Source organism: Nicotiana sylvestris, chromosome 7 (assembly GCF_000393655.2).
Source record: "Nicotiana sylvestris chromosome 7, ASM39365v2, whole genome shotgun sequence".
Taxonomy (NCBI): domain Eukaryota; kingdom Viridiplantae; phylum Streptophyta; class Magnoliopsida; order Solanales; family Solanaceae; genus Nicotiana; species Nicotiana sylvestris.
In genome coordinates this window covers 127,705,635-127,777,723 of record NC_091063.1, presented here as the reverse complement: position 1 = coordinate 127,777,723, position 72,089 = coordinate 127,705,635, and the positions used below count along the sequence as shown (strand labels likewise).

The 72,089-nt window shown below is 37.8% G+C and overlaps 4 protein-coding genes across 4 annotated transcripts; 2 read left to right on the top strand and 2 right to left on the bottom strand.

Annotated features, from left to right (window-relative positions):
- The first annotated feature begins 35,574 nt into the window (after positions 1-35,574).
- LOC104226738 (WEB family protein At2g38370) lies at positions 35,575-38,877 on the top strand. Its single transcript, XM_009778797.2, has 2 exons — positions 35,575-35,952; positions 37,068-38,877. Exons 1-2 carry the CDS (start codon positions 35,761-35,763, stop codon positions 38,586-38,588), a joined length of 1,713 nt encoding a protein of 570 aa, XP_009777099.1. The 5' UTR covers positions 35,575-35,760; the 3' UTR covers positions 38,589-38,877.
- A 5,870-nt stretch (positions 38,878-44,747) lies between these two features.
- Positions 44,748-53,251, top strand: LOC138873754 (uncharacterized). Its single transcript, XM_070152231.1, has 5 exons — positions 44,748-45,234; positions 45,350-45,837; positions 46,187-46,473; positions 52,454-52,616; positions 53,159-53,251. The coding sequence occupies exons 1-5, from the start codon at positions 44,748-44,750 to the stop codon at positions 53,249-53,251; spliced, it is 1,518 nt and encodes a 505-aa protein (XP_070008332.1).
- A 7,126-nt stretch (positions 53,252-60,377) lies between these two features.
- Positions 60,378-60,710, bottom strand: LOC138873752 (uncharacterized mitochondrial protein AtMg00820-like). The gene has a single exon (XM_070152230.1). It carries the CDS (start codon positions 60,708-60,710, stop codon positions 60,378-60,380), a length of 333 nt encoding a protein of 110 aa, XP_070008331.1.
- Positions 60,711-63,018: 2,308 nt separating this feature from the next.
- On the bottom strand, positions 63,019-63,906 carry LOC104217182 (uncharacterized). The gene has a single exon (XM_009767355.2). It carries the CDS (start codon positions 63,904-63,906, stop codon positions 63,019-63,021), a length of 888 nt encoding a protein of 295 aa, XP_009765657.2.
- Positions 63,907-72,089: the final 8,183 nt, after the last annotated feature.

The following is a 72,089-nucleotide window of genomic DNA, read 5'->3' as shown; positions in this document are numbered from 1 at the left end:
AGTGGAGTCCAAGTCGGAACTTGGTGCTGTTGCTATCCAGCCTCAGGCTGAATAGGCTTTCGAGGATGTATTGGGTAAAGTCCCTAAGCCGATTGATGGCCAAAATATTCCCCGAGTTGAGGCGCACTTGGCAGGCGGTCCGGAGGAACCCAGTTCTGAAGCTCTTCAGAGATAAGAAATGACCCCGATTGATCCCGTCGGTGTTATTGACATGAGTGATTCTCCTCTAGGACTGACCTTACCTCCTAAGGAAACACATGGTGCCCAGAATAAAGAACCTTCCAATGCGGGGGCGCCCATTGGAGATAAAGATGCATTTGAAAGGCCTTTAGTTGCACCTAAGAAAATCCCCGAGTTTAATGCCTCACTCGTCTTCAGTGAGATGGACAGGCTCTGTGAGTAGGTAATTTTTGTAAATTCTACTTGTCGCCCTAATATTTGTCTTTTTAACTTGTCTCTTTCATGGTTTCAGACCAGGGTGTTTTATAATCATACCTTCGCCCGGTTTCAAGTTGAGGTGAATCGCTACGAACGTGAGAAGACTTATCTCGTTGAGCAGGTTACGTAGTTTCCGTTTGCTGTTATTTGAATGTTTATCAGATCTCAGCATTTTGACACCTTTGATCTGATTTGCACAATTTGAGAAGAAAGTGCCCTAATAAGGGAGGAGCTCCAAGCCAGAGACTCCGAAATTCTCAAACTCAAACGGCAGGTGAGTGAGATATCTTTTAAAAGGGATACCCTCCGGGGAAAGATGGCCTTAGTCGGGAATCAACTTGATGATGCGAGGGCGGAGAGTAATAAGTATAGGGGTCTTCATATTGAGTTAGTTCCTACACTAACTGAGATCAAAGATAAAGCCGGGGTGCTCATATCCTTGCACAAAGAGGATGCTATTGTAATAGATGTTCAAGCCAGGACAGTGCCCGATGGGGACAAACTGAATTGACTCGAGCCATGGAACATGCTCGGTTAGAATCTCGGAGGCAAACTCTCGAGGATATACACGCGGGGGGCATTAATCTGTCTACCGAGCTTGAGAGGGTGAAGACCCTAGAGAACAAAACGGATACCATGCTTGCTTCTGAAGGTGTGTCGAGTAATGGATCAGGAGATGACGAGAATGAAAGCAGAATCCCAGCAGGGAAAGAGGCCGTTGAAAACCCTGGGGCCGTGGCCGGAACCGTCGGGGCATAACCTCTGAGGGAGCTGTCGAAGGCATAGACCCGATTGTAGATTATGGTTTTATTTGATCTCTCCCTTGTAAGGGCTTTATAGGCCTTGAAAATGTACGTTTGTGAGCAATAAATATAGAAGGCCTTTCGTTTTTCATCACTTCTCTTTTTTCCTTTGCCTTTTAGGAATAATCTGCGATGTTTTTTGACAATTGGTCCAAGATTTTGGACCTCGGGTTAGACCCTTGGGTTTTCTCTATTGCTGAGCGATTCTTGATGGTCGAAGGTCGATCGTTCGGGGCCCAGTCCCTGCGTCAGGTTCTCGACTCAGGTTTATCGGCCCTTAGGTTTAGAAATTGATCCTGAGAGTTTTTGGGCCGGATGTTGGGTTGGTATGAGTTCTAATCGGTCCGTAGGCTCTTTTAGGCTGGAGATAATGGCTCGTATGCATTAGTTTGGGGCCACCTTTTAATTTAAGCTAGCATCAGTGACTCTTACGCATTGGGTTGGTACGACCTCTTGGTATAGGCTGGTGATAGTGGCTCTTACTCATTTTCCCTTAAGCTTTTAGTTAACTATTTCGGGCTCAGTGTTCGAGTCGGATTTCGACTCGAGCTCATTGACCCTTAAGTTTTCAAAATTTAAGCTGGCGTTAATGGCTCTTACGCGTCGGGTCAATACGACCTCTAATGTAAGCTAGCATCAGTAGCTCTTACGCATCGGGTTGGTAGGACCTCTAATGTAAGCTGGAATTAGTGGCTCTTACGCGTTGGGTCGGTACAACCTTTTATATAAGCTTTATTTTTCCCTGGCTAAAGACTTTTTGAAGTTTGTGTTCGCCTGGCTCTTCGACGGCCTGATAAAAACCTCGATTGTGAGTCGTTATGCAGCAATGAATGAACACCTCAGGAGGTTTCACTCAATGGCTAAATTGTTTCCAAGCATATTGTTTGGAGCTGATATGATCAAAGCCGTTTTGCTTATGCCAAGGGTAGCCTGATTAACTAGTTCTTTTTGAAGTTTTTTCGAAGTAATTGAAGGCCTGTGATTTTGTAGCGACGGTCGGGAGTCCCCGAGTTGCGTGAGTTTGTCTAGTAGAGCCTTATGACCGTACTCACGGTATTTGGCAGTAGTCTTTCAATCCTCGAGTGAAGTAGTTTCGACGTCTTTATCGGGGGTATGCCTTTTTAGGGGTCTTATAAGTTCGAATGTATAGCCTTAACTTTAAGATCGGGATTATTCCTTTTGTAAGGTCTTACAAATTTTCACATACCTTACTTGAGGTCTTACTGATGAGTTACTTGGTACAAGTATGGTTCATGCCTTTCTTGAGATCTTGCAGATAAGTTACTTGGTACAAGTATGGTTCTTGCCTTGCTTGAGGTCTTACAGATACGTTACTTGGTACAAGTATGGTTAATGCCTTGCTAGTTACTTGGTACAAGTATGGTTCATGCCTTGCTTGAGGTCTTACAGATACATTACTTTGTACAAGTATGGCTCATGCCTTGCTTGAGGTCTTATAAATAAGTTACCGATTGCTTGAAGGGAGGACAGTCGATGACAAACCCCGAGATGTCGATAATTTTTTGGCTCTGGAGCCATTCTTCGTAAACTTGGTATTGCCTCATTGAGGGCTCACGAGCTCACAATTTCTGACTCGGAGGCCATATGGCTTCGAGCTTTTGGTGTCAGTCCTCGAGTGTTCGGGGACATTCTGGCTCTGGAGCCATTTTTTGTAGAAAACAGAAAATTTCTTTGAAGCGTAAAGTTTTTCGATGAAAGAGAAAATATTCTTTGATTACTTGGCACAAGTATACATGTTTTTGTTGTCAAGGTCTCGGTTATACTATGTAGACACGATTTATTCGACCGTTTGGCGCGATACATCATTTTCCTATCGAGACCCTTTGTTGAGTTACCCTTAGGTAGCATATAGATGTTGCCTCGTTAAAAACCTTGCCGGTAAAACCCTTCTTGGGATAAAACCCGAACGTAGTGCAAAGTATGCTTTAAAAGCTAAGATCTTCGAGCCGGGGGATGTTTCGGCGCCTTTCATCGGACGGCTTAGCAGTAGTAGCGTTTGAGCATTGATATGTTCCAATTGCTTGGAAGTTGTTCGCCTTCCATGGTACTGAGCTTGTAGGAACCTTTGTCGATTACTCCGAGGACACGGTACGGTCCCTCTCAATTTTGGCCTAGCTTTCCTTCATTGGGATTTCAAGTGTTTAGGGTGACCTTCCTCAGGACTAAGTCCCCGACTCCGAAATGTCGGAGATTTGTTCTCATGTTATAGTACCTTTCAATCCTTTATTTTTGGGTTGTGACGACTCGGCCGGTTGTCTTAAGAATTAACGCCCTGATCCCCTATTAACTGCTTTCCCCGTGTTTATTTCTGCTATTTTGATTTGCCAGGATGTTCGATTTTAAGTTTTGGAGAGTTTGGGACACTTAGTCCCTAAATGAGAGCCTTAGTTTTGGAAATTTGACTGTAGTCAGAACAGTGTGAAGATGACCTCGAAATGGAAACCGATGGCTTCTTGAGATCCGTTGGGTGATTTCGGGCTTAGGGGCGTGTTCGGATTGTGTTTTGGAGGTCCGTAGCTAATTTAGGCTTGAAATGCCGAAAGGTCAAATTTTGATATTTCCGGTCTGATAGTGGAATTTTGATCCGAGGGTCGGAATGGAATTCCAGAAGTTGGAGTAGCTCCGTAGTGTTGAATGTGACGTGTGTGCAAAATTTCACGTCATTCGGACGAGGTTTGATAGACATTTTGATCGAAAGGGTATTTTTAGAGTTTTTGGTATTTTTAAGCTTGAATTCGATGGAAAATAGGTGTTTTGATGTTGTTTTGAGCATTCCGAAGGTTGGAACACGGTTGAATGAAGTTATGGCATATGTAGGTAGGTTTGGTTGAGGTCTCGGGGGCCTCGGGATGATTTCGGATGGTTGACGGAAGGATTTTGGAGTTTTGATGTTGCAGCTTTAGCTATTTTCTGTCAAAACCGCACTTGTGATTGTGGGACCTCATGTGCGGAGCCGCAAAAGCGGCGGAGTAGCCGCAAAAGCAGAAAAGGAGGAATGACAGCATGGACCGCAAGAAGCAGGGTCATCACTGCAGAAGCGGCCTCGCATCTGTGAAAGGATAGCCGCAGATGCGGAAATCAAGCCTTAAGTGAGAAGTCGCAAATGCGACAATGGTTCCGCAATAGCGGGACCGCAAATGCGATAACAACTGGGCAGAAATATGAAATTTCGATGGTTTAGCTTCAAAAGTTGGAAATTTGATTTGGAGCTTGGGAAAGGGAGATTTTGGGACGAACTTGAAGAGGAGATCAATGGGTAACAATTCTTTAATCCTTTCTAGTTATATTCCATCAATCTAAAGTTAGTTTCATTATTTAAATTCGGATTGGAGATGAAAATTGGGAAAAAGTTGGAAGAAAGTTCTTAGACCTAAAATTTGACTTTTGATTGGGAATTTGACCTTAGATTTGGATAATTTTGGTATGCATGAACTCGTGAGAGTGTGGGGATTCTGGAAATATAAATTTTACCCGATTCCGAGATGTGGGCCCGAGGGGCATTTTGGTCATTTTACCTAATTTCGCGTATTAGCTTAGAATTTTTTTAGAATCAGCTACTTGAAGTGTTATTTATATTATGAAATTGAATTGAATAGTTTCGGGCCATTTGGAGTCGAGTACTCGTGGCAAGAGCGTGGTTTCGGATTGATTATTGAGCCGGTTCGAGGTAAGTGACTTGTCTAACCTTGTGTGGGGGACCTTCCCCTTAGGATTTGGTAATTGAAATGCCTTGTACATATGATGACGAGTGCATACTTGTGCTAATTGTTGGAAATCCATTTTTCATTAAGTAATTACTAGTATGTTTCCTTTCCTGTTATCATTACTTGTACTATTAAGCCTATTGTTAGCTTAGGAAAGCATGTTTAAGTGACTTAATTGTTTTACTTGCTCACACTGCCTTATCTGAATTCCGTGCAGTATGCTAGGCTAGAATTACTTGTTACCTTAATATTAAATTGCCCTTTCTGAATATTTTCCTGTTACTTGTGAGCACGTAATTTTTGCCCAATATGAATTACTCCCACAAATTCCAAAAAAAATAAATTTTCCCATTATTTGCAATTTCGTAGATTTTTGTAACATTTTTCGTTAATTGTTTGCATTTGTCTGCGCATGTTAATTTTGTTTAATTCATGAAAAATACAAAATATATGTTGCATTTGCATTTAGGATTTTATTCTATATTTTTAGATTGAATAGCAAATTAGTTATTTTAAGAAATGGAAAATCACAAAAAATAACTTATTTTTACACTTTTAAATTGGCCCGGTTCTAAAAATCCTGGTATTTGAAAAACGTCCTGAAACTCTGCCCAAAATTTTTTCAAAAGAGAGATATTTCAAAAAAGTCAAACACTGTGTTCTTTCAAATGTGTTAAAACTGACCGAACTACGCATGTTTGATTCTCACCGGATGTGGGATACGTAGGCAACCTACATAAGGCTCGGCCTTATTTTTGAAAAAAAAAGAAAGAAAAGCAAGAAAAGAGAGTCGGTGGTTGAGTGAATGCAATCTTGATTTTTGGTCAAAATAAGTCGATCCAGCTTCGGCAATGTCTTAAACCGTTCTTGCCAAGATAGCCTCAGAGTATTCTTCAGTTGTCGAAAGGCTATTTTCGTAAAAAAATGGACAAGTTTGTGAAGGGTCATAAAATAGTTCCCCCCGACCTCAAAATTCGCGTGAAATTGGAAAGAGGCCGCATTTGCAAAAAGAGTCACTTGGCTAAAGTTGGCATATATGGGAAGAAATTATGGCGGAGCTACCTCTACCTCAAATAGAACTGATGCAATTATCTCAACTTCGATCGGTGACTGAGTCTGCACTACAATAGGAGTGAGTGTGACTGAGGGTTTAAAGTCATCGCCTTCCCGAATAAGCCCAATCGACCCCTCAGGGTCCCACTCTTCGTTCGTCTCTATCACATGTACCCTGCCACCTCTATGATCAAGAAGAAGGTTGATGCGGACATTGGGTGCGGCTTCCTTCGCCTGTATGACCTTGTTGTCAATCAGCATTTGGATCTTATCTTTCAATGTTTGGCACTCGTCAATGGTGTGCCCTTTCATATCGGAATGGTATGCATAGGTTTTGTTTGGGTTGACCTATTAGGATGGATTCTCTAATGCCACAGCAGGAATAGGGGTGACGTAACCAGCTGCTTTCAACTTTTCATATAGTTGGTTGATGGGTTCAACAATAGCGGTATACTGTCCGGGTGGCTTACGGTCAAAATTGGGTTGTGGTCTTGGATAATTTTGGCGAGTTGGAGGTGACTAGAAATGAGGTGGTTGGAAATTATAGGTATGATAAGCAATGGTTGTTTGGGAATATCTGGGAGATGAAGGTTGATATGTGGGTGGAGGTGTTTGATATGTGGGTGGAGATGTTTGATATGTAAGTGGAGATTTTGGGCCTTGAGCCACTATTACTGCCCCAACGTCTCTTTTCTTTGATATGTTGCCTGATTGTAATGCCTTGTTTGTGGCCTGTAATGCTTCAAAATTTGTCACTATCCCGCTCTTGATTCCTTCTTCGATTCTTTCTCCGAGTTTGATGATATTAGAGAATTTATTATTTCAATAACCATCAACCTTTCATAATATTGCGGATCATGTGCTCTAACGAAGAACTTGTTCATCTGTTCCTTGTCCAAAGATGGCCTGACTTTGGCTGCTTCTGACCTCCAACGAGTAGCGTACTCGCGGAAAGTTTCGGTGGGCTTCTTCTTAGGGTTTTGAATGTAGAAAACATCTGGTGCATTTTCTGTGTTGACCTGAATTGGTCCATGAAATCAGACGCCATACTCACCCAGTTGGACCATTTCTTCGGATCTTGGATGATGTACCAGGACAAAGCATCTCCCGTAAGACTTCTCATAAAGTGCTTCATCCGGATCCTTTCATCCTTTCCGACCCCAACAAGCTTGTCACAATAAGTCCTCAAATGAACCCAGGGATCACATGTGCCGTCAAACATTTCGAACTTGGGAGGTTTGTAACCCTCTGGTAGTTCTACATCTGGATGTATGCATAAGTCCTCATAGTTCAAACCTTCTATTCCTTTGCAGCCTTCGACACCCTAAACTCGACTCGTCAACTTCTTGAGTTCTTCAGCCATGTTTTTAATGAGCATGTCCTTCTTAGAGGATTCTGATGTATAGGAGATTGGTTGGATAGAGTGAGGTACGATTTTCACGTATATGGGATTGTTCTGGTGAGTGCTAGGTGCCTCGGTGTAATGGTGGTCATTGGTTGAATTTTGAGGATCAGGAATGGGTTGTGGTGTGTTCTAGGAGTGTGATAAGTGGCGGTTGGTGGGTACTGAATTGGTTGATGGTGATGTTGTGGCGGAGTTGGTATTGGTAGGGGATTGATATTTTGAGGTGGGGATGCGTATTGATTCGGTGCATGAGGGTTTTGTGGATGTTGGTTTGGTGTGTTTTGAGGAGGTGTTGGTTCTTTGTGTTTTGTTGGTTGATGTCGGGGACATTCAGCGTGAGTGATAAATTTGCCAAGTTGCGGACCTGCTCAAGCTCTCCCTGTAGCTCAAATATCTTTTGTTACAACCTCAAGACTAAATCATTTGGTGTTGGAGTACTCCGACCGTCTAAAGTTTCTGTGTTCTTAGCATTATCCTTTCGAATACCACTTAAGTCGTCCATTTTTGCTTTTTCCTTGCCTTTTGTATTACTTGGAGGAGGAGGAGGTGGAGGGCCTCTAAGTATGGTGTGATATGCTAATGATGCTAGTATGAGTGAACCAACCTTAGGAGATGGGAATTAAAGAAAAAAAACAAAAAGGTAAACGAGTCAGTAAGGATTCTGAGATGTTTGCAGTATTTAAACATATATTGCGGGAATGTAAATTCACATCCTAATTTGGGAGCCTCGTTGTGCCCGAGGTAGGCCTAGCGACAAATAGAGTTGGAGAACTTTAGTGCCAATAATTACCTCATTTCATTAACGTAAAAATAAACGACCCAAAACGAAATTAAATAAGATAATATCACTGATGGCACTTGGCCTTATTACATTTGAAAAGCAAGTAAATCTAATCTACTTGGTCCTAGAAGGACCCTCTCCAGACTGGATGCTCTTGTCGATCAATTCTCCCAACTCGCGCAGGTTCAGTAGTAGGAATGCCCTTGCAAGATGCCCTCCTTCGTTTCCTTTAGAGTTCTGGAAGTCAGTGACCCTTTTTTCTCATCTTCCCTTCTAACTCCATTAAATTGTACTCCAGGTATTCCAGCCCTTCGCTGGATTTAACAGCTCTTTCTTTCCACTCATTAATCATCTCCATGTCAGCCTTATGCAGTGCCATATGCTCGGCTTCAGACTCTCGAACTCTTTTCCGCAGATTGTTGTACTTCACCTCTACTTCAGCAACCTCTTCTATGACCCTGTTTCCTGGCCTAGCCCTTGGCTCAAAGACCCCCGTTAAGTTGTCCTCCAACCACAAAGGGTAAAGGTACGAGTGGCCCCGGTGATACCGGTCTGGCTCAATAGTATCCTTCTCCACAATAATCTTCAAGGTCCACATGTGTTGCACTTCATTCTTGTACGGGATGGCGTCACCTTGGAAAGTGGCTCTGAAGTGACACATTTTAGCGACCCGTGGTATGATTTGTCTCCTGCCTGCTTGTCTCATAACCCTGAGAGGTACGTAATGGTATATGCCCCTCAACCCAATCGACACCAAGTGTGGAAAATCTCTGGATCTGATGATGAACTCATCAGTAGGGAACCACTCGAACATCCACTGGACTTGATCCTCGATCAAATTTTCGAAAATTTGTACCCATCCCACAGTGTCCTCCGGTTGAGCAAATATGTCTGGAATATAGTTCATTCTTTTGGGATGATGAAAGTCTATGTGATCATTTCACGGCCTTCGCGGAAATTCTTGACGGTATTGTCCCTTTTAGAGATGTTCCAACAACCATACCTATAACAACAATTTGCAACCCTGGAAGAACTTGAACCCCTTCTAACATTGTTCCAAAGCCCAGTACATGTCTGCAATGATCATGGGGACGATAGTGTATGTCTTTCCCTCGATCCCGTCCATTAGAGTTTTGGTCACCATGGCCAGCCTAGTATGGATTTTATCCCCTTGGATTGGGAATACCAGCATGCCCAAGAAACACATAATAAACACGAAGACCCTACGATGAATCCAGCCTAATCATCAAAAATACGGTAAGAGTTGATGTGACCGTATCTTTCATAAAGGAACTCAAAAGGTATGTAGGAGTCCTTTAGGCATTTCAAGTTGTCATTTTTATTCAGCGCCATCATCTTAAGGAATCCCCTAGCAGTGCGATTTTTAGGTGCTAACAGATTAGGGCTATCCCAAGGCAACCCAGCAAATACTTTTATTTCTTCTAGAAGGGGAGTCATTTCTATGTTCCCAAAACGGAACACAGTCCTTTCTTTGTCCCAAAACATAGTTGCAGCCTCGATCAGCATTTTGTTGGGCTGAAGATCCAACAGAGAAGGAAAGTTTCCTAAGACTCGTTTCACATGGTTTTGGTCACATGAAGGAAGATCCCTCCACCAATCTAGCAAGAGTGAAGGTATGCTACCAACCATACCGAATCTGGGGACCTCGTGCCTCATTTTCTGCAAAACAAAGAGAGTTAGGCCCTTTCCCCCTCCAGGTTCATCTATTTATACAGTACTGATTAGCAAATTGGCACTTATTTCTCCAAATTAATACACATAATCGTGATTATGTCCGTTGGGATTATGGAAAACCCGATGGACTTTTGGATAAGGCTTGTCTTAAAGGGTTATTATATGGACAACATATTAACCTGGCTAGGTTTGACTATGATGCATGTATAATTTAATCAGAGTAAGGCTGCTATAGAGGTCTAGACTGGATCCTAGGTCAGTTAGCCTACAGGATCACACCCATTCAATGCCCGGTAATCACTCCTCAATGTGGGGCTACACGTGACATTAGCGCATAGTCATCATATCCTTACCACCTAATTCCCTCCCCGTTGGTCATAGCCTAAAGCGTTCTAGCAACCTTAAAAGATATCCTATACGTGCACTACCCGTCCCTTCGTTGTGACCCGGAGTATTTAGGACCTCTAGTTTGGGTAGTTCTAGATTATCCTAAGGTACTTAAAGGAAAACAATCTAGGCGACAATCTGTCACGACCCTAGTTCGCCCTTCGTGAACTGTTATGATGGCACCTAGTCTCTACAACTAGGTAAGCCTAACAAATGCAGAACATAAACGAAACTTGCGGAAGAAATAATCAAAAACAAAATAACTGAATGGAAACAATAGTTATAATGTTGCTCGACATATACCACACAACATTCTCAAAACCAAGTACATTATCCCAAAACTCGGAAACTCACAGAAACATAAGCCTTTGGAATATCTAACATTCTAACTCCAGAATATCTAACAAGAAAGAAAATACAGAAAGGCAACGTTTAACAGCTAGAATAGAAAGGTACTCCTTGGTCTGCGGACGCGACAGATGTACCTCGAAGTCTCTAGAGCAGTCGTCTCCCTCAAAGATGGTAGGCCTGAGTAGCGGTACCTGGATCTGCACATGAAAAACATACGCAGAAGGGGCATGAGTACACCACAGCGGTACTCAGTAAGTGCCAAGCCTAACCTCAGTTGGGTAGTGCCGAGGAAGGTCAGGGCCCTACTGAGGTTAAATAAATATAAGGATCAACAGTATAGAACAAAACAATATAAAAAGTACGGGTAAAATAACACATGATGTACATGACAACAACAACTATACAGAAACAAGGTAAACACGGAAAGGAAATACAGCTCAGCACCAATAATAACAATCGGAGATCTCCCAGGATACCGTCTTGTAGTCCCATATCTACATATCCAGAGGATCTCCCAGGATCCCATCCTATAGTCCAACTCATAGTGCACGGGGATCTATCGGAATCTCGTTCCATAGTCCCAAATGTAAATACCCAGTACTGGGAGAATCTACCGAGTGCATTCACGTAGTTGCATATAACTGTGAGGGGAATCTACGGGAATCCCACATCCTTAGCCCCAAAATAAACAGACAAGGAAGAGCTATCGGAATCCCACATCTGTAGTCCCAAAATAAATACACAGCAGCAACAGGAAAATATACAGAAATGGCAAAACTTCATATGAAGGCAACAAGTGATTCTAGCCTAGCATGCTGCACAGAATTCAAGTAAGGCAGGTTGAGCAAATAAAGCAATTAAGTCACTTAGACATGTTTTCCTAAACTAACAATAGGCTTAATAGTGCAAGTAATAGAAATAGGAAAGGAAACATACTAGTAATTACTTAAAGAAAACCGGATTTCCAACAATTAGCACAAGTATGCACTCGTCACCTCACGTACAAGGCATTTCAATTACCAAATATACCAATCATAAGGGGAAGGTCCCCCACATAAGGTTAGACAAGCCACTTACCTCGAACCGGCTAAAAATCAACCCGAGACCATGTTCTTGCCACGAGTACTTGACTCCAAATGGCCCAAATCTATCAATTCAATTGCATAATGTAAATAACACTTCAAATAACTGATTCTACAATTAAATTCTAAGCTAATACACGAAATTATGTAAAATGACCAAAATGCCCCTCGGGCCCATGTCTCGAAATCGGGTAAAATTTATATTTCCAGAAACCTCGCACTCTCACTAGTCCAGTCATATCAAAAGTACCAAAATTAGACCTCAATTTGTCCCTCAAATCATCACTCAAAGGTCTCCAATTATACAAGCCCTAACCTCCCAATTACCACTAATTTTCCTTAATTTTTCATGCTTAAATTGATAAAAATCACTCCAATAACGAGTTTAGGGATCAAAGACCTTATCCCAATGAACTCCTCTGAAAATCCCTCTTGAAAAGTGCTCCCCAAACTTCTTCCCGTTTTGAAAAGATGAAAAATGGCTAAATTTAGCGAAGGCAAGAATTTATATGTTCTGCCCAGTGATTTCTGCATTTGCGGCCCTGGGACCGCATCCGCGGTCCCGCTTCTGCGGAGCCAAGGTCGAATCAGCGAGTTTTCATTAAAGGGCCAGCTTCCGCATCTGCGACTCCCAATTCGCAGATGCGGTACCGCTTCTACGGTATTACCACCGCTTCTGTGGTTCCTGAAGAAATGACCAAATTTCGCTTGTGCGGTTACTGAGCCACTTCTGTGGCGCCACACCTGCGGAACCCAAACCGTAGGTGCGGTTATGACAGAACCAGCAGCTGAAGCTTCAACTCCAACTCCAAAATCTTTCCGTCAACCATCCGAATTCATCCCCAGGCCTTTGGGACCTCAACCAAAGGCACCAACAAGTCACAACCCACTATCCAAACTTGTACCAATCCTTAGAACACCTAAAACAACTTCGAAACCTCGAATTAACCATGGATTTAAGCCTAAGAACTCCAAAATTCTCAAAATGCGCTTTCGATCAAAAAGTCTATAAAACCTCATTCGAATGACCTGAAATTTTGCACGCACATCACATTCAACACTACGGAGCTACTCCAACTTCCGGAATTTCATTTTGACCCTCGGATCAAAATCTCACTATTGGACCGGAAACTTCAATAATTCAACTTTCGGCATTTCAAGCCTAAATTAGCTACGGACCTCCAAAACACAATCCAAACACGCCCTTAAGCTCGAAATCACCCAACGGAGCTAACGGAACCATCAGATTTCCATTTTGAGACCGTCTTCATAATGTTCCGACAACAGTCAACTTTCCAACACTTAAGCTCTCATTTAGGGACTAAGTGTCCCAACACTCTCAGAAACTCGAAACCGAACATCCCAGCAAATCAAAATAGCAGAAATAAACTTGGGGAAAGCAGTTAATAGGGGATTTGGGCGTTAATTCTTAAGACGGTCGGCCGGGTCGTCACATCCTCCTACATTTAAACATTCATTCGTCCTCGAACGAGCGTAAAGACATATCTGAAGTAGTGAAAAGATATGGGTAATGGCTGCATATCCTGCTCGGTCTCCCAGGTCGCCTCCTCGACCGGCTGGCCCTGCCACTAAACCTTTACTAATGCAATGTTCTTTGACCTCAGTTTTCTAACCTGCCTGTCCAATATTGTCACTGGCTCCTCAACATAAGATAGATCCTTGTCCAACTGGATTAAACTGAAATCCAGCACGTGCGACGGATCACCGTGATACCTCCGGAGCATCGAAACATGGAATACTGGATGAACTCCGGCCAAGCTGGGAGGTAAGGCAAGCTCATAAGCAACCTCCCCAACACGCCTCAATATCTTAAAAGGTCCAATAAATCTCGGACTCAACTTTCCTTTCTTCCTGAATCTCATGACGCCCTTTATAGGTGAAACCCGAAGCAGAACCCGCTCTCCAACCATATAGGAAATATCACGAACCTTTCGGTCCGAGAAACTCTTCTATCTGGACTGGGCTACGCGGAGTCTATCCTGAATCACCTTAACCTTCTCCAAAGCATACTGAACTAAGTCTGTGCCTAATAATGTGGCCTTACCCAACTCAAACCAACCCACCGGGGATCTATACCGTATCCTATATAAATCCTTATATGGTGCCATCTGAATGCTGGACTGATAGCTGTTGTTGTAAGCAAACTCAGCCAATGGCAAGAACTGATTCGAAGACCCTCCAAACTCAATCACACACGCACGGAGCATATTCTCAAAAATTTGAATAGTGAGCTCGGACTGTCCGTCCGTCTGAGGGTGAAATGATGTACTCAACTCCACCCGAGTACCTAACTCATGCTGAACGGCCCTCCAGAATTGTGATGTGAACTGAGTACCTCTATCTGAAATGATGGACACTGGAATACCATGCAGACAAATAATCTCCCGGATATAAATCTCCGCCAACCGCTACAAGGAATAAGTAGTACACACAGGAATAAAGTGAGCGGACTTGATCAACCGATCCATAATCACCTAAATAGCATCGAACTTTCTCGAAGTCCATGGGAGCCCAACTACAAAGTCCATGGTGATCTTCTCCCACTTCTACTCTGGAATCTCTATCTGCTGAAGTAACCCACCCGGTCTCTGGTGCTCATACTTCACTTGTTGACAGTTGAGGCACCGAGCTACAAATCCAACTATATCCTTATTCATCCACCTCCACCAATAGTACTGCCTCAAATCCTAATACATCTTCGCGGTACCCGGATGAATGGAATACCGCGAGCTATGGGCCTCCTCCAGAATCAACACCCAAAGCCCATCAACATTGGGTACACAAATCTGACCCTGCATCCTCAATACCCCATCATCACCCATAGTCACATCTCTGGCATCACCATGTTGAACCTTGTCCTTGAGGACAAGCAAATGAAGGTCATCATAATGTCGCTCCCTGATACGATCAAATAAGGAAGACCGAGAAACCACGCAAGCTAGAACCCGACTGGGCTTCGAAAGATCCAATCTCACAAACTAGCTGGCTAAGGCCTGAACATCCATCGCCATAGGCCTCTCCGATGTTAGTAAATAAGCCAAACTCCCCAAACTCTCCGCCGGGCGACTCAAAGCATCGGCCACCACATTGGCCTTGCCCGAGTGATACAAAATATTGATGTCACAGTCCTTCAGCAACTCTAACCACCTCTTCTGGCACAAATTTAGATCCTTTTGCTTGAACAAGTGCTGCAAGCTCCGATGGTCAGTATAAATCTCACTGGGAACCCCGTATAAATAATGGCGCCAGATATTCAGGGCGTGAACAATGACAACTAACTCAAGGATCGGATAATTCTTCACATATATCTTCAACTATCTGTACGCGTAGGCAATCACCCTACCGTCCTACATCAACACTGCTCCGAGGCCAATCCTCGAGGCATCGCAATAGACCGTATAAGACCCCGAACCTGTAGGCAATATCAAAATTAGGATTGTAGTCAAAGTTGTCTTAAGCTTCTGAAAGCTCGCCTCACACTCCTCCGTCCACTGAAACAGAGCACCCTTCTGGGTCAACCTAGTCATAGGGGCTGCAATCGATGAAAACCCCTCCACAAAACGACCGTAGTAACCCGCCAAGCCAAGGAAGTTGTAGATATCTGTAGCTGAGGATGCTCTAGGCCAACTCTGCACAGCCTCTATCTTCTTCGAATCCACCTGAATACCCTCACTTGATACCACTTGGCCTAATAATGCCACTGAATCCAACCAAAACTCACATTTCAAGAACTTAGCATATAACTTCTTCTCTCTCAGAGTCTGAAGCACAGTCCTTAGGTGTTGCTCATGATCTTCCCGACTTCGGGAATACACCGGAATATCATCAATAAAGACAATGACGAACGAGTCAAGATACGACCGGAACACATTGTGCATCAAATGCATAAAGTCTACTGGGGCATTTGTCATCCCAAATGACATAACAAGGAACTCGTAATGGCCATACTGAGTCCTGAAAGCAGTCTTCGGGATATCTGGCTCCCGAATCTTCAACTGATGGTAACCTGAGCGCAAAACAATCTTAGAAAACACCTGTGCGCCCTAAAGTTGGTCAAACAGATCATCAATACGAGCTAAAGGATAACGGTTCTTCACTGTAACCTTTTTCAACTGGCGATAATCAATACACATACGTATAGAACCATCCATTTTCTTCACAAACAAGATAGGAGCACCCAAGGTGATACATTGGGCCGAATAAAACCCTTATCAAGCAATTCTTGTAACTGATCCTTCAGCTTAAGAGGAGCCATACAATACGGGGAATAGAAATGGGCTTAGTGCCCGGAAATAGATAAATGCCAAAATTAATATCTCTATCAGGCGGCATGCCCGAAAGGTCAGCTAGAAACACATCGGGAAAATCCCGTACTACTGGAACTAAATTAACTGAAGGAGTATCAATACTGACATCTCTCACATAAGTTAAATACGTGTCACACCCCTTCTCAACCATATGCTAAGCTTTAAGAAAGGAAATAACTCTACTGGGAGTGTGATCTAAAGTACCCCTCCACTCAACACGCGGTACACTTGGCATAGCCAGCGTCATGGTTTTGGCGTGACAATCAAGAATAGCATAACGGGGCGACAACCAGTCCATGCCTAAGATAATATCAAAATATACCATGCTAAGCAATAATAAATTGGCTCTGGTCTCAAAACCACTAAGAGCAACCAAACACGACTGATAGATATGGTCCACAACAAGAGAGTCTCCCACAGGAGTAGAAACATAAATAAGGGAACTCAAAGAATCCCGAGATACACCCAAATGCGGAGCAAAATAAGAAGACACATAAGAGTAAGCGGAGCCTAGATCGAATAAAACTGATGCAGCTCTGTAACAAACCAGTATAATACCTGTGATGACAGAATTGGAGGCAACAGCCTCGGTACTGGCAGGAAGGGCATAGTATCTGGCCTGGCCTCCCCGTCTAGGGCAACCTCTACCTTCCTGACCTCCACCTCTAGCTGGTTGAGCAAGTGGGGTAGCAACTAGATCTCTAACCATAGCCTGAGAACTCTGCAGGGCACGTTGTGGCTGAGAAGTCTATGGAGGTGCACCCCTCCCAAGTTTGGGGCAATCTCTCACCATATAACGTGTGTCACCACACTCAAAACAAGCTCTGGGAGGATGTGGTGGCTGTGACTGGCTCGGGCCAGGTCTACTGGACTGACCTATGAAAGCACCCCGCGCAGGAGGCGCACTAGAAATCGAAGGTGCATAATAAGGCTTGTGAGGCCTAGAAGGAGCTAGAGCACTACAGGCTACTGGAAGAGCTGAATGAATAGGATGACTCATATAACCCCTACCATGACGCCCTGCAGCTGGGGTACGGGCACCAGAATAATGGCCCGACTCTCGAGACCTCTTGGCCTCCCTCTCCTCTCTCTCTCCCTAGCATGCATACCCTCAATCCTCCTAGCAATGCTCACCACCTACTAATAAGAAATATCCATCTCCAACTCATGAGCCATGCTAGACCTGATGCTGGGAATAAGGTCCTCAATAAACCGACGAACCCTCTCGCGAACAATAGAAACTAAGGCTGGTGCATGCCTAGCCAAATTGGTGTAACGGACAGCGTACTCTGAGACGGTCATAGTACCCTGGAGAAAATGCTTAAACTCACGCCATGCGTCCCTGAGGCTCTAAAGAACATACTCTCTCAGGAACATATTTGAAAACTGAGTCCAAGTCAAGCGAAGGACCCTCATCCGGACTGTCTAACTCATAGGTGCACCACCACTCATAGGCGGCTCCTCGAAGCTGGAAAATAGTGAAGGAAAACCCGCTCGATCCTGATACCTATGGTAGGGAGAATGTGGTAACTCTCATCCAGAAATCCCAAAGCATCCTTCGATGCTAGACCGCTGAATACAGGAGGCTTAAACCTCTTGAACCTTTCAAGCTTCAGCTGCTCCTCCTCGGAAGCCGCTGCCCTGTCCTCGGATTGAACTGGCGCTGCAGGCAGTACGTGAATAATCTCAGGGACCTGCTCAACATGCACTCGCTGCTCAGGAGTGTGGGCGGCGGGAGTCTATGCTCCTCCCCCAGCTTGAGATATAGCCGCAACAAGGGGAAGCAACCCTGCCTAAGCCAGAGTGGTGTACATGCTCATAAACTGTGCCAAAGTCTCCTGAAGAGTTGGAGTAGTAGTGGAAGTAGGCGTGTCAGGTGCCTGGACTCTAGCTGGAACTGCTGGTGGTACCTCGGCGGCAGCTCGCGCAGGTGCTATGGCTGCACCACGTGCGCATCCTCGGCCTCTACCCTGGCCCCGGCCTCTGACGGCTAGAGTAGGGGCGCGGGTGCCTGATCATCTCAGATAGCACGTGTCCTCACCATCTGTGAGAGAATCGAAGACAGAAGTTTAGAATTGTGATGTCAAAAATATCGCACGACAAGGAAATCAAATGAAGTGGAATTTTCCTAACAGTTACATAGCCTCTCGTAGATAAGTACAGATGTCTCCGTACCGATCAGCGAGACTCTAATAATCCAGCTTGTGATCCATGACTCCTCTGAACCTAGAGCTCTGATACCAACTTGTCACGACCCCAGTTCGCCCTCCGTGAACTGTCGTAACAGCACCTAGTCTCTACAACTAGGTAAGCCTAACAAATGCGGAACATAATAGAAATTTGCGGAAGAAATAATCAAAAACCAAAATAACTGAATGAAAATAATAGTTATAATGTCGCTCAGCATATACCACACAACATTCTCAAAACCAAGTACACTATCCCAAAACCCGAAAACTCACAGAAACACAAGCCTTTGGAATATCTAACAGTCTATCTCCAGAATATTTAACAAGAAAGAAAATACAGAAGGGCAATGTTTAACAGCTAGAATAGAAAGGGACTCGTTGGTCTGTAGAAGCGGCAGATGTATCTCGAAGTCTCTAGAGCAGTCGCCTTCCTCAAGGATGGTAGGCCTGAGTAGCGGTACCTGGATCTATACATGAAAAACATGCACAGAAGGGGCATGAGTATACCACAGCGGTACTCAGTAAGTGCCAAGTCTAACCTCAGTTGGGTAGTGACGAGGAAGGTCAGGGCCCTACTGAGGTTAAATAAAATATAAGGATCAACATTATTGAACAGAACAGTATAAAAAGTATGGCAGTAAAATAACACAGGATGTACAGGACAGAAACAACTATATAGAAACAAGGTAAACACTGAAAGGAAATATAACTCAGCACCAATAATAACAATCGAGGATCTCCCAGGATACTGTCCTATAGTCCCATATGTACATATCCAGTGGATCTCCCGGATCCCGTCCCGTATTCCAACTCATAGTGCATGGGGATCTATCGAAATCTTGTTCCGTAGTCTCAAATGTAAATACCCAGTACTAGGGGGAATCTACCGTGTGCATTCCCGTAGTTCCATATAACTGTGCAGGAGGATCTACCGAAATCCCACATCCGTAGTCCCAAAATAAACAGACAAGGGGGAGCTACCGGAATCCCATATCTGTAGTCCCAAAATAAATACACAGCAGCAATAGGAAAATATACAGAAATGGCAAAACTTTATATTAAGGCAACACGTGATTCTAGCCTAGCATGCTGCACAGAATTCAGGTAAGGCAGGTTGAGCAAATAAAGCAATTAAGTCACTTAGACATGTTTTCCTAAACTAACAACAGGCTTAATAGTGCAAGTAATAGAAACAGGAAAGGAAACATACTCGTAATTACTTTTAAAAACCGGATTTCCAACAATTAGCACAAGTACGCACTCGTCACCTCACGTACAAGGCATTTCAATTACCAAATATATCAATCCTAAGGGGAAGGTCCCCCACACAAGGTTAGACAAACCACTTACCTCGAACCGGCTCAAAATCAACCCGAGACTACGTTCTTGCCACGAGTACTCGACTCCAAATGGCCCAAATCTATCAATTCAATTGCATAATGTAAATAACACTTCAAGTAACTGATTCTATAATTAAATTCTAAGATAATACACGAAATTATGTAAAATAGCCAAAACGCCTCTCATACCCACGTTTCGGAATTGGGTAAAATTTATATTTCCAGAAACCTCGCACTCTCATGAGTCCATTCATATAAAAAGTACCAAAATCGGACCTCAATTTGTCCCTCAAATCATCACTCAAAGGTCTCCAATTAGACAAGCCCTAACCCCCCAATTACCACTGATTTTCCTTAATTTTTCATGCTTAAATCGATAAAAATCACTCCAATAATGAGTTTAGGGACCAAAGACCTTACCCCATTGAACTCCTCTGAAAATCCCTCTTGAAAAGTGCTCCCCAAGCTTCTTCCCGTTTTGAAAAGATGAAAAATGGCTAAATTTCGCGAAGGCAAGAATTTATATGTTCTGCCCAGCAATTTCCACATTTCCGGAGATGCGGTCCTGCTTATGCGGAGCCAAGGTCGCATCTGCAACTTTTCATTAAAGGGCCAGCTTCCATATCTGCGACTTCCAATCCGCAAATGTGATACCGCTTCTGCGATATTACCACCGCTTCTGCAGTTCTTGAAGAAATGACCAAACTCCACTTATGCGGCCACTGAGACACTTCTGCAGTGCCGCAACTGCGGAACCCAAACCACAGGTGCGCTTATGACAGAACCAGTAGCTGAAGCTGCAACTTTAACTCCAAAATCTTTCTGTCAACCATCTGAATTCATCCCGAGGCCTCCGTGACCTCAACCAAAGGCACCAACAAGTCACAACCCACTATTCAAACTCCTACCAATCCTTAGAACACCTAAAACACATGGACTCCAATTAACCATGGATTTAAGCCTAAGAACTCCAAAATTCTCAAAATGCGCTTTCGATCAAAAAGTCTATCAAACCTCGTTCGAATGACCTAAAATTTTGCACACATGTCACATTCAACACTACGGAGCTACTCCAACTTCCGGAATTCCATTTCGACCCTCGGATCAAAATCTCACTATCAGACCGAAAACTTCAAAAATTCAACTTTAGGCATTTCAAGCCTAAATTATCTACGAACCTCCAAAACACAATCCGAACACGCCCCTAAGCCCGAAATCACCCAACGGAGCTAACGAAACCATTAGATTTCCATTCCAAGGCCGTATTCGCACTGTTACGACTACGATCAACTTTCCAACACTTAAGCTCTCATTTAGGGACTAAGTGTCCCAAAACTCTCCGAAACTCGAAACTGAACATCCTGGCAAATTAAAATAGTAGAAATAAACTTGGGAAAAGCAGTTAATAGGGGATCTGGGCATTAATTCTTAAGACGGCCGGCCGGGTCGTCACACAATCAAAACAATTAGGATTGGACTAAAAGAGAACAATTAAAGGCTCAAGTTTTACCTCCTACAAACAGAGCAAGCAAATGCACGTCTTAAACACAGTTTCAGGTATTTAAGAAGCCCTAGAACAGGATATTTAGGTGAGCATAGAATATGCAGTATTAAATTTGGACCAAAGTGTCAAAGACCTATTCAGTTTGCCTACTGATTTTAGACCTGTTGAATATGAGCAGTCACAGATAACATAGCGTAGTTTTATAGTTTGCAGAATTTTAGTCGCCCTATAGGCTTGCCTAGGCATGTGATAGTGATGTCCTATGATCATGGAATCTAATCATTGATCAGGAATGCAGTAAAACAGTAAACAATTTTAAATGGGCAATTGGATCTTATAGGCATGCTTTTTAGTGATGCTCACTAACACAACGTTGAAGAAACGAGTAGGTTGGTTAATCTGGTTCAGAACTTACAGGCATGAGTTAAAGTTAAACTGATTTTAGATCTAACTAATTTTAGATCCTATAGGCATAACTTCTGATTATGTAAAGTAGGGCAAGCAGAATTTATTTGAACCAAGGCAAAATCCTATAGGCATGTTATCTAAGAAAAAAACACATTTGAACTCTATAGGCATATTATCTAACAAAACACATTTTGGACCCTATAGGCATGTTATCTAATAAAACACATTTGAACCAAATGAACCCTCTAGGCATGTTATCTACCCATCTTTACGCACAGTATACAACTACCCTCCCTTTTTACTAGTCACCCAATATCTGTTTACAATTAATTAGTACAGACCAATGATTGAGTAAAAATTACATAAACAGAATAGAAATTAAGCTATAGGGAGCCAGAAGCAGGCCCAAAGCAATTTCTAGCCTTCAGTAGTCTCAAATGCCCAAAGTTTCATAGCCAATTTTATGTCTAGGTGTGTGAGAGTTCCCTAAGGACCTCAAGGATCCCGGACAGTGCTCACACCCAGACCTTTCTCAAATAAGGACTGATTTATGTGCAGTGTGGAAGTGCTATCCCTGATATGCCAGAGTTCAGAGAGATCTCAAGGGTCTCTAAGCAGTACACATGCCAGAGGGGCAGGACTTAGTAATCTAAGAATAAGTGAGAGTGCATAATGATTTGAAAGAGTTTTGTAATCAGTATAAAGAAAGGTCTTAGGAATGAAAAGAGCTTCTAAAAACCAGTACTGATTTAGTGATAAAACAATTCAAGGAAAGTATGAAAAATATTTTGCACTCAGAACACAAGCCACAAACAAACAGCTTTGGAAAATACTTTGAGAAACAGTTTCCACACAGGGAAAAAGGGGTTGGGAACACATAGAATACACCTTAATGGAGCACATAAACAACAGGATGCATAGAGTTCTCAAGGGGTTCTTCAGAGCTAATAGGTTAGATAGAATGCAAGTCATTGAAAATATGAAGCAAAGATCACAGCAGAAACATGTTGAGGACATATAAACAACACAACTGGAGTCACTCTAGGGAGATTAGATAACTCAGCAGGAGTAAGGAAGAATAGGCAAGGACCTAAATGAACATGCTAGGCAGGTATTAACAAGTGTAGGCACAAAAGCAAAGTTTAGGCATGCTAGATGGATAGTAGTCAATCAACCAAGATAGTTACACATGTAAGACATGTTTAAACAAGATAGTGAACAAACAAATAAAGTGGAGACATGCTAATTACATATTTGAATTAGGCAGTATTTGGCATGCTAGGTAAGCAGTAAACAGAAGCAGGAATGAACCTAGGATTGGTGAACTAAGGCAGTAAATAAACACATAGGTTTGGATTCTAAAATTTAATCAGAAGCATACCAGTTAGAGAAAGAAAATACAAGATGTAAGACAGATGTTGCACAATTTCTAGCCTTGGCTTGCAACCGGCTAGAATAACAAGATCACAAGTAGCAGAGAGAGCAGAAAGAGCTTTTTAGAGTGTAAAAGTAGTAGTTTATGAACTAATGTTCGTGTGTGAGAAGTTAAAATAAAGAGTGTTTATATAGTAGTTCAAGTCTAGAGCAAATAAGGTAAAGTAATCAATAATTAGCAATTAGGGAATTTCAGAAACAATGACACAAAGATTCAGCATAGTCTTCTCCTTTAATTAAGGAAAATTAGCCATCGGTAATGGCAGGAGCTAATTAAGGAAAGAAGTTCAGTAAGACTGAGTAAAGAAGTAAGAATCAAAGGCCTTATTAAGGAAAGGCATTCAAATCAAACAAAAATAAAGAACTTCATAATAAAAATAGTAAAGGGTTTAATTAAGGAGAAAATCATGTAAAGAGTCAGCAAGTATCGCAGACAAAATAAGGCAAGAAAGGAATAGCTAGGACTCAACACATAGGTCTTAACAAAACAAATTGATAAATCAAGAATTCAAATCAATACTAATTTACGGAAAGAAATATAGGTTTACCATAAATAGCCAGAATGAATATAGACATATAGAATCAGTAGAAAAGTCGAACCAAGAACCTTAGTAGAGGCACATTAGGATAAAAATCACAAGACATAGAATTAAGCTAAAGAAAAATCACAGGAACCAAAGCATAGGACAAAGTCAGTACACAAGTAACTTAGAAACCAAACAAAATGTCGAAAAATTTGGGTTTTTTAGCATAAACTAGTTAGGGTTAAAGCAAACCTTTACGAAATCGGTTAAAACACATAAGAAATAGAAGATTAAACACTCAAAATTATCAAACATTTTGGAGAAAGAAATTTTTTGGAAACCCTAGTTTAGAAAAATGAAAAATCATTCGAAAATCAGAAGGTTCTTGTAAAACTCATGTGAAATAGGTTCGATCCATCTCAGATCTTGCACAGATCTGAGAAGTTCAAAGGACAAAATTAGGGTTTCGAGAAGAACAACACAGAGATGAAGAAGTAGGCTTAGAAATTCATAGATCTAAGGCGACATAGGAAGATCTTACTCGAAATCGAACCGGAACAGCCTGAAATAGGCGAGAAAGGGCCATAGGTGTAAGTGGACTAACCTTGGTCCCTCGAGGACCTTAGAGATGGTAATAACAAAATAGGAGAGGCCATTAGAGGTCTGATGGTGGTGAGGAACCACCATGAACGTCAGTAGATGAAAGGCGGTGAGGGTTAGTTAGGGTTAGGACTTGAGAGCATTTGAGAGAAGAAGAGATCAGATGTCGGCGTGAGAGATAAGAGGAAATGAGGGGTTTGGGGGAGGTCATTAGGTTTACTTTAGGTAAAGGGGAATCTGGACCGTTGATCAAAATGATCAACGGCCAAGATTTGGCAAGAAGTGGGTTGGGTAGACAAGGGGTCTGGGCTGGGTAGATTTTGGGTCTGGTTTAATTTTGAAATTTGGTTAAAATTGGGCTAGGTATTTAGGCTAGATTTGAAAATAAAGGGGGTCATTTGTTAAATACCTTATTTAATTGATAAAACAATTTTTAAAAATAACTAATAGGCTGTATAAAATAATTTTCATGCCTGGAGATATTTAAAAATAATTACTTAATATTGTAAAAATATAAAAGGCTATTTTCCGGGATAATAATGTAATAATGCATGCATAGGCTATAATTACAAAGTAATTACAATTGCATTCTAAAAATACAAATGTGGTTATTTGTGTAATAATTAAAACTTGGTACAAATAAAATAGTTAAGCCACAAAAATTATTATAAAACTATTTGTGATGCAATTAGTGATTGTTTTTTATAAAATAAATGCTGAGGGAAATTAGTTAGAATATTTTAAAAATGCAGAAATTGTATTAAAAAAATATTAATTGATGTCAAAGCATAATTTTGAAAATATTATGGGAAAATTGGGTATCAACAAAGTGCAAGCACAGTTGTGAGAATAAGCTGGATTATCCAAACACTCCATCAGTACAAGTCCAAGAAGTTTGCAATGTGCCTCCTTTCCTGCCTTGGCATAACGCATTTGATGACAAATTCAAACAACACTTTGTGGGGTGGCTTCATCTCACTCTTATACACAGCCTTCGGCTCAAGTTCCTCCTCATTTTCACTAAATTTTCTTCATCCTGCTTTTTCTGGCTTCTTGTGGCTCTGCCTCTTGTGGGAGGAATTTCAACAGTAACAGAAGAGATAGAGGGGGCAGCCTTCCTTTTCTTGTTTGGGTTATAACTATCAGTTACTCTTTTCAGTAGGTCTGCGAGGGTTTCCTGTTCAGATGGAACAGGTTCATCTACATTTTTCCAAAGTTGAACCATCTCTTCAGCAGCTTTGCCACACCCACTTCCCCATGTTTTGTTTACACTCTCCTCTATTCCAGCAGATTCATATCCCCAAACAACCATTGCACTTGTTCCTTTGGTTAGACTAACAGGAGTGGGTGAAGAATCAACCACTCTTTTACCCTTTCCCCTCATAGCACTCTTAGCACCCTTGCTCTCTTTTTTTTTTCCCTTTTTTTTACCACCAACTTTTCTAGATTATGTAGTGTCAACACCTGTTATAGACCCTACCAGTACAAATCTATTCTCCAAATCTGTAGCAACTTCAGAAATTGTCTCCGGAGTAAATTTAGGACTAAAAGATACCTGTTCAGTTTCGGAAGAACCACTTTCTTCCCCATCGGTAGCAGACTTAAATGAATCTTTACATTTCTGGGATTCTTTTTCCCTACCTGCTTTCAATTGCTTGTTTATTTTCTTGATCTGATCTCCTTCAGCAACAATCTTACGAGCCATCATCTTTACTCTACTTTTCTTATAGATTGGTGTGGTTGAAGGAGTGGTAGAAGGTGTGGAAGTGGTTTCATGTGGTGGTGATAAGGGATTTTTAGAGGTGTTCGACATATCTGGGCTAGGGTATGGAAGATAAGAGAATTAGATTGTGTTTAGAAGATGAAAGAAGACTGAGAGTTTTTGAGGGCTTGAGAGAGATGAAGTAAGGAATACACTAAAGCTGATCAATATACAGAGATATAATTAATGGGGTAACGATAGCTTTTCAGACTCTTATGGTCATTTGATTGGAATACGATTTATACCGATATAAGGTATGCCGGTATAAGTTATATTGGAATAAATTATGATGGGTTTAGTTATACTGGGATTATTATTTATTCATTGTTTGGTATGTTGTATTAAGAATGAAAATTACATAATTTCTAAGAAGAAGGTATAAGTTATACCGGTGCTAATTACCCCATATTGTATAAGGTATAAGTTATCCCAGTGTTAAGATTAACACATTTTAACACCGGGATAATTTATATCTGGTTTGCTAACCAAACAGAGTATTAAAGTGGTATTAAATTTTTATACCACCCTTATACCTTCTTATATATCATACCAAACGACCCCTTAGAAGTCTAATCAAATTGAAATTCAATTTTGAAGAGACGTTGGAGTGTATCTCTATAATCTAGGTACTTCAATTCGGTTGGGACTCTTTTGAACGAAACTAGTTTACTTGTAATGGATAAGTCCAAAAGGAGTTTGGAATTAGGTAAGAATCTTCTTATGATCCAAATATAATTATTTCAAGTTATGCAGAGTGTAGAAAACATACCTATTTATCTTGATGAACCAGGTTCTTCACTGAAAATTCTCTTGTGTAAGTATAAATTTGCCAAAACAGAGAAAATATAATTAAGATTAATGAGTCATTTTAGCACATGGCACAGGAGTATGTTGTTTAAAGTATGAGACTAAGCAAGATTTAATCTAATTATATACAAAATTTACAGACTTTCTAACCAATAATTTTTTTTCTCAAATATAATTTTTTTCATTTTTTCCATTTAACTTTGAACTGGTCCTTTTAGGTGATCTTAATCATCCCTAATTCCAACATGTTCCTTTAAAAGTGATCTCTACTTAAGGTTTTTGTTTCTGAAGACCCATTTTGTGCCAATTACTGATATGTCCTTGGTACTTGGTACTAGATGCCAAACTCGACTCCTTTCGAATTGGTTGAGTTCATCTTGCATTGCATTTACCCAATCTGCATCTTCTAAGATTTCACAACCAACTGGTTTCCCTTTGATGCTCTTTTAATGCTTTGTTGTTGTGGAACAGGTTCATGGACAGGTTCCATCGAGGTTTGAGATTCAGTTCATCTTTGTTCAGTCCCCCCTGCCAGGTTGCCCTGAGTAGAACAAGCTATTCCATCACCTGTTCTTTCTTTTGGTGTAGCTTCATCTTCATGTTCCTGTCTCTCAGAAGGAATGTTAGTTTCATCAAAAATCACATGTACACTTTCTTCTACACACATAGTTCCTTTGTTATAGATCTTATAAGCTTTACTATGTAAAGAATATCCTAAGAATACTCCCTCATCACTTATGGGATCAAATTTACCTAGGGAGTCTATGCCATTATTGTGCACAAAGCACTTGCATACAAATGCCCTAAGATGGGATATATTTGACTCTCTCCCTTTAAGTAACTCATATGGAGTCTTCTCAACAAGAGGTCTAGTCATGCACCTATTGATGATGTAGCATGCAGTATTTACAGTTTCTACCCAGAAACTATGGGGTAGTTTACTAGAAAGAAGCATAGTCCTAGACATATCTTCAAGTGTCTTATTCTTTCTTTCAACTACTCCATTTTATTGTGGAGTCCCAGGAGCAGAGAAATTATTATCTATGACATGCACATCACAAAATTCAGCTAACTTAACATTTTCAAATTCAGTTCCATGATCAGACATAATTGATGTAAGTTGATTACCTAGTTGTTTCTGAGTTTTTCTAACAAAAGAAGTAAGCATGTCAAATGCTTCATCTTTAGATGTTAAAAATAATGTCCAAGTAAATCTAGAGTAGTCATCAACAAGCACCATATCTCTTACCACCTCTGCTTAATGTTCTCATTAGACCACGGAGATCCATATGGACCAGTTCAATCGATCTCGTGGTACTTGCCACTTTCTTGTATTTAAAAGAGGATTTTACCTGCTTCCTCCTTGCATAAGCCTCACAAACTTTGTCTTCCTTAAACTTAATGTTAGGCAGTCCTATCACCAAGTCCTTAGAGACTAGTTTGTTGAGTTAACTTAGACTGGAATGTCCAAGTCTTTTGTGCCAAAGGAGGGGATCATTATCCAACACACTTAAGCAAGTGAGTTTATTTTCTAAATGTGTGGACAGATCTACTATGTAAATATTGTTTACTCTTTTCCCTGCAAAACAATCTTGTTAGTGGTAAGATTTATCACAAATCATTTGGTAGAGGTGAATGCTACAAAGTTACCTCAATCACACAATTGTGATACACTGATTAGGCTGTATTTTAGGCCATCTATCAAGTAGACATTCTCAATAGAGTGAGAATTAGTCTTTCCTACCTTTCCAACCCCAATGATCTCTCCTTTCTTCCCATTTCCAAAGGAGACATTACCTCATTTGAGGTCCTCAAGTGAAAGGAACTGGTTCTTGTTCCCTATCATATGCTTTGAGCAGCCACTATTCATGTACCATATTTGGCTGCTCTCCTTCACTTGGACCCACAAAAGGAAATCAGGGGTTAGTCTTAGGAATCCAAACTAGTTTGGGTCCCTTTCTATAGGCAAAAGGGTGAATCAAATTCTTTTTGGCCCATCTTGGCAGCTTACTTTTCCCTTGAACAAATATTTTATTCTTTTGACTAGTTTTTTCTTTTGCATTACATTCACTTTTGTACTGATCAATCTTACCACAGTGTGTGCAGATTCTGTTCTCATGAAGTGTGAGGTACTTGCTTTTGGGATCCCACTTAGGCGCAGGGATCTCGTAGCCAAGTCTTCTCTTATTGCTACTATGGTGTTCATGCAGCCATGAATGCGCATCGGAGGACCTATTCCATTTACAGGTTTTGTCTAGCTCGTGCTTAACCTTGCTTAGATCCTCCTTAAAGACTCTTATCTACTCATATCTTTTGTACAACTCGTCTTTCATTTTTCCTAGATTTTTTTCTAATGTGAGTTGTGTGTGATCAGCTTTCTTTTTACTTCTTCCTAATTTCAGTTTTAGATTTTCAGATCTTAGCTCTTGGATAGTGGTGTCAAGTTCATGAACCTGGTTCTTTAACTCAGCATTTTTACTATCACTTTCACTAGACCTAAGTTCCAAATTTTTGCACTTAGCTTTCAAAATCGCACACTCCTTAGATAACTATTCTTTTTCATTGTTTAGATCCTCATATTCATCAATGAAATCCAGGAGTAACTCAGATAGCCTTTCTTTAGACAAGAATTTAATCTTGTCTTTGAAATGAATTATACTTACCTCAGATTCCTCATCGGATTCTCCAATTGCCATAAGTACTTGTTCATCTCCATCTTCATCCTCTGAGTCCTCGTCTGAGCTTTCTCCCCAGGCAGCAATCATAGCATTTGTTGATCATTTGTTCTTCTTGGGTTGAACATGTTCCATCTTCCTGTTCCTTCGTTCAGCTCTTTCCTTCTTCCATTCAATTTCCCATTGAGGGCAGTTTTTGATGTGGTGATCAGTCTTCCCACACTTGTAACATCCTTCATTGGTTTGTTTTTTAGGAACCCTTGGTTTGTTGTAGCTTCCACTTCTTGAAGGACCCTTTCCTCTCATCAGGTACTTCTTGAAGTCCTTTGTGATCATGGTCATTTCATCCTCCTCTAGATCAGCACCTTCAGTGATTCTGAGTGCTAGGCCTTTTTCCTTCTTGGGTGCATCCATCTTCATGGTTTGCTTTCTAAATTCATAGGCAGTGAGATTTCCAATTAGCTCATCCAACTTAAGAGTGGCAATATTCTTTGATTCCTGAATAGCAGTGATTTTGCTTTCCCAAGAGACTGGCAGAACCCTTGTCAAAATTTTCTCAACTTTGTCTTCTTCAAGAATAACTCTTCCAAGAGACTTAAGTTCATTTGTTAGGATGGTTAACCTTGTATACATCTCCTGGATGGTTTCCCTTCCTTCATGGTGAAATTCTCATATTGAGAATACAGTAGTGTTACTCTGGATCTCTTCACTTGAGGTGTTCCTTCATTAGTCACTTGCAAAGTATCCCAGATTTCCTTCTACTATACTCGCCTGGACCAAGTCCACACACAAGCCATTTCTTGGCCTTAGCATTCTTTTCCTATTTCCTCAAGTCCTCAGCATTGTAGTCAGCTCTTATTTTTAGCACATCTACTCCTTCAGCATTCTTTTTCATGGTAGCCAGAGGACCATCAGTGACAGTGTCACATAGCTCATAGTCTTCTCCGATGTGATCTCTCATCCTGTTTTTCCACCAATAGTAGCACTGGCCATTAAAGAGTGGAGGCCTATCAGTGGATTGCCCTTCCTAGTTTGCATGTGGTGCGCTCATCTTGATCTGTTCCTAAAGTGTTAGCCTCTTTAAGGAAAACCTACTCTGATACTAATTGATGTTTTATACTTCAATACCACACAAGAGGGGGGTTGATTTGTGTGGTGTCCAATTTTTTGCGTGCACAGATTATAGAAGGACTTGGTTCTTCTGTGTGTTCCTTATACTACTGTTGCAGAATAATAAATGTAGAAAGTAAAGAACACAAGGAGTTTTACGTGGAAAACACCTGGCTCAAAAGATGAAAAAAATAAGACATGATATATGACAGAAATATTTTCAAAGAGTTCACGTCTATAGGAAATAAGAAAGTCAAAATTAGAAATGGTGATTATATTCTTGCTAAAGGAAAAGGAACTGTTGCAATACCAACAAATTCAGGTACTAAGAAAATTTCAGATGTTCTTTATGTTCCTGATATTGATCAAAATTTATTAAGTGTTGGACAACTAATGGAAAAAGGATTTAAAGTATCCTTTGAAGATAAATATTGTTTCATTTATGATGCAACTGGACTTGAGATTTTAAGGGTTAAAATGAGAGGTAAAAACTTCTCATTTAATCCAACTGAAGATGAAGAATGGAGCCAAAAGAATCTACAAAGTGCAGATAATTCTCCAACTGAGGACATATGTGAAAATGAGGTAAGGAAGAAGTTGTCAATATTTCAGAAAATGCAAATCTGGAAGAAAGTTGACAAGTCTCAAGGCAAGATGCAAATGAAGCTGAAAAACGAGCCAACTTATTTCATTGACAATCATGAGATGCAGCAAAATACAGAAGTTAACTCGATTCACTGCAAGTCCAAAGATTAGTTGGTAGATTTACGTACAATGTCGCTTCCAGTTAAAGGTTTACAAGGCACAAATTCATAATTTCTAGCTTCAAAAGCAAGGAGGAGTGTTAGAAATATGCTTTAGAAGCTGCTCTCAGTAAAATTATTTTGTTGTTTCTAGCTTAAGAGTTATTTACTGCAGTAATTTAGTTTGAATTTGAAATAATTTTGAACTAGTCTTTAGGAGTGAACTTGTCTCTAGGAGTTTGTTATTTTCAGCAGCTTTTGTGTTGATTTTTAAGTCTTTTAAGTTAGTATTTATCTTATAAATTGTAGTCCAAATACAATAAAATAATATAGAATTTTCAGCTACAGTTCCTTTTACATCTATTCGAGTATACTCTTTTTATTTTCTTGTAATCTTCCCCTATTATTTCCCTTAATTTCTTTTATCAAGAACCAACAGATTAACATAGAGCCTTCAAGGTCGGAAATCGTACACTTTAACTCTTGGTTGGATTCTTATTTCCACTTCTCTTGATTTTCAAGGGCGGTCCAAGGGTCAAGCCACTAAAGCAAAGGCTTTAGGCCCCCAAATTTTTCTTTTTATTTTCTACTCGTATTTGTATTGAGCCCCCGACTAATCTAGATTCGTATCGCATAAGGCCTAGTAATAGAGAGAACATGTTTTAACATGATTTATTTCAAGCATATGACTCGAACCCAATATAAGGTAAGTTGGATCATATACATCTCACAACAATCTTTAGAGGTAGGGACTAAATATATTGGGTATATTAAAATTAATAAAAATAAATTATTTTATAAAAAGTAAATATAACTTTAATTTAGTATTGATGTATCCATTTAAGCAAAAATTGGAAAAAGAGAATCACTCCCCCTAAATCGTCGTCACGAATATAAAACTTTTCATTATTTAAATTTGACAATTGACATCATTAGTGAGGTACCTATATTATTATTCTCCTTTTACATTTCTCACTAAAAACGTGCAATTCAATAGTCCAAGTCTTATTTTTTATCTTTCTCATCAGAAAAATGGTATTACATTCTTATATTCTCTTCTTGATTTCTACAAAAAAGCTTAAGTTCTCGATAAGTTATATTGTTCTCTGTAGAAAAAAAGAGTTTTATTTTTTCTATAAAAAACAAGAGTTGAAGAGTACCGTTGAATAAAACTATATTGCGCATTCTTTTTTTTCCTTTTTTCCCCCTCAGGTTTCAAGCATTTCAACAAGTATATATTAGAACATCAAAAATTATTTTGATATTAAGTTATAAACTTCTTGAATCTAGTTCAATTATCTAAGATCAATAATATCTTAGGAGAGATTAAATTATTTATAAAAGAAATTATTAACAACTTTACATCTTAAAAAAATAGAAAAATAGACTTTCATTAAAAATATAGATAAAAAAAAAATTCCTTCTAATAGGCCTTTGATTAAAAATTGGCTTTAGGCCACTAATCTTCCTAGGTCACTTTTTAGTATTTTATGCCTAAACTTCATTATGTTGTTTCCTAATTTCTTGTTCCTCTAGATTTTAGAGGATGCTTTTAGGTAAATATGATCCACAAAGTTCTGTTTCTTTTTAATCTTGCTATGGTAAACCCTGTCCCTGTAGGTTTTGTTTTTTGCTATAATCTTTCTAAACTTATGGTCAGTATGCTGATTGACTGCTTACCTTTGAGTTATCCCAAAAAAAATTATTTTTATCTTTGAGATAAATATGTAAGTTATGCTCCAAGTTACTGAACGATGCCCAGATGTCGTAAACATTTCAATCAATTCAATTCCCATTAGCATGTTGTAGTCTTTCTGTAGTTTATGTGTTGAGATTAGGGTTAAAAAAATATGCAAAATAGGATAGGTTTTAGCATGATTCCATTGTTCTTTCTGGGTTTTTTTTCCCTGCTTTTGATTATTTTCATATGGAATGCTTTTCTTGATGAACAAAGCAGCACTATCTTAGTGCTGTCTCTGGGGTACAAAAGTTTGGCAAAATCTGTCACTATCCAATCCCGCAAAGAAACATTCTTGAAGTTGCACCATGTAGCTAATTGACTTAATTATTAACTTTGTTTTAGGGAAATTGATTGACTCTAAACTCTTGAAACCATGGTGTCAATTCTCAAAGTGATGCTCGTTGCATGGCTACATTCCTCAAAATGCAAAAGCTACTAATTCAGCTTTAGGAAGCCCAATTTGAATATTGTGAGTTGTGAGTTGTGACATACGAGCTAAGATTGATTTGATTCTATCTTCTATGTTCTGGTTCACCTATGGGCTATGCCCCAGCCAATTTGAATCAGCCCAAGCTTTCATGATTGTGCTGGATCTTCTTCATGTAATTAATTGGGCTTTTTAAACTTTTAGCCCGCGCCAGAAATTTTTTATATTCAGTAGCCGAAAAAGAATATAAAATTTATATAATTTATGTATATAACATAGTATACAAAAAATATACATTTTTTCGGCTATTATTTTGAGAGTGGTTATACATTGTCATTTTCTCTAATTAATTCTTAGGAAAACTACTTTCCTTCATGTTTCACTTTGGTTCAAAAGTCAGTTCAGATTTTATAATTTGTGGGTTCAATTTTATTTTTTTTACTGTTAAATTTTGAAATAATGAATTAAAACTTTTTTTAAAATATATATATATATACACACACACACACACACACACACACACACACACATATATATATATATATATATATATATATATATATATATATATATGCACCATGTTGAAACTTAATGGGTCAAGGGAGACCTGTTCATTTCACATTGATCATGCAAGTATATGGATATATATTATGGTTATACTATTTAAAAGTTGTGGGTGGTTTTCAATCTGAATTTGGTGGTTTGTTGTTTATAAGGGATTTTTCAATGAGCTTAAGCTCAGAGAAAGCAAGGAAATGTTTTTGGTTGATACAAGAATTAGGGGAATTTGTATATAAAATGAGCTTATATAGATTGTCAAATCAATCAAACAACCAAATTAGAATATAGTAGAATCTTTTATTTGGTTTTGGTGAGTCACATATCAATAGCAATTTTTGAAAAGATTCTTCATCGATTTTGTGTTTATTGATTAAACCTCAATTATATCATCAAAAGCTACATAATTATCAAACTCTCACCAAACTAATTTATAATATTCCTACTCTTTCTGCAGTGACTATGAATCTTTGTCAAATTTTAAAAAATATAAAAATAGATTTTTTTATCAAATTTACTTGAAAATGGCGCTAATGTTGCTATTTAATTCACCAGCGGTTAGCTGCTAGTGCGTTAGTGGGTCAACAAATAATTATTTCTAGGAAACCAAGGCCCTTTTTCTTTCTCTCCTACTGACGTTTTTTCTTCTGTCAAAAAAATAATGTTATTCTTCTTTTTCCTTGTCATGATAATTATAGCATTTACATATCATAATCAAAGTGAATCAACTTACTTCACAGTGAAATCAGCATGAAAATTGGTTAAAAGCAACTCTACAAAAAAAATTAGAAAAAGAGTAACTCTCTTAACATACCCAAGGTACTTTTCCCCAACAATAAGACAGCAAAAAAAAAAAAATAGAATTAAGACTGGATTAAGATGTTTAGAAGATATTTGAATTGAGATTTGGTTGGGAATAACATATTCGAGTCCAACGGTTATGTAGATAATTCTTTATACCTTTCTCCATATTATAATGTCAAAGCTAACGCCGGGACATTTTTGGCCTTACCCTTAAAATTTTAAATAGTTTGCTAATCATCATAGTGAAGTTTCAATTAAAATTTTGAAACACAACTTATTATCAAGTGAGAAGTTCAAATTACTATCTGAATCAGTTTGCACATAATTTGATTATTTTATATTATTTTCCATCAATATGCCTACCAAACTTTGGATCGATAAGATCAACTAACTTTTTTTTTGTCTTTGATAACATTTATTAGGCGTTTGGACATAAAAATTATAATCTTTAAAAAAAATAGTATTTAGAGTTAAGTTAAAAAATAGTATTTGGAGTTAAGTTGAAAAATAGTATTTCAAATTTAAAATTATGTTTGGACATGCATTTCAATTGAAAAAATATTAAAGTTTTGTGACTGGGGAAAAAAGTTTATCTGAAAATTTTGAAAAAGTGTTTTAAAAAAAATTATTTTCGAAATTTTTTCAAAAACTTGCAAAATTTAATGGACAAATATAATTTTTTTAAAAAAAAAATTCTAAAAAACAAATTATGGACAAACCGGTTACTCATTCCCCTCTAAAAGAGAAAAGGTCAGGTCTTTTATCTTACGAAAGGAAATAAAAGTAAAGAGGGTAAAAATTGAAATAGGTTCCCTCTCAAGTCGAAACGACACCATTTTACAATAAACTTTACCACAACAAAGGGGTGTGGTCTTTTACAGAATCTAGACTTTGTTGTCGTTATTTGATCCAACATAGTCCAACGTTACACTGCTAACACTGTTCAGTTATCAGTACTTTCTTACACTCTTTTTTTGATAACTTCACCCACTACTCTCCTCCTTTCCCTTCCATACATTGTTATCTCTCTTTGTCCTTGTACTACTCTCTGTCATTATTTTCTTCTTGTTTTTACTTTATGATATAATGGATGCTTCTGAAATCTCTAGTGCCAATGCTGGTGTGAATTTGTTCAGTTCTTGTACTGAAATGGAGGAGAAGGGTTGTGTTGTTAGGGCAGAAATTGACACTTCTGCTCCATTTGAGTCTGTGAAAGAGGCTGCTACTCGATTTGGTGGAATTGGGTTTTGGAAGCCCACTCTTCACAAGTCATTTGAGGTCTCTTCTTTTTCTTTCCTCTGTCCATTTTAGTATATTTGAGCCGAGGGTCTTTCAGAAGCCTCTTTATTCCTTCGGGTAGGGTAGGGGTAATGTGACACATTACCTCCCAGACCCCATGTGTTGTTATTGTTGTTGTCTATTTTCGTATCCACAATGCAGAGTTTTTATGCTTAAATTTGTGATTATTTTACCTTAGACATTAGAGAAAAAAGTGAATCTTTTTTGGTACGTCTACCTTCTACCAAGAAACAATATGGAGTACTTATTGTTTAATGGAAAAAGTAGATTATTTGGGCAATACTGTAATTTAGTCTTATGGGAAAACATTTCTGAAGTTCTTGCACAACCAATGTTTGCATATTTCATGAATCTTGTAAGTTGTATGTAGCATTCCTTTGCCGCAGTGGCTGCTAAATTTGTGTTTGTATGTATGTGGATTTTACTTAAATACACTGACAATCAAGATGTTTTTGCACTATCGGTGTGCTTTAACCCGTTGTATGAAGGTAATCTGCTATTAACTACTATTACATTGTTAATTGCATGGAAACAAAACAGGTTGAGGCTCAATTGATTTCCCACAAGGAAAAGATATTATCTTTGTGGGGAGATGTCCTCCTGTGCAGCTTTTCAGCTTTTCAGGAGTTGCTTCCTCGAGCATTTGCATCTCTCTTGTATTTATGACAGTTTCCCTAGTCCAGGGTTTTGAAGTGTTTGGTTGTTTTTGGTTTCCAAAAGCCATTAGAGGTGTAGCCTTCTGCTGTCGTTTGCATATTACGGTAGCCAATTATATCTTTTAGTTTTGGGATGATTCAGAAGATGAATGTCATTACGTAATGCCAGTTAGAATGAAACCTTAGCATATACTTGTGGAAGTGCTACAATAGCATAATCGTGTGTTGCAATTTCTTGACTAAATTCTAAGAAGCAAACTCTTCAAATGCCAACATCTTAGTCCTAACTGTATTAATGGTGGTCCTTGCTGTATTCGTGGTCCACTAAATGAATTTTTATAGTTCCAATATTCCCAATCAAAGTCCTGAAAGAGTGTACCTAACTTGCTTCTTCTATGCTATATGTTCAATTATTGGTTTCATTTAGCTTGGCTATAGGTTGCTGAAGAGAAGGTTGACATTGCAAAAGTGGAGGAACAGGCGGCACAGTTGGAAAAAGATCTGATTGTGAAAGAGAAGGAAACACTTGAGGTATTAAAAGAATTGGAAAGCACTAAAGTAATGATTGAAGAGCTGAAATCAAAGTTGCAGAACGAGGCATCCGAGGTCACTGCTACACTAACTGCTGATGCCGAAGCTAAGGATGTACATCTTGCTGGTGAAGTGGCAGAGAAGGAAAACCATGAAATGAATATTGTAAGCGATAATCAGGACACAACTGGTGGTTTGGTTCTGTGTCCCTCTTCAGCTCCAGGTTTTATCTTATTGGAATTAAAACAGGCTAAACTACACTTGACCAGGACAACTAGTGATCTTGCTGATATTCGAACCACTGTTGAATCATATAACAAAAGAATTGAAAATGAGAGAATCTTGCTTGAGAAGACCCGCCAACGGCTATCTTCAAGTTCCTCGAAAATCTCATCTCTTGAAGAAGAGTTAAATAAAACAAAAGAAAAGCTAAAGTTGGTGAAAGATGGTGAAGTTAGTTCTTGTGATCCCGTGGATTTGACAAGGGAGCTTCAGAGACTGACTGCTGAGACCGAGCAGTTTAAGAAAGTGGGAGAAGCTGCAAAATCAGAAGTCTTGAGGGCTTTGTCTGAGATTGAACAGACAAAGACAAGGATCAAAACAGCGGAGATCAGGTTGGTTGCAGCCAAGAAGATGAAAGCAGCAGCTAGAGCTGCTGAAGCTGTTGCCCTTGCTGAAATCAAGGCTATATCAAACAGTGAGATGCAACTAAGGCGGCCTGAGGACAGTGTAACTCTTACCTTTGAGGAGTACTCGTCTCTACTGTCCAAAGCACAAGATGCACAGGAAGCTAGCAAGCAAAGAGAAGTAGATGCAATGATGTTAGTGGATGAAGCTAATGTGTCAAAAACAGAAATCTTGAAGAAGGTAGAAGAAGCTACAGAAGAAGTTAAAGTTAGTAAGAAGGCATTAGAAGAAGCACTGAGCAGAGTGGAGGCTGCAAATGAAGGGAAGTTAGCGATCGAAGAAGCTCTGCGCAAATGGAGGTCTGAAAATGGCCAGAGAAGACGTTCTGTACAGAACTCGACCAAGTTTAAAAATCCTTCCTCATCTCAGCATAGGAAAGATTCTGTCCTAGTTGATGTCAATGGCCTGACGCTTGTCAATGATGAGTTAAAACCAGTTGTAAAGCCAACTCTATCAATAGGGCAAATATTGAACAAGAAGTTGCTTTTGACTGAAGAGTTTGAGAATGGAAGAAAAAAGGTTGGAAAGCATACATTGTCGCTGGCCCAGATGCTTGGGAAACCAACTGGTGAGGTGCAGTTAAGTCGGAAGGATGAGAAGGAGAATGGACATAAGCATCATCTCCCTGCAAAAAGAAAGAAGTTTGGTTTTGCTCGGATTTCGCATCTTGTGACTCAACACTCTAAGAAAAAGAAGCAGCACACTGCAAGTTTGAGCTGCAAATCAGCTGAACTGAATTAATACTAACTCGGTTTGTACCATGTGGATAAATTAGATCAAGGTGTTTCTTGTAATTTGCCTAATCTAGATTTGTGTTAGCTTGGTTTGCAACTTATGTTTGCTATGGTCAGTGTATGATTTAATTAATTTTATCCATTTGTGCAGATCAGCCGATTGAATTACTACTAACTTGGTCTGTACCATGTGGATAAATTTGGTCAGGGACATTCCTACGGTTTAACTTGTTTGTGTTAGCTTGATTTTGCAGCCTGTGTGTATTGTTTGCTATGATATGATTCAGTTGATTTTATTCTGTACCATGTGGATAAATTAGATCAAGGGCTTTCTTCTGATTTTATCTAATCTAGATTGTGTTAACTTGGATTTGCAACCTATGTTTGCTGAACAATACAACAACATGCCCAGTAATATCCCACCCTGTGGGGTCTGGGGAGGGTAGTGTATACGTAGACCTTACCCCTGCCTTATAAGGATAGAGAGGTTGTTTCCAATAGACCCTCGGTTCAGGAAAGCATAAGCACCATATTAATGAAAGTATAGACAAGAAGGGACAGTACCAAAAAGCCATATAAAAGCAGAATAAAAACAACAGGACAGTAAGGTGATTAACAATGAAAGAAAACAACGGTTAGTCATAAAAATCTACTACCAACAGAAAGCGAGATTGTTGATGGGTATAATTTATTCATATATTTTTATATGTTAAATATTAAAGATTTTAAATAAAACATAAATAAATATATCATGTTCTCCCATATTTTCTAACATACTTCGCAGGAGGAAGAGCATATGAAAATTAAAGAAAAGAAGCAAAAAAGAGTGAGAATTGAGTAGTCAACCGGGAATGAAGAAGCAAAAATAGCACAATAGTTGCGACAATGGCAATTGGAATTCATGAACCAAATTACATAGTTGCAACTAGCAAAGTATAGTTGAAACTATGGTTCTTCCTCTGCAGAATGAAACTCATTTGGCAAAGTTATAGTTGCGCCTACAATTTTCATAGTTGCAATTACAATTTCCATAGTTGCAACTATGGAGAACCTTGGGCAAGAAAACTCTATAAATGGAGTGTAAATTTTGAAGAGAAGATATACAGTCTTACGGGAGAGAACTATTCTTTGGTCTCTCTTTTCTTTAGTATTTTCTACTCGTTGTCTTTCTTTTAGAATAATAATATTTCTTCATAAGTTCTTTATTCCTAAATTAGTTTTTTCTTACTTCATAATGGAGTAATCTTTTTTTGTTGGGATAGTTGATGAAGCTTGATATATATATATATATATATATATATTGATATATATATATATATATATTATAATACTATCTCAGTTTTAATACATTCTTGGTTTGGAACTTTCTATTGATATTTTATATTGTGCTATAATAATAGTTTTTAACTAATCATTGTTATCACTTCTATATATTTTATCTTTAAGTTACTCTTATATTAATTTTGTAATTCTCACGGAGCAAAATTAATATATAGTAACTATTGAATAAAATAGTGAAGTGAGAGTAATTATTAGTAAGCTATCTTGCTTACCTCAATTTTAATTCTCACGGAGGTATTGTAGTCGTAAGAATATTGATTTAGTAAAAATATTCTCACGAAGTTTTTACTATCTTTAGCACAATTCAGACCAGAGGATATTTCGATTTAACTGTCACCAGTTTTAACTCAATTAATTACATAACCTCACGGAGTGTTATTAGTTGATTAATTCTTGGTGAGATAAGATATAATTGTGTTAGCAATAAGCAATTATCCTTTAGAGAAATACATGTAGAAAGTGAGATTTTATTATAATATATTATCAAGTGAATTTAACAATACCCAATTCTTTTAAATTACAAATCTTTCGAAAGTTGTTTAATTTTGTTAAGTATTTAACAAGTTTTAATTCCACAAACTTTTCATCAATCTGATTCTCTCAAATAGTAGTTGAAATATTAAAAGTCTGTAGCATAGATGTTCCAATCTCTGTGAGACGATATCATAAACTATACTAGAATTTGACAAAGCACGAGCAAGAAAATCCTATATATACACATTGGCCTCGTCAAATTTTTGGCGTCGTTGCCGGAGATCGGCATATATCTACTTCAGATTAAATATTTTATTACTAATTTGAGACCTTATTATTGTTATTTATCTGTTAGTATTATCACTAATTACTAAGTAATACTATAACTACTGTTGTAATATTAATATTATTATTTTCTTTTTGTAACAGCACTTTAAAAAAGAAAAAAAATATATTAGTACTTCTTCCTATTATTTCTATCATTAGCTTTCCTTCATTATATTTAGTGTAATTATTATTAGTATTATCACCTCTTGTATCATTTTTTTCTCATTGCGAGTACTTCGACGTACTTTTATTTTTATTTTTCAATATAGTTTGTTGTTACATATTATTATTTTCTTATTATTGTTTATTTATAATTATTTTTCTGTAATATTATATTATTATTGTTAGTATTAGTACTTCTACAATGTTATTCTTACTGATCATTATTATTCACTAGTACAACTTTTGTTTATAATTAATAATACTATACTTTTTCAATTCATTGTTAGTATTACTACTGATGCTTACTGGTTAGTTTCATTGTTTTATATTTTTATTTTATTTTACTAGATTAATTACTAGTATTATTATCTATAATATTGAGGTATTTGTTTTTCTTCACTAACTATTTATATTTGAAATTTACTTTAGTTTAGTTATTAATTACTAGTACTATACTAGAAATTAATGTTAATTTTTTTTTACTTTCAAAATTTTAAGTAGTTTATGACCCGCTCTTAAAAGAATTGGCTAATTACGATCCTGAAATTGAAAGATACCTTCGATTGTGCAGGAAAGGACAAACATCGTTTTCTCAAGGAGCAACTTGTGAAGAAATGGAAAATCAGGAAGTAGAGGATATTAATCCACTTGGGATCTCACCACCAGTCCATGTAGAGGAGCAATTTGATGAAGTGGCGCCAAGGCCAGCAAACAGAATCCTTAGGGATTATGCTAGACTCGATCGCTTCAACTGTGAATCTAGTGTCAGGAAGCCCCCCGTGGCAGCCAACTTCTTTGAAATCAGGACCGGCCTGATTCAGACAATTCAACAATCTTGTATCTTCACTGGTAATACAAGTGAAGACCCACATAGTCATTTAATTGATTTTCTAGAACTTGTAGAAACTGCTAAGTACAATGGAGTACCTCGTGAAGCCATCAAGTTATGGCTATTTCCTTTTTCTTTAAAAGGAGATGTCAAGACTTGGTTGCGAAGTATGCCTCAAGGGTCCATTATGACATGGGACCAGATGACTCAAAAGTTTTTAAACAAATATTTTTCCCCTGCTAAAACAACAAAGTTAAGACAAGACATATCTAATTTCTTGCAGACTGACACTGGATCAGTTTATCAAGCTTGGGAAAGATTAAAAGCAATGTTAAGAAAATACTCACTCCATGATATTCCTGAACATATGCAATTGTACATTCTCTATCACGGGTTAAAACCTTCTGCTAAAAATGTGATAGATGCAGCTGCAGGAGGTTCTGTAATAGGAAAAACCACAGAGGAATTATTGCAACTGTTGAATAAAATTTCAGAGAATGTTATCCAATGGCCATCTGAGCGTGTAATCATTAAAAAGTTTGCTACGGTAAATCAAGTTAATGCTTTAAATATACTAACGCAACAAATTATTTCTTTGGCACAAAAGTTTGAATCTTTTCAGGTGAATACACAACAATCAAACTAATCTGAGGCTTGTGACATGTGCGAAGGAAACCACCAAAACCATGAATGTCAAGCAACCAATCAAACGGGTGAATATATTAATGTCATCGGTTACAAGCCATATCCTTTTGGGAGTCCAATGGCACAGAAGCATCCAGGATTTCAGTGGAATAACCCAAATGGTGCAGAAAACTCTCAAAGCTTCCAGAAACAACATGTACAAGGTCCGCCGGGATACCAGAATCAAAATCGTGGGCAACCAAGTTACAGACCTTATCAGCAAGCAGGACCATATCAACAAGCAGGGTCATACCAGCAGAGGCCCCAACAAGCTCATCCAAGTCTTGATGACCTTTTGTACAAGTATATTAAGGTCACTAATGAAAAGATGGAAACCCAAAATTCATCCCTCAAAAATCTGGAAATTCATTTAGGCCAATTGGCAGCTCTTGTGTCAGAAAAGATTCAGGGTCCCTTACCAAGCAATACAGAGAAAAATCCAAAAGAGTACCTTAAGGCCATCACTTTACGGTCAGGTAAGGAACTTGATGAACCTTATGCAGACTGACAAAAAAAGAACCAGACAGAACAACAGGTAGACAAGAGTAAGAATTTTGAAAAACCATCTGAACCATCAAAGGAAAAAGAAATAAAGAATAAGGAATAAAAAATTTCTGAAAAAATGGTTGCCCCACCTGTGACAATTCCTTTTCCACAAAAATGAAACGAGAAAAGCTTGATGGTCAATTTGCAAAGTTTTTGGAAATCTTAAAACAGATTCATATTAATATTCCTTTTACTGATGCTTTGTTGCAAATGCCTTCATATGCTAAATTTTTAAAAGAAATTTTGTCAAGTAAAAGGAAATTAGAAGAAGTTTATATGGTAATGCTTACTAAAAAATGCAGTACTATACTTCAAAATAAGCTACCACAAAAACTTGGTGATCCTGGCAGTTTTACCATTCCATGCACTTTGGGAGGTGTATATTTTGAAAAAGCACTTTGCGCTGGAGCTTCAATAAATTTGATGTCATTTTCTATCTTTAGAAAATTGGATCTTGGTGAAATGAAGGACATAGGTGTTTCTCTTCAGTTTGCAGATCAAAGTACTAAGAGACCTAAGGGAATAATTGAAAATGTGCTTGTAAGAGTAGATAAGTTTGTTTTTCCTGTAGATTTTATAGTACTTGAAATGAAAGAATGTCCTGATGAACCAATAATTTTGGGTAGACCATTTCTTGCTACAGGAAGAGAAATCATAGATGTTCATCAAGGGCAACTAATCTTGAGAGTTGATGAAGAAAGAGTCATTTTTTATATGCAAAAGATACTAAGATTTTCAGGAGATGAGGCATCATCTTCATGCTTTTCTATTGACATGATTAGTGATCTTGCAGATGAATTCAAAGATGATCAATTAATTTCAGACTCAATGGAAAGATGTTTGACCAAATCAGGCACCGCACAAGATGATGATCCCGCAATTAGGAGAGAAGCTGAAATACTGAAAAAAGATTCTGAGGATAAGGAGATGCAATCAGAAGAAGTTCAACCAAAAATTAAACTCAAAGATCTTCCTTCTCATTTAAAATATGTTTATCTTGAGCAAGAATTATTTCCAGTAATTATTTCATCTTCTTTGACTGCAGAACAAGAAGAAAGACTAATTCAAGTTTTAAAAGCACACAAAGGAGCCTTAGAATGGACTGTAGAGGATATCAAAGGGATTAGTCCAGTAATTTGTACGCATAGAAACCTCATGGAAGATAGATACAAGCCAATAATTCAACCCCAAAGGAGACTGAATCATGCAATGCAGGAAGTAGTGAAAAAGGAGCTTGTCAAGCTTCTAGCGGCAGGTATTATTTACCCAATTTCAGATAGCTCTTGGGTAAGCCCAGTTCAGGTAGTACCAAAGAAAGAAGGTATGACAGTTATAAAGAATGAAAATAATGAACTCATACCTACGAGGACTATTACAGGATGGAGAGTCTGTATTGATTATAGACGTCTCAATGATGCTACCATAAAAGATCATTTTTCTTTACCATTTATTGATCAAATGTTAGAAGAATTGCAGAATATGGCTTTTACTGTTTCTTGATGGCTATTTAGGGTATAACCAAATACCAATTGCACCTGAAGATCAGGATAAGACAACTTTCACATGTTTTCATGGAACATATGCTTATAGGAGAATGCCATTTGGTCTGTGCAATGCCCCTGCTACATTTCAGCGTTGCATGTCAGCAATTTTTTCTGACATGACTGAAAAATTTCTTGAAATTTTTATGGATGATTTTACACTCTTTGGCAAAACATTTGAAGATTGTCTTTACCACTTAACTTTAGTTCTTAAGAGATGTGAGAGACAAACTTGATTCTGAATTGGAAAAAATATCATTTTATGGTTACAGAGAGAATTGTTTTAGGACATAAAATCACTGCTAATGGGATAGAAGTTGATAAGGCTAAAATTAATCTTATAGCAGGATTACCCCCTCCCACAACTGTTAAAGGCATTAGAAACTTTCTAGGTCATGCAGGTTTTTACAGACGGTTCATAAAGGAATTTTCAAAGATTTCAAAACCTCTGACTAACCTCTTGATGAAAGATGTTAAGTTCGATTTTTCAAGTGATTATATGATAGCTTTTGACACCCTTAAGGAGAAATTATCAAATGCCCCTGTAGTTGTGTTCCCTGATTGGAGTCAACCTTTTGAGATTATGTGTGATGCTAGTGATACGGCAGTTGGAGCTGTTTTAGGCCAAAGAAAGGATAAGATTTTTCGTCTCATTTACTATGCTAGTAGAACACTAAATGAAGCTCATCTGAATTATGCCACAACAGAAAAAGAGTTACTGGCAGTAGTATTTGCATTTGATAAATTTCGTTCTTATTTGATAGGAATAAAGGTGACTGTTTTTACTGACCATGCAGCTATAAAATACCTCTTAGCCAAAAAATGCTCTAACTAGATTGTTAAGATGGATTTTACTTCTGTAAGAATTTGACCTTGAGATAAAAGACAAAAAAGGAACAGAGAATCAGGTAGCTGACCATTTGTCTAGACTAGAAGACCCTCCCCTTGAGTTCAGCGAGATGAAAGAAGAATTTCCTAATGAACACATTTTTTCAGTTGACTCTGTTGTGACTCAACCACCCTGGTACGCAGATATTGCTAACTGCTTGGTTGGAATATGGACACCCCAAGATATCTCTTATCAGCAGAGAAAAAAGCTTATTTCTGATGCTAAGTATTATTTGTGGAATGAACCTTACTTATTCAAAATTTGTGCAGATAATATCATCAGGAGGTATGTACCTGAAGAAGAGATGGCCAAAATTTTGTATCACTGCCATGATGGAGCAATTGGAGGTCATATGCTGCAAACCGTACGACATTTAAAGTATTGGAGGCCGGATTTTTCTGGCCAACACTCTTCAAAGATGCCCGAGCATATGTTGCACAATGTGACATGTGTCAGAAAAAAGGTAATATCACTAAGAGAGATGAGATGTCATTACAATCAATACAGGTATGTGAAATATTTGATGTTTGGGGAATAGATTTCATGGGTCCTTTTCCTTCTTCTCATTCATTTGAATATATCCTTGTGGCTGTGGATTATGTATCAAGATAGGTTGAAGTCATCCCCACAAGGAAGAATGATGCTCATACAGTGTATGATTTTCTTAGAAAAATATTTTTACTAGATTTGGCACACCTCGAGTCATCATTAGTGATCAAGGAACTCATTTCATGAATAGACAATTTTTTGCTTTGCTATCAAAATATGGTGTTACTCATAAAACTGGAACATCATATCATGCTCAAACACAGGGACAAGTTGAAGTTTCCAACCGTGAGTTAAAAAGAATTCTTGAAAAGACGGTTAGAATTTCAAGAAAAGACTGGTCTTTAAAATTAGATGAGGCATTATGGGCATATCGAACGGCGTTCAAAACTCCAATTGGAACATCCCCATATAAATTAGTCTTTGGAAAGGCTTGCCATTTGCCAGCTGAATTAGAACACAAAGCTTTTTGGGCACTGAAAGCATTAAATTTTGAATTAACCTGTGTTGGTAAAAAGAGATTTTTTTTGGTTAATGAATTAGAAGAACTGAGGTTGGAAGCTTATAAAAATGCCAGAATATTCAAAGAAAAAACAAAAATATGGCATGACAATTTTATCCGACAAAAAAGTTTCAAAATTGGAGATCAAGTACTTCTTTATAATAGCACGTCTTTCTTTTTCTCCATTCCCGAGCTCCTCGATCAATAGGTCTGGGAGAGGAGCTGAAAGCCACTTGACTGTAAGCAGAGGAGCCGGGGCTGAGGCTATTTCCAGGGAAATTAAAATCCAGGTGGACAGGTCCTTATAATGTTACAGATGTTACTCCATATGGGGAAATTAAAATTCAACAGATCAATGGAGGAGACAAATTTAAGGTAAATGGTCACAAGTTAATGTTGTATTTTGGAGGCCATTTTGAGCAACAACCATCGGTAACTTTGATAGCCTAATACATTCCGCTGTTAATAAGTCGAGCTGACGACATTAAATTCAGAACTACAATTTCCTTACCCGTAGCCATTGAGGGTGAAGCAATGGAGCCTCATAAGTCCAACATAGATTTGAATAATTAAATGCTTAACTAATTGATCTGGTTAATATCCAGATTATTGTATAATCGGAACATCTCATAAAGGTCTCTACAAAAACAGATCCACCTATACAGGAGCAACTTCATGGTAACCGGTATGCCTAAGTGACCGATTAGTTAACTATTTAATGATGCAATTGAAATGATGGCACGGGTAAATTTTGGTTTATATTTAAACCCTGACCCTATGACTGTTAAGGTGTTAAATTAATCCAGTCTATTACACATAGAATATGTGTGTCACAGTTTCTTTTAAGCTTTCTTCTGTGACTGTAAATTTGAAAGTAAAAAAGATTTTTAATTTATTTTTTCAAAATTTCTTTAGTACTTTATGTATTTATATATATATATATATATATATATATATATATATATATATATATATATATATATATATATATATATATTGTATAATGTTATAATAAATTTTTTCTTCTTAAATGATTGTGTTGATGTAGGTTTTTAATTAGTAAAATAAATTCTTTCTATTGTGCTCAAATATTAAGTCTTTTTTTCATCATCATATTAATTCCATGCCCATGACTTTAATTTTGTGAAGGCAAAAACTAGCGTCTCCAACTCGCGAGATCAAAGGAATTGAGAAAAGTTATTATCACAAGAAGACATACTCAATAATTTTTCTAGAACTTGCTCTAAATGTTCTTCGAGGCAAAATAATGGATGACACTGATTCTTGAAAGATGAAATTAGGCATCCTTTGATACACCTTTTAGCCTCTTTTAGTTTATTCTCTCCAAGAAAAAAAATGAAGCTTTTACCTCTTAGAACCTATCTTTGAGCCATTATCCTTTTTTTTTAAAAACACCATGGTCTATAACCTCCAAAAGAAAGGAAAAAAGAGAGATGTATATTACTACTACAGTTATTACTTCTTCCGGCCATGATAAGTAATGTTTGTTAGAAAAAGAGAAGAAAGACTGTGCAAGGCATGAAACAGAAAAGAAAAAAGAAAAAGAAAAAGAAAAGGAAAAAGAGAGAGATATAATATATAAGTGTGTGTATATTCATATATCTCTTTATAAAAATAAAGAAAAAAAGAAAAAAAGGAAATGCAAAAATACTAGGGAAAAAAAAAGATAGAATAATTAGTATCAAGGAACATTTGCTCCAAGCTGGAAGAAGAAAAGTCACTATAAAAATATCTTTATCCTACAAGCCTGAAGCCTGACATTATAAGCCAAGAAAAAGTCCTAAATAGATTTCAAAATCAGTGTTGAATCTACATTAGTGGAGATTAACATGAAGAGCAAGCCTATGGACGAACAATTGTGATATTCAAGACTTGTGATCATAAAGTTATCAATTCCGAAAGATTCAAGAGGAAAAGATTGCAAATTTTGCTTTTTCAAAAGTAAAATCAGAAGCAAGGTAAAAGATTTGGTGAAACTTAAAAGATTAATCATTTGGCATGATGAATGAAGTTATTTTGAATAAATTTTCTAACTTACAAAGACCAACGTTTTGAAGAAAATGTTACCAAAAAAAAATTATTAGTAGAAATGTTTTTCCTCGAGGACGAGCAAAGATTCAAATGTGGAGAAATTTGATGGGTTATAATTTATTCATATATTTTTATATGTTAAATATTAAAGATTTTAAATAAAATATGAATAAATATACCATGTTCTCCCATATTTTCTAACATACTTCGCAGGAGAAAGAGTGTATGAAAATTAAAGAAAAGAAGCAAAAAAGAGTGAGAATTAAGTAGTCAACCGGGAATGAAGAAGCAAAAATAGCACCATAGTTGCGACAATGGCAATTGGAATTCATGAACCAAATTACATAGTTGCAACTAGCAAAGTATAGTTGAAACTATGGTTCTTCCTCTCCATAATGAAACTCATTTGGCAAAGTTATAGTTGCACCTACAATTTTCATAGTTGCAATTACAATTTCCATAGTTGCAACTATGGAGAACCTTAGGCAAAAAAACTCTATAAATAGAATGTGAATTTTGAAGAGAAGACATAGAGTCTTACGGGAGAGAACTATTCTTTGGTCTCTCTTTTCTTTAATATTTTCTACTCGTTGTCTTTCTTTTAGAATAATAATATTTCTTCATAAGTTCTTTATTCCTAAATTAGTTTTTTCTTACTTCATAATGGAGTAATCTTTTTTTGCTGGGATAGTTGATGAAGCTTGATATATATATTATAATACTATCTCAGTTTTAATACATTCTTGGTTTGGAACTTTCTATTTATATTTTATACTGTGCTATAATAATAGTTTTTAACCAATCATTGTTATCACTTCTATATATTTTATCTTTAAGTTACTCTTATATTAATTTTGTAATTCTCACGGAGCAAAATTAATATTAGTAACTATTGAATAAAATAGTGAAGTGAGAGTAATTATTAGTAAGCTATTATTAAAAGTCTGTAATCTTGCTTACCTCAATTTTAACTCTCACGGAGGAATTGTAGTCGCAGGAGTATTGATTTAGTAAAAATATTCTCACGAAATTTTTACTATCTTTAGCACAATTCAGACCAAAAGATATTCGATTTAACTGTCACCAGTTTTAACTCAATTAATTACATAACCTCACGGAGTGTTATTAGTTGATTAATTCTGGGTGAGATAAGATTTAATTGTATTAGCAATAAGCAATTATCCTTTAGAGAAATACATGTAGAAAGTGAGATTTTATTATAATATATTATCAAGTGAATTTAACGATTCCCAACTCTTTTAAATTACAAATCTTTCGAAAGTTGTTTAATTTTGTTAAGTATTTAACAAGTTTTAATTCCACAAACTTTTCATCAATTTGATTCTCTAAAATAGTAGTTGAAATATTAAAAGTTTGTAGCATAGATGTTCCAATCTCTGTGAGACGATATCATAAACTATACTAAAATTTGATAAAGCACGACCAGAAAAATCCTATACACATTGGCCTCGTCAACTGTGTATTGTTTGCTGAACAATATATGGTTCAATTGATTTTATCCAATCTCTGTATGATCCTGTTTACCAGAATCAGTATGCAATAAGTTTACGACTAAGAGTGAGTTGGGAACAAGTATACTTAGATCTAGATTTTTAAACTTGTTTTACCTTATTAAGCTTTGGACTTACGCCTTTAGGCTTTAGCTATGCACCTAACCTATGGGATGAGACTATGGCTGTCCAATGGGACGGGTCGTCCCGTCTCGTACCTTCCCGTTCCGTCTCACTTCATTTTAAACGGGATGGGCCAATGTTAAACGGGACACAGGATGGGACGGGACGAACATTTTGTCCCGTCCCATTTTGTCCCATTCAGGGGCGGATTTACCTTGGTGTAAGCGGTGCCATCCGACACCGCTTCGCCGGAAAAGTTTACTGAATATGTGTAAACTATTAATATGTACAAATAAATGTTTTGATAAAAAAACGGACACTGTTTTACGCATCTATCTCTCTAGCTCTCCTGGTCATGTGTTTCACGTTCCTTGGTGAAGTCTTGGGTTCGAAACTCGACAGCTTCTTATGCCGTGCTTAAAACTGAGTAACTTTTTTATGCCTTTTCTGCTTAAGAATGTGGCATCGAAGGTGCAACCCTTGACCCTTAGCTGGTAAGGACAAACTAAACTAGTGGACCACACTAGAGCTTGGGCCGCATTAACAATAATTTTTCGTAGGTTCTATGCTAAGTTGTCTCACTATTTCTTTTTGGCCAAATAACTTTGTAGCCACTTAAACTTGCATCATTTTGCAAAGCCGATACATGAACTTATATTTTTTCCATTTGAACACTCCAACTTGACAAAATGGGTACTAATAAATACATCCACCAGAGCGTGTACATCAATTGCACTGACATGTACAACACGTCGTGCGAAGCTATTTATTACTTGTCATGTGTTATTTGTGGGTCTCATTTTTAAATACAAAATCAACAAAAAAGTTACAAATACAAAGAAAAAACACCTGAAACATACCCAGTATTAATCTGTACCTAACTGGCCCCTTTCTTCTTCGTTCACCCTCGTCCCTTCCTTTCTTTACTCTTCTTTTTTTCATTTCTCTTTTTCTTCATTATTCTCTCTCTCTTATTTCTAAATCAAATTCACAACATCACTATGGTCATGATTAGACCTTAACCAAAAAAAAAATTGGAATTTCAGAAGAAAAAAAAACAGAAATCCATGATTTGAAAAATGGAGGTCGCCCAATATCATTGCAAATTTGCCTCTCTTTTTTTGCTGCTATTTTGACAAAGATGAATTCGATGATAGAACAACGACAAAGCTCAAGCTTTCTTCCGACCACCGGTGGTTGAGGGATGTTGGGACGGAAATAGTGGGTGAAGACAAGCAAATGAAAAAAAAAGATTATTGAAAGGGAAGATGAAGGGAAAAAGAAACAGAGAAAGGGGAGGGAGGAAGAGAAATTAGGATGAGAAATGAAAAAAATTGGGTGGGAGTTTTGCTGGGAAGACGAGAGAGTTGGAAGGGGATGGCAAAGAGAATGGGAAAGGGGAAAGTCTTTTTTTTCTTTTTCATTTTTTATTTTTATTTATATTTTATTCTAATTCTATTTTTTTTAGTAAAAACAATATTATTCATGCGCCTTGGCAGCGCGATTTGCACACAGTTTAGCTATGCCAGCTGCACTTCTTCCACATAGGCATGATCAATGGTCAAAAGTGTTTATTACTACCCACTTTGTCAAGTTGGAGTGTTCCAATGGGAAAAATATAAGTTTATGTATCAGCTTTACAAACTGATACAAGTTTAAGTGGTCACGAGGCCATTTGGCCTTTCTTTTTCTTTCTATCTTTATATTGGGCGGCGATGAAATTGGTTCAAACCAATTTTCAAGTCAAATAATGAAAGAGTTTTTAAGTGATTATTTAGTGTTATATATAGAAAAGGTAATATTAGTATTATTTCTAGTGAGTATATTCTAAATATATTTCAAAAAAATAAAACCTGTCGAGGGGGGTTGTAGTAACATAGTTGATTAATTTTTTTAATAAGATTCGAATTTATTATTTTAATGTGTATTGTTACACTGATATATGTTTTATTTGTTCATTTCTTTAAATGTCGACACCGCTTACGAAAAATCCTGCGTACGCCCCTGGTCCCGTTTTGTGCCGTCTTGTCCCGTACCGTCCCGCCTGTCCCCGTATATCCCGCGAGTTTTTATGGTATATTTGTGAAATTTTTGTTGTATTTGGTAAGTATAAAACAAATTCAACTTATGCACCAGCCATTAATAAAATGATTGCAAAATTTAAAAAGTATTTTTTCTCTATTCCCCAAGTTTATTTAATTTCTCCTATACTTAACCCATATTTAAAATTAAGAGGTGCAAAGGGATTTGTTCGTAAAATTTATCAAAATTTAGCAATTCAAGAAAATGAACAACCATCTCTCGAAGACTTCCAAGCTAACACATATTCTTATGCTAGAATCTAGATCAATGTTTGATAAATATAAATCTATGGAAACAAAAGGTGGTGAAACTTCTCCTTCTACTTTTAATTCTAGAGTAGAAGTTCTATTGGAAGATATGGATGATATAACAGGTTTTGATTCCTCTATTGATGATGAACTTGATTCAGAAAGTACAAGAGGGGGGGTGAATTGTGAATACTTAAAATTAATTGCTTATAAGTTGACTTATAACTTTAATAATCAACTGAATATGATAATTTAGCAGATATGGTAACAGAAGGTAAAATGCATAAAATAATTGCAGGAATTAAAAACACCGGGATTTTTATACTGGTTCGGATTCAATGTGAATCCTAATCTAGTCCCCATGGGTTGCAAGAGAGTTCTCTTTAGTAAATGAGTTTCCTCTGAGTATAGATGTGGTGTATATCGCTTAGTTTCTCTAGTACTCGTTTTTGATACAATGCCTCACCAGTTGTGTGCTCACTTTCTATCCCTGACTTGTTACACAACAGATCTTAGTGAACTACAATGCTTGTTTGCAGTAAAATGAAGAGAGTGATTTGGTTTGATCAAAGTATGACTAAGCTAGGGTTTACAAGAGTGTATAAATACTTTGATGGATGGTAGAGGCTTGACAACCCAAGAGATTTGATCCTTGGAAAGAATTGATTCTTTCCAAGAATAAGGAATGATCTGTTGCTTCTCTTGATTGCTATCCTTCAGCAGAGGATTGCTTCACTTGATTTCTCCTTGATTGTTGGATCTTCCAAATGTGGTCGCTTCCTAGATCTCCTCGTATCCTTTAGTGTTCCGTGATTCTGCCCATGATTCATGCCTTTGTCCAAGGCTTATTTGATTTTTTCCAGCTCAGTTAATCATTGTTATCGCTGATTGATTTGTTGATTAGATTGCGCCCAGATTTACGAGACCAACCCAGATTTGCTGATCATATGATGATTGATTTCTTTCCTTGTACATCATGAACCATTCCAGCAGTCTTCTTTACTTCTTGAACTTGATTTCCTGCACATGTATATTATTTGCATCATTAAAACATGATCTAATAATCTCCCTTTTTTGATGATGACAAAATAATATAATAAGGTAAAGAAGTAAACACCAGTCGACTTCCCTGTGTTTTACTAGACGACTTGACTCCCCCTCAATGTATGTACGATTGACTCCCACTCAATGTATGCAATCGACTTGACTTGTCCATGACTCTCCCCTCAATGTGTGCAGTCGACTTGTACCGACTTGTACCTGTACAGTATACAGTATATGCTACCTATACACATATAAAATGTGTGCAGTCGACCTGTACACATACACAAATAGACGCATAGTCGACTTGTACCTATACACATACACATAACATAGGCAAAATAACATAGGCTTTTTCTCCCCCTTTTTGTCATCAGCAAAGAGGGGCCTGCTTTGCTTCACTCTCACTTTTCTTAACCCATGAGCCATTGATACTCACATAGCCCATACTAGCAAAAGCTCTAGAATTATAGAACTTGGAGACAGTAATGAATGGATAGTTAGATAGAGAAATTTGATGGGCTTCCAGAATATGAGTGATTGTCATGCCATGGGGTAAACTAGTAGGATCTTCAGCACTTTCTATCATGAAATTGATGACCCAGGAGGAAAGCTTGAGTTTGAGTTTGGTGATGAGGCAGTAGACAAAGAATGTATCCCTTTGAGAGAAAGTTGAAAAGGAACCAGTACGAGGAAGCAGTGTGGTTTCCACAATATGGGCCAGAACCCGAGTTTCAAAAGTTACATCACTGGGGCCCAATTGGTTTGGAAGAATTTCAGAGGGACACTCAACAATGAACTGTTTGGCATGGTCAAAAGAAATTTCCAAATCCTCAGGCCACACAAATTTAAAAAGAGTAGGGAAACCCGAGCAACGACATTGGAAAAGAGAATCAAACAAGGCAAAATCAAGAACAATGCGCTTACCTAGCACTAGAGATTCTAGCCTATCTGGTTTACTAGAGCGAAGATTTGCATAAAACATTTTGACCAGGGGTTCATATACCTTAGGCGGAGGAATAGCGAGGAATTTTTCCCACCCTTGATAAACAAAGAGTTCTTTAACCTTACAATTGAGGGCTTCCATATCATCAAGATCCACGACCCTTCCATGGGTGATGGGCTTGTCCTTAAGAGTAATGAAAAGATCCCTATTTGGGGTATCCTAGAAATTTAGGTCCGAATCGAGTGAGGCAGAGAAATCAACCTTTGATTTCTTTGGGGTGGATGAAATGGGAGGATCTTCCATGGGTCGTTTGCCTAAGGCTTTTTCTCCTAGAAGTTGGGAGTTTTCAGAGAAATCACCCTGAGATGAGGCGAAGCCTTCAGAGTGATCAGACCCTAGGTCTACTTGCTCAGGAGGCGCAGAAGAGGGTTTCGCCTTAGAGCGGGTACTTTTTCTGGTGGAGGCAGAGGGATTCTTGGAGTGTTTCGCCATTGTAGAAGAGGGGATTTGCTCGAGGTTTTAGAGAGAAGATGGAGATGAGAGTGACTGAAAGGGTTTTCTAACTTAAGAAGAGGGTTTTGACGGTTGAGTACAGAAAAGGAAAAGTTGTCAGTTTAGAAGACGTGATGATTGACTTTCCATCTTTGAACTGCGAACTGATGTGAACGAAGTGAAAAGAGAGGGGAAAAAATCAGAGGCGTAATAAATGCGTGGGAAAAGGACAATTATAGCACTTTAAAAGTGATTGAGCACTTAGGTCCTAAGAGTTATTAGAAAAGCAAATAATGCGAAGTAATTTTCTCAAAGTACAAAATCTTTCTTCTAACAAAGGCTTAGTAAAAATATCGGCTAATTGAGCAGAGGTGCCAACAAAGGCTATTTCTATATCTCCCTTAAAAACATGATCTCTAATAAAATGATGCTTAATATCTATATGCTTTGCTCTAGAATGATGCTCAGGATTTTTTGAAAGACAAATAGCACTAGAATTATCACAAAAAATTTGTATAGGTTTAAACGAAAGCTCATAGTCACCCAATTGATGAGACATCCACAGTAGTTGTGCACAATACTGTCCAATAGCAATGTATTCAGCTTCAGAAGTGGACAAAGCGACTGATGCTTGCTTTTTACCGTTCCAAGATGTAAGCACGTGATTTTTGCTTCACGGACAATCGCTCCAAAAGAAAACAAAAATAGTGACCAGTGACCTCGCTGTACAAATTTTCAATTTTTCATGACATGTGTTGCTAGTCATTTGTGGTTCGGCCTATTTTGCATTTGATCTTATCAATCAAAATACAAAGTATGTCTGTCATGGTAATCAAACCGTAATTCGGTCGTTGAAAGAAAATTCAAAAATATATATATATATATATATGCATCGTTCGTTCTAGGTTGTGATTTAACTTACTTAAACATTTTAATATAGTGTGATAATTGTGTTGAAGTGTTACATTGTTGTTTGTTTTAATTTCATTTTTTTTTATTTATTTATTATTTCATTTTGTTTTAAAATTAGAGAACAAAGAAAAGAGTGATGAAAATCGGTTTGGGCCCAAGAAATGAAACAAAAATAGGCCCAAAACCGGCACACAAGGACCCAGTCCAAATCAGGCCTGCCCAAACACTGATTCAAACAACGTCGTATCAGCGTCCTTATCAGAACCGTTGATCTGACTCAAACAAACGATCCTGATCAGGTTTCTCACTTCATCTCAACGACGCCGTTTCAGGCAAGTTGATCTGAGCCGTCTAACTCTTTTGATCCAACGGACCCAGGCCTTCCCCCTAAACCCGTCAAGTCTTGACCCGATCCAGCCTTACCCGGTCTCACCCACTATCACACCCAAACGACACCGTCTTCCCTAAGTGAATAGATCCTGGCCATAGATCTCATTTGATCCAACGGCCAGGATCTAAACCCCTAGATCGTATATAAGCTTTCTATCGTACCCCACGCCCCCTATTCGAACCCCCTCCACTCATCGTCTTCACCAAACACTGAACCCCCTGAAACCCTAGCAGCCGCCCTGATTTCCCTTTCACCAGAACCCGGCGGCATGGACGCCGGTGACCACCTCCTGAACACCCTAGGACCACCTCACCACACCAAACCCGAATCTGTTACCCCCTAGCCTCGAATCACCTTCCTTCATCTCGAATCTTCATTTGAAGATTCGAGTCGAACTCTGACCTATACCAAACCTCACCATATCCGTACCAGACACTCCCCTGACCTCTCTCGTGACCAAACCAAGCTTGGTTTGGTCCGAATCTACCCACAACTCCTAGAATCTCAAATCTGAGAATCCAAACCTTAGAACACAAGAACCTGGGGAATCCGGCCAGTCTTAACAGGGGTTTGAGGTCTAATAGACCTTAGTCAAGGTGTTCTTGTTTGAGAACACCCTGATTAAAGTTTGTTCGGCCTCAAATGGTCAAAGTTGAGTCAGACTTGGGTCGACTTTGTTTGGACATTTTTCGGTAAGTTTTTCTTTGCCTTTCTGTTTTATTCGAGTGCTAATTAAGTTGTTAGCATGTTTTGTTGTGTTTGTTTGTTATTTCTGGTATTTTTCTTAATTCCTTCCACCTTTGTAAGGCCTTTATTTGGCCGTTGGTTTTCTGTGTGTGTTCTGAATGTATTCTGTGATATACATGCTCGTCAATTAGATTTATCGTCAAATAAGTTAATTCATATAGGTTCCCAGTAATTGAACAAAAGATGTCTGAAGTCATTCGGGACCCTGTACGTGTTGTTTATATGAACGACTGATTATTACCTGTTATATTTAGTATAGTCGACTCGATAAACGCCGTCGATTAGTTTTCTATGACTAAATGTTCAAATGAACTAATAATTTCACATGACTAATTGAACCATGTCACTGATTAATGCCCGACATTGTTTGAAATGGGTTTGTTTGCATTGCAAAACGACTAAAAAGATGCAGTCCAGGGCAGTTATGAATTTGAACTTTCAGAAGTTCAAAATGCCCTGATGCTGCAATGGGTTTAGGGCAGTAATAATCAAGGTTTAACAAGGGTAGTCTGGGGTTCGAAAAGAACAGAAAAAGCTTAGTTTAAGTGAGCTGACAAGTAGGGTATTGAATTAGGATTAAATTAATGTCAATGGGGAACAAGACATAAGAGCATGGGAATTAAAATGAATACTTAAATGAACCCATAACTCTTGAACAAAAGGAATAAGCCAGGCGTGGGGAACAAAATGGCTGGCATCAAGAAGATGCTTAGGCATGGGGTTTAATAGGTATGGGCAGTCTGCAATTGGCAGAATCCAGGCAGCTTGACTGCACTGGTTTGTTTGGCTTATAAATAAGCTATTTTCAGAACTTAAAGGGGGCTGGACTTTTAGTCTTCAGAAAAGAGAAAACAAAAAGAAATTTTTCAGAGCATTTTTACAAAACATTGTCCAAAACTGCACAAGGAACTAAGTTGTTTAAGCTATTCTGGCCAAGTCAGTTATTCTAACTGGGGTTATTATTGTTCCATTAAGAGAAGGCTGTGTGTCTTCTGCTGTGATTGTTACTGCACTTAGCTTTCTGTGTGTTGTGGATTGAGTTTTAGCCTCCCTGATTGTCGGAACTGTACTGTTTATTTGCTGATCTTTGTGGTTATTGGATTTTCTGTTGCTGTTACATTCGATATCCTGGGTTTCCTGCTGTCTCTCTGCTCTGTTTTCTGGGATTGTCTGTTCATTGCTCGATCGCTTGTTGAGCTTCATCATTGTGGCTGTGTTGGTTGTTGCTGTGTTGTGTTTACCTGCTGCTGCTGTGCTTGCTGTGTACCACTCAACTGATCCTTTTCCTTCTTTTGTTCTCTATACCAGGTACACGACTAATACACTGTCAATGTAATTGGAAAGTTGAGCATGAATACGAAAGAAAAGACCTGAAGAATGTCTTTTATACATAGATTGTTACATTAAATATCATGTAATGTATAATAATTTTCATTCCTGTTTGGATACTGGAAGTAGCCTGCATGCCTAGTATATATCAATGTAGATTAGTTGAATGTTAGTTTATATATGTATGTTGTTAGGGGAAAATATTCCCAATGCAATAGGTTGTATCCCAGACTTGGTTTAATTGTGTAACATATCATTTAATACATGCCAAGCATGAAATTATCCATTACTAGCTAAGTTCATCTCCTTTGGATGAATTGATTTGTTATAATTATGGATCAGCCACACCTTTAGAACAAAGAACACAAGTTTACGGTCTCAACCTCACAGAGGTTGAGCCCAGGTAGAAAGGGACCAAGCAGGTCCGCATCAGATGAACAGCGGCCCAGGTCTGGCCCATCTCGCATGAGCTGGACTTGGGTCCATAAGGTTCGATCAGCTGTCCGTATGCGTAGTCACGTTTTCTTATTCTATAAAAGCATACTAATAACTAATAAGTTACGTTTTTCAGCATGTAAATAATTAAGAGATTTTCTTTTATTTTAGAGACGAACTTAATAGAAAATATAGTCATTGTAGGTTTATCCTTTAAAAATAAAAATGAGACGAGCCTCGCCAAATAAAACGTATAGATTGCGGGGCCCTCACAAAATGTATGGTTTAATTAGAATTCGGAAGGACCGTTTAGCGAATTTCACGGTCTTCCCCAAAATAATAACGCGATAATCTCTTTAGGCGCGTGTTTAATATTTTACTTTCTTAAGCCTGGGTGTGCATTTCATGCGACCCGAATCCAAATCCCAAAACATCAAATAAAACGTGTTCCGGATTGTGGGTGCATTTCATGTGACGCAGTCCAAAGACGTGTTTTAAGCGATGTTCACATTTCTTTTAAAAACAATAATAATAAAGCGGTTAAAAGATAAAATTTGCACATAAGTTCATATTTGTATAAAATCAGATAATCAAGCCGAATATAACAGTTGAGCGACCGTGCTAGAACCACGGAACTCGGGAATGCCTAACACCTTCTCCCGGGTTAACAAAATTCCTTATCCGGATTTCTGGTACGCAGACTGTAATATGGAGTCATTCTTTTCCTCGATTCGGGATTAAAATTGGTGACTTGGGACACCCTAAATCTCCCAAGTGGCGACTCTGAAATAAATAAACCAATCCCGTTTCGATTGTCCTTTAATTGGAAAAACTCCCTTGCACCCTCGCGGGTGCGGAAAAAGGAGGTGTGACAGCTCTTAATGTCTTCCCTAGTAATTGACAAGTGCCGCTAGTGCTCTTTCTATCTTCTTTATCACCTGCAAGATCAGCATCTGAAAAACCTTCTAATTTAAAAGAGTTAGAGCGAGGATACCACAATCCATGAGATACAGTTCCAATGAGATATCGAATGATTCTCTTTACAGTAGTCAAATGTGACTCCTTAGGAGCTGACTGAAACTTGGCACATTTATATACGCTGAACATAATATCTGGTCGACTTGCTGTCAGATATAGCAGTGATCCAATCATTCCCCTGTATTTGGTTTCATCAACTGGCGTGTACCCTGTTCATCTTTGTCTAGATTTGTCTCGGGGCTCATAAGAGTGCCAGTTGATTTTGCATTATTCATACCAAATTTTTGAATTAACTCTTTTGTATATTTGGTTTGACAAATAAAAGTTCCTTCTTCGGTTTGTTGGATTTGTATCCCAACGAAGAACGTGAGTTCACCCATCATGCTCATTTCAAACTCGCTTTGCATAAGATTTAATGATTCCTTGCACATAAGAGGGTTAGCACTACCACATATAATATCATCAACATAAATTTGAATAATGAGATTACCTTCTAATGATTGTTTAATAAACATAGTAGTGTCTATTTTACCTCTGGTAAAGCCATGATCAATAAGAAAAGTACTCAGCCTATCATATTAGGCACGTGGAGCTTGTTTCAACCCATACAGTGCTTTGGTAAGCTTGTATACATGGTATGGAAATTTTGAATCCTCAAAGCCTGGAGGCTATTTTACAAAAACTTCTTCCTCAATAAATCCATTCAAAAAGGCGCTTTTAACATCCATTTGAAACAGCCTAAATCCTTTAAAGGATGCATATACCAGAAGAATTCGTATAGACTCCAAACGAGCTACTGGGGTGAAAGTCTCATCATAGTCGACTCCTTCTTGCTGTGAATAGCCCTGAGCAACTAGTCTCGCTTTATTTCTTATGACCTTTCCATCCTCGTTCAATTTGTTTCTAAATACCCATTTTGTTCTGATCACAGACACATTATCAGGTTTGGGTATTAGTTTCCACACTTGATTCTTGCTGAACTGATCTAATTCCTCCTGCATGGCTTACACCCAGCTTGAATCCTTCAGTGCCTCCTCTACCTTTTTTGGCTCAATTTGAGAAATCAATGCAATATTTGCTTTCTTTTTGTGGGCAGCCCTGGTTTTCATTCCTTTGTTTGGATCCCCTATAATAAATTTCTGAGGATATTCGGGTTCGCTTCTCCATTCATTTGGTCGAATTATATTTGTAGTCGACTCGACTTGTGGGTCTGGAGTATTGCTGTTATTTTCTCCAGTTGACTCGATCACCACAGATGTGCTAGTCGACTCTTGTGATTTTCTTTTGTCCTGAGCTTCTTGAGTTTGATCTTCATCACCTGCAGTAGTTCCTTTCTCGACCAAGGGATTATTTTCATCGAATATAACATGTACAGATTCTTCTACACATAAAGTAAGTTTATTATAGACTCTAAAAGATCTGCTATTTAACGAGTAACCGAGAAAAATACCTTCATCACTTCTTGGGTCAAACTTTCCAAGATTATCTTTACTGTTATTGTGAATAAAACATTTTCTTCCAAAGGGATGGAAGTAACTGATATTTGGACGTTTAGCTTTCCAGAGTTCATAAGGGGTCTTCTTCAGAATTGGCCTTATAAGGCAACGGTTGAGGATGTGACAAGCAGTACTTACGCCTTCTGCCCAACAATGGTTTGGAAATGAATGTTCTAGTAGCATGGTTCTTGCCATGTCTTGGAGAGTTCTGTTCTTCCTTTCCACAACCCCATTTTTCTATGGTGAGCGTGGTGCAGAGAAATTGTGAGTGTATCCTTGATCGTTGCAGAAGTCTTCAAAAGCTCTGCTTTCAAATTCTCCTCTATGGTCACTCTGAATTTTTGAGATCAGATATCCTTTTTCTCTTTCAACCTTTTTGCAAAAAACTTCAAAATTTCTTAAGGCTTCATCCTTATGAGACAAGAAGATTACCCATGTGAAACGTGAAAAGCCATCAACAATAACAAAAGCATACCTCTTACCTCTTATGCTAGCAGTTCTAGTAGGCCCAAATAAATCCATATGAAGTAATTGCAAAGGTTTTGAAGTAGATACTATATCTTTATTTTTGAAAGAATTTCTAGTTTGCTTACCCATTTGACATGCATCACAAATATGAGTTCTAGAGATATTCAGTTTAGGCAAATCAATAACTAAATTATGTTTGGACATTTTTTCAATCAAATGCATGCTAGCATGACTAAGTCTTCTATGCCATAACCATGGATCATCAGACATAGAGGATAAGCAAATGTGGCCATCTATCTTTTCAAAACCATCAAGTATATAAACATTTCCATACCTTTTTCCAGGAAGAATTATCTTACCTGATTCGTCTTCAATAGAACACCCTGTTCTCTTAAACTTTACCTCATATCCTGAGTCGCAGAGTTGACTTATGCTCAAGAGATTGTAGTTTAGGCCATCAATGAGATATACTTCATTAATGTCACAGTTATTGAAAGGAATTGTTCCAGTGCCAACTATTTTGCCCCTTGAATCGTCTCCGAATTTTGCACTTCCTCCATCGATCTTTGTAACTTCCTTGAACAGGTTTTTGTCACCTATCATATGACTGGAACACGCACTATCTAGGTACCATTTTCCTTTGCGGCTTACTTTGTGGTGTTCCTGCAAGTCAAGATGATCACTTTCTTTTTGGTACCCAAGCTTGCCTGGGTCCTGGTGAGTTAGTGTTGCTCGGTTCAGAATTTTTTGGTTTCCAAACCCATCCTGACACATTTGATTTACGAAAGCAAAAACTGGAATATTTATGCCCACTTTTATTACAGTAATGACATTTAGCTCCAGACCTGTTTTCATAAGTGCTAGAAATAGTCGACTTAGATTTAGCTGGTTTTTTCCCAGTTGACTTGTAAGTCATCTGGTCCGACCGACTGGTCAACTTAGTTCTGATTGGTTCCTTTCCAGTTGACTTGTAAGTCGTCTGGTTTGACCTAACAGAACTACGACTGGTGGATTTGCGCAAGCTGTTAAGCTGCATTTGTAACTCCTCAAACTCTTCTTGAAGTACTTCTTTTTCGATTTCACATACTTCATGTTTGAGTTTCCAGTCTTTAACCTCCCTAGTGAGTCTCTTAAGTTCATTCATCTTTCTTTGAGACTCTTTTAAGGTGGAATCAAGAATATCCTGCAATTCATTACATCTTTCGTAGTTATAAAATCTTACCTCACTAGTTTCACCCCGTGCCATGAAGCAGTTCTCATCATCTAAATCATCTTCATCTGTCCAGCATCCTGAGGTTTTGTTTATTTTATTTTCCAGAATTGTCATGAAACAAAGATTTGCTATTTATTCGTGGTCTGAGTCGTCCTCATCGCTCCAACTTCTGAAGGATTTGTTCTTGTTGAAGCCTCTAGAGATCTTCTTTTTCAGTTCTTGGCATTCAACTTGAATGTGCCCAAATTTTCCACATTCGTAGCATTTTCCATCATTCTTATCCTGTTCATTGTATTGCCTGGATCGTCTTGGTGGGAATCTTCCTTTCTTTGTGTTTCTGTATCTTCTCATCAGCCCATCCATATTTCTAGACATCATAGCAATCTCTTCTTGTAGAGTTTCAGGATCATCAATTTCATTTTCAGCCATTTCAGTAGAGGTTTTGAATGCAACTATTTTCTTTTTCTCCTCTTGATTTGTCTTTTTCAAATGCGTCCTTTCGAAAGCAATGAGTTCTCCTTGCAGTTCATCATAGGACAATTTGTTTAGGTGTTGAGATTCCAGTGCGACTACTATGGATTCTCCTTCCTTCATTGAGAAGAGTTCGTAGTCATGAACTAGCATGTTGATGTGAGTTTCCTTTACTTTGCTGGTTCCCTCATAGGTGACTTCAAGTTTATCCCACATCTCTTTGGCTGTATCACAGCTCGATATTTTCTCGTATTCTTCACCACTTATAGCATTGTGAAGCAGATTTCTTGCCTTGTTATTCACTTGTACCGCTTCCAGTTGCTCCTTTGAGTATGAATCTATATCATCAGGATCAACAAGTGGTGGAGTGCTAGCAAGTAGTGGATAGTTTCCCATTTTAATGACTCTCCAGACTTTGACATCGCATGCTTTAGCAAAGATTTCCATTCGTACTTTCCAGTGAGAGAAATGTTGTCCATTGAAGTATGGTGGTTTAACTTGTGAAGTTCCTTCCTGAAAGGGAGCTCCTATGATAATTTGATTTTCCATTATCTTTTCTCACAAGCTGTTAAGCAAAAGGTAAAATGTGAGCCTTGCTCTGATACCTATTGAAAGTACAGGGTGGGGGGGGGGTTGAATTGTGAATACTTAAAATTAATTGCTTATAAGTTGACTTATAACTTGAGTAGTCGACTAAATATGATAATTTAGCAGATATGGTAACAGAAGGTAAAATGCAGAAAATAATTACAGGAATTAAAAACACCGGGATTTTTATACTGGTGAACAGATTCAATGTGAATCCTAATCCAGTCCCCTTGGGTTGCAAGGGAGTTCTCTTTAGTAAATGAGTTTCCTCTAAGTACAAATGTGGTGTATATCGCTCAGTTTCTCTAGTACTCGTTTTTGATACAATGCCTCACCAGTTGTGTGCTCTCTTTCTATCCCTGACTTGTTACACAACAGATCTTAGTGAACTACAATACTTGTTTGCAGTAGAATGAAGAGAATGATTTGGTTTGATCAAAGTATGACTAAGCTAGGGCTTACAAGGGTGTATAAATACTTTGATGGATGGTAGAGGCTTGACAACCCAAGAGATTTGATCCTTGGAAAGAATTGATTCTTTCAAAGAATAAGGAATGAGCCGTTGCTTCTCTTGATTGCTTTCCTTCAGCATAGGATTGCTTCACTTGATTTCTCCTTGATTGTTGGATCTTCCAAATGTGGTCGCTTCCCAGATCTACTCATATCCTTTAGTTTTCCGTGATTCTGCCTATGATTCGTGCCTTTGTCCAAGGCTTATTTGATTTTTTCCAGCTCAGCTAATCATTGTTATCGCTGATTGATTCGTTGATTAGATTGCGCCCAGATTTACGAGACCAATCCAGATTTGCTAATCATATGCTGATTGATTTCTTTCCTTGTACATCATGAACTATTCCAGTAATCTTCTTTACTTCTTGAACTTGATTTCCTGCACATGTATATTATTTGCATCATTAAAACATGATCTAACAGATTCTAAGTATCGGAGAATGCTTTTAGCGCAGCAATATTTTAACTCGAAGATCATAGACATTCATTAGTAGAGGGCAACCTAGAGATTTCCGTATTATTCAGAGACTGGATTAATGCAGAAAGAAGAAATCTTGGTTTTGAAAAATTAACCACTAGGGAGGAAGAAAAATATAATGAGATACTTAGCACTGGGATCGATGACAACATGAAGCTCACAGAATATCAATCAACATTGCCAATTCCAGAACAATGCCCGAGACAAATTTTAGATAAGTTACAACGAAGCTATATAGGAGCTTACAAATATTAGTATGATAATTTGTAGTTGGCTACCAAGAGGCCTAGTTCAAACAGAATCCTTCCTAGAAGGTGGTTGCGTAGATTGGGTGCTCTTCAAAAGAATTATATTTGTATGTGAGATTTTAAAGTTCTATTAATAAAATAAAAGGTTCTAAGCATTGAATTTTTTTAAGAATTATCTTACACTCTTATTTAGTTACTTAATGGCTTGAAATTGTATTAAATAAATTATAATTCTATTATAATTACTAGAATATTTCATTACAAGTCTTTTGTTTTAATATTTTATAATTCTTTACTTAGTTTCCTAATTTTCGTTTTAACATTTAAGTTTATTAAATAAGTTAAAAAAACTAGTCGTTGCAAACTTTAAAAACTTAGTCATTGTCAAAAACTAGCCATTTGCCAAACTTAATGCTTAAATAATTTTTTTTTAAAAGCAGCCCACTAAAGGCCCGCCATCCCGTCCCGTTCTGTCCCGTCCCTTCCCGTTTGTTAGCGGGACGGTATGGGACAACCATTTCGTCCCGTTTATCCTGTCCCGTTTTGTCTTGTCCCACCACTGTCCCGGCTAATTTTGTCCCGTCCCGTTGGACAGTCATAGATGGGACCGACCTGCTCGAAATAAAGGAACTTTGGCATGAGAACTCAATATATACGAGTGTTATTTTATAAAGTAATTAATTGGATTTCAAACCATTCACTTGCTTTAACTACGACATATATGGACAACATTCACATAGTAAAAGAATCGTTTGGTTAGGAACAAAGGTATCCTGGAATTAGAATTCCACGCATAGATAATAATAAGAATTTATTATAAAATTTATACAGATTTTAGATAATTTCAATAACTATACGAAGTATAAACACAATTTTAAGTTTTATGCCGGAATTAGTATTCTAATCCCAATAACTAAACGATATTTGAATTTGTCCATTCTCCATCTTGGATTTAGGAGGTAAGACTTTTATGTCCCTTCCGTGTACATAAATTTTGCTAATTATAAATTAACCCACATGGAATCCGATTTGGAATCTAAGTGGTTTAGAAAGAAGGGGAAAAATAATCAATCCAAAATATCTCATTTATTAAAAATCTTGGTTGCTCCTTGACTTATCGTCCAAATCCATTTGCTTATTCTTTTGGGTAACCCACTTGCGTGTAATATTCCTTCAGTATTCTGTATAATTACGTTGGAGACATTCTTTTTTTTTTTTTTTTTTTTCATTTGACAAAGATGTTTCTAATGAATCATTAAAATAAAGAACAATTGTAGCCTGTTGGGTAAAATTATCGAAAGGATTGGAGACTGAAAATGTTGAAGTTTCAAATAGCGTAATGATAGGGACCTTATTTTATGGCAGACAACTACAACATTTATGGTACTACTACAACTTTTAACATAGCAGTAACTTAGAGCTGTACAAACCAAATTGAAAAATCGCATCAAACCAAATTGATTAAAAAATCCGATTAGGTTTGGTTTGATTTGGTTTAGTATTGCGTAAAAATATCCGAACCAAATCGACATATAAATATATAATTTTTATATATAAGACTTTTTATAAAAATTTCTAAAAAAATATATAAAAATATTTGCAATTCTCTTATGGGATGTAATATTTAGTCAAATATGAATTACTCTATTTTTATAAAATTTAAAAATGGATTGTATGATTACTTTCTTATCAGGTGTTAGTGAAATGCGTCAATCTCTTTGTTCTTCTATATTCATATGTCAAGATCTATTAAATTCTTATATCTTTTTCGAATTTGAAGTGATATTTCTATAATTTAAAATTAAACAAAAAATATCATTATATCGGTATCATATTAATTTTTATGTTTAATTATTAAATTCAGTTAACCTTCAAAGTGTACATCAACGAAAATTATTGTCATGCCACTAAAAAAATAACTATCATATATTACTAAAAAGATCGATCTCTCATAAGAATATATTAATTGATCATATGTTTGTCTTTTTTTAATTTTCACTAAATATATATTTACTTATAAAAAATTTAACAAAGTAAGATTGAAATAATATTCATGTAACAAAAAATCCGAAAAATCCGACAAAACCGAACCAATCCAAATCAATATAGTTGGTTTGGTTTGGTTTGGTTTGGTTTTGATAAAAACCTACAAACCAAATCAATCCGGTCCATGTACACCTAGTAACAACGTTTTGCGTAAAGTAATTGTGAGCACGTGATTTTTGTTTCGCGCGACAATCGCTCCAAAAGAAATAAAAAATAATAACAATTGGTCCCGCTGTACAATTTTTGGATTTTTACATGGCACTTTGTTAATTATTTATGATTTTTGCCCATTTTTATTTTTATTAAAACAAAATACAAAAAATGGTGTGTCATGCATAATTTGAACCGTAATCCGGTTGTTAAATAGAAAATCATAAATAGGCATCTTTGTCTGTGATTTGTTTTTGTTTGATTTTACCTGTTTTGAAATATTTTAATGTGTGTGCAAATAATTGTATTAAGTGTTTATTTAATTTTAATTTGATTTTACTTAGGTTTGTTTTTAAAATAAAGAAGAAAAGAAAATAATAAAAAAAATCTTTTTTCCGGACTTGGGCCAATTTTAAATAAATTGGCCCAAACAAACTAAGCCCAAAACCCAGGCCTGCCCGGTCCGTGACCAGCCTACTCCGAGAACATACAAACGACGTCGTTTTAATCCAGGCTGATCTAAGCCGTTGATCTCTGAAAGATCAACGGCCAAGATCTCTCACCCCGAACCCACTAACAGACCCGACCCGTCTCACCCGGACCGACCCCAACCCTTTACCCTTGAAACGACGCCGTTCCCTGTTAGTCGAAGGATCCTGGCCCTTCATCACATCTCATCCAACGGCCAGGATCCACCTACCCACTAACTATATAAGCTCATAACCTTACCCTGCCCCCCTATCCGAACCCCAGCCTTCATCGTCTTCACAAGAACCCCAAACCCTAGAGCCGCCTCTGTACCCCTTCACCATGAAAGCCGGTGGCATGAACGCCGATGACCTTCACCTTAACACCCTAAAACCACCTTGACACCCTGAACATGGATCTGTAGTCCGTTTAGTTCGAATCATCCTCTAGGTCCTCGAATCTTCATTTGAAGATTCGAGCAAAACTCGATCTACACCGATCTGCCTTAGATTCATACCAGACAACCCCCGGACCCCCCTCATGACCAAACCATGCTTGGTTTGGTCCGAATCTAACCCTGGAAGCCCAAGTTCCAAATCTACCTTCCACAAAACCTAAAAAAACCCCAAGCCTGGTCCGTACCTGTTAAGCCAAGAGGTTAGGGTCTAATGGACCTTAATCGAAGTGTTTCTCATCTGAGAAACACTTCGATTAAAGTCCGTTCAGCCTTAAGAAAGGTCTGTTCGAATCCAAGTTAAGATTTCTTGATTTTTCGGGTTTTAAGGTGAGTTTGCTTTCTTTTCTTTATTTGTTTTTGTCCATGTGATTGTTCTAAAAGCTGTTCATGTTTGGTGAAATCTGTGTTTTGAGTTTTATTAACTGTGTCCTGTCCACCTTGCCCGAACCTTTGTGTTTGATTGTTTCTTTCTTCTACTTGTTACTGATAATGTGTATATGTGTATGTGCTGTGCGAATAATTGAGCTTCAAATTTGAACTAATTAACTGATTCCTCGAGTACAATTCTGCTTAGTCAGTACAATTCAAATCATGTGCTTGATACTTTTAAATGTCTGATTTTGGCTACGATTGTACCTGTTATGATTAATATAGTCGAGTCGACATATGTCGTCAATTAGTTTTAACTATCTGAACAATAACAAATTGACCTGCTGCAGTTAAACATTGCCTGAATCAATTAAGAACTGAGTCTAGTGCTTATAATTGTTAATTTGAATCAGAAATGTAAAATCAATGTTTTGTTTAGTTACAGTTTTGAAATTGGAGGGCATGTGCACTTGTGCACAACATGTGCATTTGTGAACAGCCTGTGCCCTGCCTAAGGGCTTTTTGAATTAAATAGTTTGACAGCATATGCTGTCAGACTACATCCTGCTGCCCACATCCTGCTTTAGTTCAGAAATAATAAACATTACTAAAGGTAAGCCTGCCAAGGGAATATCATGGGGTTTTGTTTATACTTAATTAGCTAAGTGGAAACTGAAAAGGGGCAGCACATGGGAGGGTATTCTGATGGTCTAAACAGGCTGTTAAAGGGCTAAGTTTTAGGCTTATAAGAGGGAGGCACATTGAGAATACAAGGGGGAGAAGAGGCAGAGAGGGTTGAAAAAGGATAGAACTGATTTTAAAACACAGATAGAGAGAGAGGTTCAGGGATAGAAAACATACAGTCAACAATCAGAAACTGTTTCTTCCTATTGTTGTTTGGGTTTCATTTGTTCAACCTGTTCAATAAATTCTGATTCTTTGAAGTTCCAATTGAGTCTACCAGTCGAGTGTTTTCATTGGTTTACTACTGGTTTTGGTCTGCCTGGAGTTCTGATTCTACTCCACTGTGTGCTGCTGTCATTTGGCTACTTTCTCTATCAGCTATAGTTGCATTCTTGCACTCGAGCCTGTTCTGCTGTGTTGCTTTGTTTGCTGCTGTTACTTTGTTCCTGCTGCTGCTGATTTTCTCTATCTTCTTCCTCTTCTTCTGTTGTATTCAACATCCAGGTACACATTTCATACTGATGTAACCATGAAAGGCATGAATTGAAAGATCTGAAGAATTTTAATCATCTGTTGCCTTACTTACAGCTTTGCGAATATTGTTAAAGTTGTATAAATTCTTTTATTTGTAGCCCAATAGAAAACACATTAGTAAGTTTGTACTTAATTGAAAATATTCTGGTCTAAAATTGCGATATGGCTTGTTGGCAGTACACGTGATGTAGTCATATAATTTATGGAACGTGCTATCATTTGGTAGAATTGTTAATTCAAACTCTTCTTCCAGTTATGTTTTGAGTATGTAGGGTGAATGGTTGCTTGAAAAAATCCTGCCGAATACAACACAATCTTAAGTTTAGGAGCTTCAGTTTCGGTAGGCAATTTTAGGTTGAGTTCTGAATATCATTAGTAGTTACCACCTAATGAGTAACTTTTCTAATTCTGTTAAAATAAATTCAAAGTTTAACTCAAGGAGTATTTGGGGCTAAGTGTAGTGTTTCATCAATCTCGTGTATAATTCTTCTACTCAATTAAAAGCACGTTCCATAAGGTATAACGCTTCTTCACTTCGTAAATGATTAGTTAGATAATTAATAAGAATCCGGTTTAGGCCAAAGCATATACTTCAATTAGCATACACTTTCTTTGCTTCTATTTCTGGAAATAAACATAATAGAAATGTAGTCACTTTAGGATATCCTCTTCTAAAATAATGAGACGAGCCTCGTTAAATAAAAAATGCAAATTGCGGGGCCCTCAATGATTAACCATAATAAATATCTAGAATTCAGGATAGGCTGTTTAGCGAATTTCATGGCCTTCTCCAAAAAATAATAATGCGTTAAACTCTTTAGGCGCGGCTTAATTAAATTACATTCTTAAATTCGGGTGCGCATTTATGTGACCCAAATTCAAATCTCAACGGAGTCGAAATGTGTTAACAACTACGGGTGCATTGATTGTGACGTGGTTCGAGATGCATTTTCACGACGTTGCAATTCTATAAAAATAAATGATAATAATAAAAGCGGTTTAAACTTAATAAAAGCACATAAGTCACAACATGTATTTAAATCAGATATTTAGCCATTATAACAATTTAAGCGACCGTGCTAGAACCACGGGATTCGAGGGTGCCTAACACCTTCCCTCGGGTCAACAGAATTCCTTACTTAGAATTTCTGGTTCGCAGACTTCATTTGGAAAAGTCGAAAATTTCCTCGATTTGGGATCCAAGATAAACCGGTGACTTGGGACGCCAAAAGCCAAACCTTTCCCAAGTGGCGACTCTGAATTAAATAATCTCATTTCGAATATTGTCACTTAAATTGGAAAAACTCCCCTCGCGCGTTTAACCCTTCGGGGCGGGCACGCAAAAAGGAGGTGTGACAGCTCTGGCGACTCTGCTGGGGATGTAACCCAGAACCACTGGTTCAGGGTTCAAGAATTCGAGCTTAGAATAATTGTTATATTTGGCTTTATTATCTGATCTTTATTACATGTTTTTGCATAACGTGTTAAATGTTGTCTTTTACCGCTTTGATATTATCTGAACTGTATATAAACTGTGCCGAAACCCTTCTTTTCTTACCTCCGGGGAGAAGCTCGCTGGTCGAGACTCCCTATTCTGTTAGTGTCAATACCTGAAATAAGAAAGAGGTCGGACAAGTTACAAAGCCGGACGATCTCGCGGGTCCCCGGTACGTAGCCCCCTCCTCGACTCGAGTTGTCCGCTCGGGTACACAGTCTAGAACAAATACCCAGGGTATAAACCTAGTATAACGAAACTTCATGCCGGATCCCTAGTAGGAACGTTTATTTGCATCATGTTGCATTTGACTTAGGGGGCTCAACACAGGGGTTGGGTCCGTCTAGGACAGGCAACCTGAAATGAAAAGACCACCCTGCTGCATCCTATTTGTTTTGCGCATTTATTTGCTTCGGTTCCGTATGCTGACCGGTTTCTAAAAAAAAAAGGGAAAATAGCAGCGTAGGGAGATAATTACTTATTTTGGAAAAATAAAACCAATGTCCAAGTAGTGTCAAAACCTCGCCGGAATTTTTCTAAAAAAAAAGAGAATAAAAACAAAATTTGTCTTCTTAGTTTGAGTTATAAAAAAAAATAATATAATTTTTTTTTATCACTTCCCAAAATCAAAAAAAAAAACGGAAAATTCATAATTCAAATAAAAAATGTTGTTTTCTTTCGTAGTACCCCTTTTATAAAATCAGA

What these genes read in the sequence shown, in the direction of transcription:
- LOC138873754 (XM_070152231.1), top strand. Translation starts at nt 44,748, where the DNA reads ATGGTTACAGAGAGAATTGTTTTAGGACATAAAATCACTGCTAATGGG. An exon ending in TGACATGTGTCAGAAAAAAG is followed by an intron (nt 45,838 to 46,186) that starts GTAATATCACTA and finishes GCTCAAACACAG; the next exon opens with GGACAAGTTGAAGTTTCCAA. An exon ending in AATGAATTAGAAGAACTGAG is followed by an intron (nt 46,474 to 52,453) that starts GTTGGAAGCTTA and finishes GCTAGAATCTAG; the next exon opens with ATCAATGTTTGATAAATATA.
- LOC104226738 (XM_009778797.2), top strand. Translation starts at nt 35,761, where the DNA reads ATGGATGCTTCTGAAATCTCTAGTGCCAATGCTGGTGTGAATTTGTTC. An exon ending in CTCTTCACAAGTCATTTGAG is followed by an intron (nt 35,953 to 37,067) that starts GTCTCTTCTTTT and finishes GCTTGGCTATAG; the next exon opens with GTTGCTGAAGAGAAGGTTGA.
- LOC138873752 (XM_070152230.1), bottom strand. Translation starts at nt 60,710, where the DNA reads ATGCAGGAGGAATTAGATCAGTTCAGCAAGAATCAAGTGTGGAAACTA.
- LOC104217182 (XM_009767355.2), bottom strand. Translation starts at nt 63,906, where the DNA reads ATGGAAAATCAAATTATCATAGGAGCTCCCTTTCAGGAAGGAACTTCA.